At 42.9% G+C, this 72,089-nt stretch overlaps 1 protein-coding gene across 1 annotated transcript; it reads left to right on the top strand.

Annotated features, from left to right (window-relative positions):
* The first annotated feature begins 33,349 nt into the window (after positions 1-33,349).
* Positions 33,350-65,445, top strand: LOC141139465 (phosphatidylethanolamine-binding protein 1-like). Its single transcript, XM_073625616.1, has 4 exons — positions 33,350-33,543; positions 49,203-49,309; positions 53,891-53,991; positions 65,002-65,445. Exons 1-4 carry the CDS (start codon positions 33,409-33,411, stop codon positions 65,217-65,219), a joined length of 561 nt encoding a protein of 186 aa, XP_073481717.1. The 5' UTR covers positions 33,350-33,408; the 3' UTR covers positions 65,220-65,445.
* Positions 65,446-72,089: the final 6,644 nt, after the last annotated feature.

Here is a 72,089-nt window from a genome sequence, read left to right as displayed (position 1 = left end):
GTTCTTTGTGGTAACTTTACAAACCAAAAAATATAATATATGGAGATAAAGGTAAAATAATTTTGACAAAAATCATACAAAAAGGTTGTGTAAACATTAATATGGAGATATAGCTTTTAAAACAAATACAATATCATTCATGAGATCAAGAGAAAGAATCCAGAAATCAGTTTGGGAGAACTCTGTGTGAATAGGACAAAACAACTTAGTTCTTCTAGCATTATAAAGAAGACAATTAATAATGCGCTGCATTCAACGATCACAGAATTTGCAGCGTGGGGAATGTGCTATCTACAATAGTTTTACCAGACCGAGTGCTTCCGTTTCGTATTTGCTTCTGAGCATGCGTCGTTTTTTTTGTCCGTCGGACTAGCATACAGACGAGCGGATTTCTGCGTCCGGCGGAGTTACAACGTAAAGATTTGAAGCATGTTCCAAATCTAAAGTCCGTCAGATTTGCGACTGGAAAAGTCCGCTGAAGGTCCAGTGAAGCCCACACACGATTGGATTGTCCGCCAGATTTGTTCCGTTGGCGTCCGTCGGACAAGTCTGGTCGAAAAGTCCGACCGTGTGTAAGCTGCATTAGAGTCAGATTCAAAAACAGATTCAGTATCATCTTCCTCTCCCACCTGGGCAGAACACGGCAGAATAATTTCCTTTTTTCGAGTAGATCTTGCAGTAGTGGTAAAGTCTTGGATCTTCGACTCCAACAAAGACTTCTCTTCCTAATCTCTTTCATTAATTTGGGATAAGTAGGTGGGTCTCTAGAGCCCTAACAACAGGAATTTCAAAACTATATAATGGTTTGGTGAGCTTCCTGCAGAACTTGGGGTTCAAACCCTTTTGTATGAATGATCTGATGTAGGATCTTATCTATTTGAACAATACAATGGGTCACTTTCTCTCCTTTTTGTTGGTGTATGTGTGTTCAAACTTGTACATTAGGTCAGAACGTTTTTCTACATTCCATAAACAGTGTATTATGTTATAATGTAATCCAAAGGTGAGCAGTCCTGCTGTCCCAACTTTAGGTTATGGATTACCTCAGCAGAAGGTCCTCTTAAACTTTTAGTGATTTTCTAATTTTCTGATCCTCTGCAATATTCAACTTTTCTAGGGCTTAAGAAGATTGGGCCATTTAGGTCTCAAAATCTTCCTCGCCAGCTAGGATGGAGGGTTTTTGCCTAGAATCAGTGTAGCTTCAAATATCTATATCCCGTTGGCACTACAGGAATCAAAATAGTGTTTCATCACTTTATCGAACATGTCAATGAAATTGGCATGTGAGGACACCACTGGGTATAGACAAAGCTGTGTAAAGGTTGTTTGCAGGCAGGGCTGATCCTCATGTTTGGGTTGTGAGTCCAAGCTGAACCCAAGTTGTTTGTGGTTTGCCAAATGTGCAAAGCAAATGGCCAGATTTGGCCAGTTTACCTGCTCATCTGAACATTCAGCTGCAACAGTTGCTTTGCTATGTACCTGTACTTATTCATTTAGGGGGAAGGCATGGTTATCTGGGGTCATCCTTGTTCTAAAGAGTATTTCCAAATTCTGATAATTCCCCTCCACAGACCACCACATTCACCTGGACAGGTATATTGAGATGAGGCCTTTGCTGGGTGGTGCCTTACCAGGAGGGGCCCTGTTTTTCAAATGGGGTCACCTTTAAAAACCCATACCAGCCCCAATACCAGACTAGGATAAGAGACTGGTATGGAAGGGGGCTTGTTTGTTTTATTCTGCAGGTCATGCTATGTTTTCTGGATGGGGGTACACATGCTTACTGCCCCTCCTTTTCTGGCCCACTAAATTGTGGGAGGGTGCAGCGTGGTGCGGCGGCAGTCACTCACACACAGTTCAGTTGCAAATAGAGAGAACTTGGATTGTAGATAGAATATAACAATTCACAACAAGCCTGGTGAAAGGCAGCCCAACCGGGAACACTTATGCCCCGTACACACGTTCGGACTTTGTTCGGACATTCCGACAACAAAATCCTAGGATTTTTTCCGACGGATGTTGGCTCAAACTTGTCTTGCATACACACGGTCACACAAAGTTGTCGGAAAATCCGATCGTTCTAAACGCGTTGACGTAAAACACGTATGTCGGGACTATAAACGGGGCAGTGGCCAATAGCTTTCATCCCTTTATTTATTCTGAGCATGCGTGGCACTTTGTCCGTCGGATTTGTGTACACACGATCGGAATTTCCGACAACGGATTTATATTATATCTATTTTATATCCTGCTCTCAAACTTTGTGGGTTGGAAAATCCGATGGAAAATGTGTGATGGAGCCTACACATGGTCGGAATTTCCGACAACAAGGTCCTATCACACATTTTCCGTCGGAAAATCCGACCGTGTGTACGGGGCATTACAGGTGAACAGCAGATCGTAGCAGAGCAGGTCTCAGCCAAACTGACAGGTTCTGTCTTAAGGGACAGAATGTGCCCTGGCCAGTCCGAGCCCAAGCGGGGAAGTTTCCAGGAGTGCGGATCCCTGTTCTTTCCCTACTCTCCTGGAACATTTCACTGTCGCTATTACTGTCCCTGACATATGGGGGACCTGTCTCTACACTACCCATGCGCTAAATGCACACCAGACTCAGGAGCCAGGGTCTTAAATAGAATTTTTAAGGAGGGATGGGCTCCCTCTAGGCATACCTGCCCTTAATCTATCCATTATTATATATATGCTCCAACTCAGGAGACTCTCACATTTATAGAGTTAGGACTGCAGTACACTGGGGTGCCATGATATAGCTGATGCAGCTTATGCATGTATTTGCAAATGTGTGCAATCTAAACCCCTTGGTTTTTAACGTGAACTGTTAGCCAGGGTCAATTTGGTTTGTTGGAGACTGGCTGGTAAATGAGCTGGGAATTTTTTTTTGTTGTTTTTTGACATGCTTCGCCCTTCCATGTGCTCCTTGCTGCATAGGCCAGTTATAGGTTGGAGTAGTTGCCATTTGTTTGTACTTAAATAGACTGTGCCTGACCTAAGATGATCACCAGAGTCACATGGGCTGTCAGCATCTAACCCGATCACTGCCCTAGTGACCCAGGAAACCATATAGGCATAGAGGAACCATGTTCCTCTTGACTTCCTCTCCCTCTCCACTGCCATTGCAGTTGAGCGCCACCTGCGGTGGAGAAAATAGACTGCACCTGCCTACAAGATTTTTAGGGGGAACCAATGCAAGACCCTTACCTAGACATGCCTGGCTTTCCAGGAAAGGGAAGGGCAGAGAGCTCCATCCTAAACCATACTAGATAGACACCTTGTGATCAGCATGGGCACAAAGGTCTTATTCCTACACCCACATCCCTGGGGCAGTGGACGTGGGGGTCTGGGGGGGTTTACTGGAATCTGGAACTCCCTTTTAAGATAAGGGGACTCCCATATAGCTGGCCTTCCCGCCATGTGAATGAGTGAGGGATACATAGTACCCCTTGTTACTCATTAACAAAAAAAAGTAAAAAAACAGACACAAGTGCTTTAATTTAGAAAAAAAATAAATATGCATGGTTTCCAATGTAAATCCAATGTCAATCACATCATCCAGCCATGTTGATCTATCATCAATCAAGATGAGCAATGCCCTGAGGACCCTCAGAATGACGCCCTCGGCAGGACTATCTTCTCCCATTGCATTTCTTCCTCAAATGACGGCTTTTTGGCTATGGCTGTTGAATGTCAACAAAACAGCCTGGGATTCTGGTTGACAACATAGAGCACAAGGTCGTGAGTTGAATTATGTAATTTTAATGTAGCTCTTTATGCTGCATCAAAAGATCTGCTCATGGCTGAACAGAATTTTTACATTCTTTTTTTGCATTGGTACATGTCCCCTATAGCAGTGGCCAGCTATCTATTCTCTTTTTTTACTAAAAGCTTGATAATTCAGTTTGATAAAGGCCAGAAAAATATTGCGAGATTTGGCTCCTGTACACGTCAATGGGATTTGGGTGCTATGTTTGGTATTTGTTTTCAGGATTGGTTCTTGAGTGCTCCCATTAACCAAACCTAGGTCACTTTGATAATTGGTTAACAGATTTTTGGCCTTAAAAAAGGCTGAACAAATATTACAAGCTTTGGCTCCGGTAGACTTCAGTAGACTTCAAGCAATATGTTCGGCATTTGCAGATTTCAGGCTGGGTTCATGAATCCTCCCATGAACCGAATCCAGGCCAATTTGTTAATCCCTATATGTGCTTGCTTCTATCTCTATACCTTGCCATTAAAGTAAGGCAGCTATGTGCAGTTTAAGATATAGTTCAAGTTCTCAGTAGACAAAGCTGTGACCAAATGGCCGATTCAAGTTTCCGTCCACTTATAAAAGTTAGAACCCTAAAACCAGTGACAAATTAAGATGATTATGGACCCTGGACTAAACCTATACTGCGTACTAAAAATATATGATTGCATAATGGAACGGTCAACATCCTTATATCATTAATTATGATACAAAGCTTTATTACACTTACATGCAATAAAATAGAATTTCAACAGCCAAAAGTAAGAATCATTAAATATCTTCCAAGGGGCCGGGTCTGAAAAACCATAATTGCAAAAACCTCTTCTCTGGAGTCTCCAAGACTGGATGTAACATCTGGGCATATATACTTCAAAAACTGAAATAATACTTAAGCCAAATCTTAAAGAAAGTTAAGCTAAGAAAAAAGCTTACAGTAACCCAGGGTGCTTAATGCTGAACATTGGGAAAATGTAAAAAACCAAAAATATTGCAGCAGTTTAATCATAAACAGATCTTTTAATGTATTTTTAAATGCAAGTAGTGTATGTACTGGACTAGTATCAACTTTTTGCAGTCCATGTACAGCAGAGTTGGCGTGTAAAAGGACGCAGTAGCACAAGAAGACAATCAGTTCATGTGCTGACAAGGAAAATACTGATAGGAGGAGAAAGCAGAGTGACAGACAAATAGTTTTATCACTTGCGCTGTGCTCAGAGGAAAAGGAATGAATAATGCTGGCCATCAGACTGAGGACATATAGTAGCATAAAAAGTATGAATATTTGGATGGAAGTTTAATATTGCAGCAAAAGCAGGTTTTGTTATTTTATCTTTGCATGGGCTATTCATTTTTATCTTTTTTTTTTTTTTGGCTGGAGTTGTGCTTCAATAATCCTTGTGTTCAGAATCATGTATCACCATAATAATACCTGTACAAATCTTGTATTTACACTATGACTAGGCACAAACTCTGGTAACATAGGCTATAGTCCAAGTCTTCGGGCAAATGTGAGCAGGTCCAGCAAACAGGGAGTGGTTGGGTTCATGTAAGGATACACACAAACTGGAAAGAAAGCGAAGAGAGGGAAGGTAGAGTTGAGAATTTACATACAGAACAGGGAATGAGTGGGATGTTTGTAATCCCGAGAACAGAATCCCATAGTGTAGTCACACAAAGTCAGCTATTTCTAAAACTTTCATCAGAATGCTAGCAGAAGTCGCATGTGTGACAGAAAATTGCAAGTTCCACACAGTTTAAGGAAGTAAAAGCCTAATGCCGTGTACACACAGGCGGACTTTTCGGCATCAAAGGTCCGACGGTCTTTCCGACGGACTTTCAACTGACTTTTGACGGACTTCTGATGGGCTTTCGAACAAACGGACTTGGCTACACACGATCACACCAAACTCCGACGGATTCGTACGTGATGATGTATGACCGAACTAAAATAAGGAAGTTCATAGCCAGTAGCCAATAGCTGCCCTAGCGTCGGTTTTCGTCCGTCGGACTAGCATACAGACGAGTGGATTTCTCCATAGGAACTGGGTCCGGTGGAGTTCCGGCGGAAAGATTTGAAACATGTTCCAAATCTGAAGTCCATCTGATTTTCGACCGAAAAAGTCTGCTGCGGGTCTGATGAAGCCCACACAGGGTCGGATTGTCCGACAGATTCTTTCAAAGTTTCCAGCATTTTTAGTAAGCACATCCTGGTCTTTATTTAGCAACCCTTACAAAGAAGTATATTCTATTACAATCCTTACTAACTGATCAAAATGCTATTATTATCCTGACTAAAGTGTTACCAATGAACGACTCTTATTTTCTCCCTTAAAGTGATATTAAAGACTTGTTTGTTTTAAACAACAAAAATGTTATACTTATCTGCTCTGTGCAGAGGTTTTGCACAGAGCAGCCCGGATCCTCCTCTTCTTGAGTCCCACGCCAGCGATCCAGGCTCCTCCCTCCTGCAGTTTGCTCTGGGGGCACCCAAGCAGGCGCACTGCCAGCCAATGGCTCTGTGTGTCCATTCACACATGGAGCCGCGGCTTGGCTCCACCCCCTCTTTCTCATAATTAGCTCACTGGTTGTGATTGACAGCACTGGGAGCCAATGGCCCCCGCTGCTGCCAAAAGCCAATCAGGAGTGCGAGTCCCCGGAGAGGCAAGGTTCTCACAGAAGGTTTTTTGCCTTCATGTATAGAATGCATGAAGGTAAAAAACCTTGGGACTTTACAACCACTTTACGCGTCGTACACATGATGAGAATATCGGACGCATAAGAATAAGTGTCAAGTTTTTTTTTTTTTTTGCATATTAGTCTCATATCAAAAATGAAGAGGTTACTAAAGTTACGAAAATTCTCGTACGTCAGAATACAACTTCAAACGTGAAGTAATATGTTGTATTGTATTGTAATGTATTCTTTCACTTCCAAGGATGGTCTTTTAATTTTTTTTCGGACAAATACTGTACTAATTAAACGAAAGTTGTTTGCTTTGCTCAGAAAAGTTTTCATGTTTGTTCATTCAGATATTGTTGGATGAAATGTTGTGATCAGCTCTCGAAAGCTGCGTACTAACGATCAGATTATCCTATGATCATTTCTAAAGCAATTTTTGTAATCCGATTTTCTAATTGTGTGTACTAGGCATTATAGTTATTAAATATACCACTAAAAATGTTTTATATCTATTTGAACATTTCTACCAGAAATCTTGCAAGCCAGTAACATTCTGTGCTCTATGCTCCTGTCGTTATCAGCATTGTTTCCAACTATCTTTGTGTACTACAAAACATCTCCTGCCTATGTTATGCAGAAGAAGAGAGAGGTATTTTGAAGTCCTGTTCTAAGGTGACAATGATGCTTCTTCATAGATACAGTATGACGAGTGAGCATTGTGACCCTAAGTCTGGAAGTGGGTAACTGGCAGGATCACCAGTTGAAAGGAAAAGAAAAACATGAAAATGAATGCAGGCATCACATCTAAAGACTGGTAGGCTTCAATATTTTCCTTGGATTTAGGTACATTTTAAATGCTGCATATGGAGGGTTTCTGATATGACTGTGGTAGGTGGCCTCTAAATAATCATGGTCGGTGATAAGTGGCCCTGTAAAGAATGGTGAACAGTGGCCAATGTCTCTATACCTTGGTAGTCCATAGTGAGTGTCCTTGCTCATTGGAGTTAGTGGTCAATGCTCTTATTTACTGTCAGTCAGTTGTAAATACCCCTGTTTGTTAGTGCCAGTGGTAAGAGCTTCTGTTCAGTAGTGGGTAGTGGTGAGTGTCTTTATTCTTTGGTGGAATTGGTAAGTGACTCTATGTGTTAGTGACATTGGGGAGGACCCCAATTTTTTTGATGTCAGTACTAAGTTCCTCCATTTGTGTCTGTGGTAAGTTCCCCTACTTGCTGGAGGTCAGTGCTGGTCAGTGGTGAGTGGCCCTGTTTATTGGTAATTTCCCCCTGTTCATTAGTGGTCATTGGTTAGTGTCTTTTTTTACTGGTGGTCAGTGGTGAGTGCCTTGCTTAATGATGATCAGCCATAAGTGCTTCTGCTCACTGATGGTCAGTAGTAAGTACCCCTGTTTATTGATGGTCAGTAGTAAGGGCCCCTATTTTTTGGTCTCACTGATGAGTTCCATCATTTGTTGGTGGTCAACAAGTCTCCTTGTTTTCATATATGGTCAGTGGTGAATGTCCCATTTTGTTATTGGTCAGTAGTGTATTCCAGTTTTGTTAGTAGTACTAGTCAGTAGTAAGTTGATTTTGTTGATGGTCATTGGTAAGTTCCCCCCACTGTTTGGTAGTCAGTAGCTTAGTAACTATAATGCTTTTGTTCACTACAAGTGGGATTTACACTACCATACAAGTTTGTGGAATGCAAAACTCCCTTGAAGCAGGTCAAATACAGGTCAGAAGGGTGCTAACTGCAAGTCAAATGCACCTCTCAGTGAATTCTGCTTGATCTAAGCTAATTTCAAATTATTGATACCGACACAAGCCTAATGCCGCGTGCACACGAGCGGATTTTCCGTCGGAAAAAACTTGGATGGTTTTTTCCGACGGAATTCCACTGAAGCTTGCCTTGCATACACATGGTCATACAAAAGTTCTCTGAACTTTTGACCGTCAAGAATACGGTGACGTACAACACTATGATGAGCTGAGAAAATTAATTTCACTGCTTTCGAGCATGCGTCGAATTGTTTCCGAGCATGCGTAGGAATTTTGCGCGTCGGAATTCGTACAGACGATCGCATTTTTGGATAGGAACTTTTTCCAACTGAAAAATTGAGAACCTGCTCTCAATCTTTTGCTGGCGGGAGTTCCGCTAGCAAAAGTCCAATGGAGCATACACACGGTCGCATTTTCCGACCAAAATCTCTCATCGGTCTTTTGCTGGCCGAATTTCTGATCGTGTCTTCGCGGCATTAGGCCTGTTGGGACAAGCCCTAGCTTTGGATACTGTTCATTTTAAGAATATTATTGTAACCCTCTTTTTAAATCCAGTTATTGATATTGTGATTTCTGGCACTGATTTACAAAAGGCAAATAGGCTATTCATTTTATAAGGGAATTTTCCCCAAAGCTTAGTAAATGTGTTGAAATTTCACTTTGCAAAGAATACCCAATGAAGTTCAAGAAAAAAAAAAAAAAAAAAACATTTTTGATTGCAGATGATTGGATGATGGAGGTCAGCAGAGCTTTGCCTTGTTCACTAAAGCCTCGTACACAGGATCAGATTTTTGGACGACCGAACGTAGGTTTTATGTTGCATGCTAGTCTCATGTTGAAAGTGAAGAGGTTACTTACCATGTGAAAATTCTCGTATGACAGAATACAACTTCAGAAGTGAAGTAATGTGTCGACTAGTTTTGTATGTATTCTTTCGTTTCTGAACATGTGAAGTCTTGCGCTTACCGTACTAATTAAACGAAAATCGAATGTTTGGTTCACGTACAACCAAAATTTTATAGTCTGCACATCCAGCTTTTGTCTGACGAAAAAACTGAAAGTTACTGAAACTTCTGTCAAAAGTACCATACTAATGATCCGAAAATCGGCAGATCATTTGTCGGACAAAATTTTACTTCCAATTTACGTATCGTGTGTACAGGCCTTAAGCCCTGGGGAAAATTCCTCTGCAATGTGTTACTTCCAATACAAAGATAAAGGCCTTTTGCCTTTAGTCATTCAACCCCACTGTGTTCTGCGGTAGGTGAAAAGCGATTTCCTATCATACACAAGTGACATCCCCTTATTTTTTTAATGAGTCCTTGGGATGATAAGTTTATTTGCCAAACCTTTATACTGACCTTAGAAATATTTGTACATATTAATTAGATCATTTCTAAGACATCTTTCTTCCAAACTAAATATGCCCTGTTTTTTCTAACCTTTTATCTTGAAAGAGATCTCCTTTACCAGGGGTAGGCAACCTTTTGAGCACAGTGTGCCGAAAAATGTTTTCAAAGAAATTGAGCGTGCCAATTTTATAACAAAGAAATGTCAACTTCCCACTCTCAATCACGAAAAGGATTTTTTATAAAGTAAATGCTGTAAACTACTTGAGTAGTAGTGAGAAATTAATGTCCTGCACTCTCACGCCTCAGATCAGCCCCAATTCCTGCAACTCCACACCTCAGGTCACTGTACCCCCTGCAAATCTGCCCCACCACTGTAACCCCCTGCACATCTGTCCCACTACTGTAACCCCCTGCTCATCTGCCCCACCAATGTACCCCCTTTCTCATCTGCCCCTCTACTGTAACCCCCTGCACATCTGCCCCACCTCTGTAACCCCCTGCACATCTGCCCCACCTCTGTAACCCCCTGCACATCTGCCTCACCACTGTACCACCCTGCTCTTCTGTCCCACCACTGTAACCCCCTGCTCATCTGCCCCACCAATGTACCCCCTTTCTCATCTGCCCCACTACTGTAACCCCCTGCACATCTGCCCCACCACTGTACTACCCTGCGCATCTGCCCCACCTCTGTACCCCCTGCTCATCTGTCCAACCACTGTAACCCCCTGTACATCTGCCCCACCACTGTATCATCCTGCTCTTCTGTCCCACCACTGTAACTCCCCTGCTTATCTGCCCCACCAATGTTCCCCCTTTCTCATCTGCCCCACCACTGTATCTCCCTGCACATCTGCTCCACCGCGGTACCCCCATGCTCTTCTGTCTCACCGCTGAACCATCTTCTCATCTGTCCTAACACTGAACTTATTTGCTTATCTGCCCCACCACTGTAGCCCTGCCACTGTACTCCCCTGTACATCTAACCCACCTCTGTACCCCCCCTGCTTCTCTGCCCCACCGCTGTAACCCTCTGCTCATGTGTCCTACCAATGTGCCTCCTTTCTGCTCTGCCCCGTCACTGTACACCCTGTACATCTGCCCCACCTCTGTACCCCCCTGCCCTTCTGCCCCACCACTGTTACCCCCCTGCTCATCTGTCCCACCAATGTACCTTCTTTCTTCTCTGCCCCGCCACTGTACCCCCTTGTAGATCTGCCCTACCTCTGTAACCCCCTGCTCATCTGTCCCACCAATGCATCTCCTTTCACATCTGCCTTACCGCTGTACTCCCCTGCTCTTCTGTCCCACTGATGAAACCCCTTCTCATCTGGCCCAACACTGAACCCCCCCGCTCATCTGTCCCACCACTGTAACCTCCTGCTCATCTGCCCCATCACTGTACCCCCCTGCTTTTCTGTCCCAATGCTGAACCCCCTTCTCATCCCTCCCACCACTGTACCTCCTGCACATCTGCCCTACCACTGTACCCCCTTGCTTTTCTGTCCCAACACTGTAACCCCCTGCTCATCTGTCCATCAACGTACCCCTATTCTCATCTGCCCCACCACTGTACCTCCCTGCACATCTGCTCCACCGCTGTATCCCCATGTTCTTCTCTCTCACTACTGAATCACCTTCTCATCTCTCCTAACACTGAACCCATCTGCTAATCTGCCCCACCACTATAACCCGCTTTCTCATCTGCCCCAACAATGTACCTCTTGCACATCTGTTTCACTTCTCTACCACCCTGCTCTCATGCCCCACCACTGTAACCTCCTGCTTATCTGTCCCACCAATACACCTCCTTTCACATCCACCCCACTGCTCTACCCCCCTGCTTTTCTGTCCAACCACTGAACCCCCTTCTCATCTGCCCCAACACTGAACCCCCCTGCTTTTCTGTTTGTCAGGGCTGGGCCGAGCCCTTCCTTCTCTGAGCTGACCGCTCATGTGTCGGCTAATTGCCAGCTCCTATCTCTCCACAGTGACTCACCTGTTAATGATATCCTGCTGGTCAGTCCTGCCTACTTAAGCCATCCAGCCCAGATGATCTGTGCCTTTGCCTTGGTCACATCTCTAGAGATGCTCTCCTATGTTCCTGTTAAAAACTTGCTTGGCTGACACTCCTTCTGGCTCCAGATCCTGCTTGCTGTTCTACTGCGCTCCCTGACATTTTGGTTTGTCTGACTATCCATCCCGGTTCCTGAACGTTTAGGGCTCTTTCACACGGGGCGGATCAGTGATGATCCGCCCCATGAATACCCGCTTGCTCAGCCCTATGGGGGATCGGATGATGACGGACCGCAGAGTCCGTTGTCACCCGATCCGATCCGAAAATGGATGGAAAAGTAGGGTTTTCCTCCGTTACACTTTTCGGATCGGAGCGGAGTGGAGCGGGTCGGATGTCAGCGGACATGTCACCGCTGACATCCGACGCTCCATAGGGATACATGTATGTCCGTTTTTCATCCGAAAATGGAAGGATGAAAAACGGACATACGGATCCTCCGTGTGAAAGAGCCCTTACTCTGTTTACCTTTTCTTATTATTATTAAACAAGTGAGATTTAACTGTACTTCTGTCTCAGTCTGATTCATGGTTTCTGACACTGTCCCACCACTGAACCCCTCTCTTATCTGCCCCAACACTGAACCCCCCTGCTCATCTGTCCCACTGCTGAACCCCTCTTCCACCACTGTACCTCCCTGCACATCTGCCCCAATGCTGTACCCTCCTACTCTTCTGCCCCACCGCTGTACCCTCCTGCTCTTCTGCCCCACCGCTGTACTGTCCTGCTCTTCTGCCCCACCACTGTACCTCCCTGCACATCTGCCCCAACGCTGTACCCTTCTGCTCTTCTGCCCCACCGCTGTACCTCCCTGCACATCTGCCACAACGCTGTACCCTCCTGCTCTTCTGCCCAAAGCTGTACCCTCCTGCTCTTCTGCCCCACCGCTGTACCCTCTTCTCTATGATGTGTGTGATATGCAGAGTGGTGAAAGGAAGCAGAGATGAGACACATCTACCTGTCCTGGCACACTCATCCTGCTTATCCACCTCTCACATCCAGCCTACGTGCTTGTATGTGATGTATGTGATGTATGGGATGTGTGTGATGTATGTGATGTCACATACAAGCATCTAGAATCAATGCGCAATGATGAGCTCAGGTCAGGGGCATTTTCTGAAAGCGGTGGGCCTGTGTGCAGGATCATAAGTTGGGCCCCCGCAGCTGAGAAAAAGTGGTTGGGTGTGATTTTTATTGCACTGAATACGGGCTGAGGTTTAAAGGGACACAGAGTGCAGAGGGGTTCAGGAATCTTTTCAACAAAGTTCCTAGAAGCTTAACATAATTCCACAAACTGTCACCTGATTCTGATTTTCTCAATCACAGTGAAATCCCTTTTTTCTGAGATTGGTAGTGGCAACCAAGTGAGTCATCTTCCTCCAGATGGTGGGTGGGGCTAGCAGGACTGTGATTGGCTTTAGCAGTGGCCAATGACAGTCCTCCTCCTCCTGGAAACAGGGACCGCCCCCCCAGCAGAACTGCACCCAATCTCTTCCCCATCACAAAAGCTGACAATCACAGCTACAGCAAAGTGTCAGAAACCATGAACCAGACCGAGACAGAAGTACGGTTAAATCACACTTGTTTATTAATAAAAATAAAAAGTTAAATAGAGTAAGCGTAGTCAAAGCATAGCCAGAGTCCAGTAACCGGATCGGGTAGTCAGCCAAGCCAGAGTTCAGTAACCAGATTGGGTAATCGGCCAGGCCAGAAGTCAGGGATCCAAGTGGAGGAACAGCAAGCAGGATAAGGAGCCAGAAGGGATTTCAGCAAGCCAGTGTTTAAACAGGAACGCAGGAGATTTCTTGTGATGTGACCAAGGCGAAGGCAGGAAAGAAGTAAGCGGGACGTCTTTAAGTAGGGGGACTGACAAGCAGATCCACAACAGCTGGTTAACTGTGGAGAGAGACAAGAGCTGGCAATTAGCCGACAGCTGAGCGGCCAGCTCAGAGAAGGAAGGTGCTGAGCCAGCACTGACACAAAGTTAGAGAACCAAACAATGTTTCCCATCTTGTACAATGTGTAGGGGCACAGTGCCTCCCACTCATTGGAGGTGTGGTGTGGGGAACTTTGAAATTGGAATGCATTAGTGTCTCACTGACACTTCCCTGCACTGCTCTACTGATGGGGAGGGAGTCGAATGCCGGTAAAAGAGGCTTCGCATGCCAGGGGTTGCCCACCTCTTTCCTATACACTTAATTTTGTTGTCATCTCCCTCCACATTAACTATGTCCTTCAGTGCCAAAACTCCACTCTGTGTTCTTACAAGTGACTTATTCAGTGTAATACTATATTTGCATCATGTGTTTTCATCTCCCTTTTTATACAACCACAATGTTCCTTGCAGTGGCCTCTAGGCATTAAAGTGATTCTAAATGTGAGGTTAGTTTTTTCTTTAAAATAACAAACATGTTATTACTTACCTGCTCTGTGCAATGGTTTTGCTTAGAGCAGCCCTGATCCTACTCTATTTGGGTCCTCTGCAGGTGCTACTGCCCCCCCCCCCCCTATTGAGTGCCCTTATAGCAAGCCACTTGTAGTAGGTGTTTTACCTCAATGCATAAAATGCATTAGTGTAAAAAAAACCTTCTGCCTATAAAAAAAAACACTTTAAGTGGAGCTGTTAAACAGTATTTTTAAGTATTTCTCTAGGTTTATTCATACTTCTGGAGTTTGATTGTTACATCCTGAAAAACTTCAATAACGCACACGGGGAAAATGTACCTTTTTCCCTTACTCCTCTGCCAGTTAAATTGGGGCTCGGACTCTATCACAGCAATGACTGTTTATAAATGTCATTTAGAAATGCAAAGTAACACTATTGTTACATTGCTTTTATTATGTCCCATTTTTTGCAGATCAAATGGGTAATTAGCACATAATAGCAGCTAAAGCAACCCTACTGGCAAAAAAAGTGTATATTATAAATACACTACAATAAAAACTACAATATAAACACCTTTATTTATTTCGTTAATAACTTTGCAAAGCTTTGCACCAGGATTGTTATTGGAGATAGGACAAATTACAGAATATGATTTACTTATTTTTTTAGCTACAGTAACACCAGTTGTTTTAAAAAACTAACATTCATCAGAAAGAGCATTTTTGTAGTTTTGTTAAGAATTTTGTCTATACATCATAGCTGAAATGTACAAATATACTCTAAACCATAAGGGTATACAGGCGTGAGAGTTGAACTGGTCAGAATAGCCCAGGTGCGTAATATTACAATTACAGGATCTCCATTAAATGTATTCTGCCTTCTGTCATGAATTACTATACAGTTGAGTTTTATGAATTCTACAATATTGCACACTATTTTGTGTCATATGCTAGTTGTGTGGACTTGACCTAATTAAAAGGGATTCTAAAAAAAAAAAGATATTGCTGCAAATCAGTAACTGTGATGAATCCCTTTAATAATGGCAATGGATGTAGACTGAGTCTGGTGCCTTATTGATGTACATTATGTTTTGGTGAAAATGTCTTGATAAATAGAGAGCACTGGCTAAATACTTCACAACCATACTGTACTACATTAGCAGTTATTTTCTGCATACAGCTGAAAAATGTGTATTGAAAGTGGAACTAAACAAAACCGATCTAACTATTTCCCCCCAAAATAGCTCAAGATAAAACTGTTAGGGGTAGGAACCACTGTCAGATTTGTATTGCTTGTAAATTAAGTGGAAAATGTTTTTTGCCTCATTGGGGTCCTTTGTTTTAGTATTTATTTGCATGCACATTATCACATTATTAGCTGAAGTAATACCTTGAAATATATTAATGTTTAATAACCTATGCTTAGCAGGAATCACTCTAAAAAGGCTAACCTTCCACCTTTTTACACTACTTGTGTATCTACACATAACCATTTTCACTGGACTGGCCATTAATTTTTTGTTTTGTGATTGCTGTGCTATTTTTTTTTATTTGTAATGTAACAATAGTGTATTATAATAGTATATAGTGTAGTATATTACACTTGACTGTACAGTATTTGAAGTTGGATTGCTCTATTAAACAATGCTAAGTCTACATTTGGAAGAAAAAAAAAAAGAAAAGAAAAAAATAAATATATTGATGTGATACCGATGGAACACATTACTTAAGGGTTAATGAACAAGAAAAGCTAGAGGTATCACTTTTGTGAATTTAAAAAAAGTAGATAAATCTTTATAATTACATGAATAAATAGGCCAGACCTACTGTTAATTAAAAGCATTTAAAAGGGAAACCCATAGGCCTGGACCTGAGCATAGCAGTGGCTAAAGTACAGTACACTGGCCCTGACTGGAGATGACCATTTTTTTCTGCGGGTTGAACGGAAAAAAAATAATAGTGTGTACCAGATGGTGTGACCTGGTGTAGTATGGGACTGAGTGTCACATTCTGTGATTTCTGCAAAAGTTTTTAGCAGGAGTTAATATATGTGCCAATGCTGTTAGCTTACTGGGCAGGTATGAGAACAGATCTCCTAATACAGTACTCCAAATGTCAACTTCATCAACTTCGTAGACTTATGCAATAACATTTCCCGAGCAAGAACTTGTTTAAGGGTGTTACCTATAAGGAGGTAGATTAAATGGTTAGAATACAGTATGCTAAGCTTGTAGCTGATTTTTTAAATAAAAGGAGCAGGTAACAAAGCCTTACTTTGCTTCAATCAGGCTTGACTATGAGATGATGCAATCACGGGGGCATGTATTGGGTGCTTCCTTAGTGGTGGAGGTGCTCAGAGACACAGGCGACACAACAGATCCTATAAGATAATATTTATCCAAAAAACCAGCAAAAAAGTAACAAACTTGGTTTGAACAGTTCCAATAGTCAGGCTCTTTCATAACAAGAACAAGCAGTTGCGACTTGATGTCTTTCTTACCATGTAGGTTGGCTAAACAATGGAAAAGTGTTTTTATAATAAGTTTTTATAATTACCACAATGCTGTAATCTTCTACCAAAGTTCATCTTCATATAACAAGGCACTTATAGATATCAATCTCCAAGTAGAACAATAATGCAGGGCTTATAAAAAGGTAGTTGTGTGAGACATGCTTCCCTATACATGTAACTGTGAGGCTCTGCAGAGATAACGTCCCTGTGAGGGTGATGTCCTGGCAGGTGGCACAAAACATTGCCAGACCAGATAGTTGTACTGCATTAGATGTAATTTCCTCAAAAACGAAGCTGACTCCCCAGGCATGCATGGGTGTGTCTATACTGTCCCTTCTCACCAGTAACCTATCCCTAATGCCAGTCCTCCTCGACACAAAATAGGTCTCTGTCCCTATATATAAATTCCCATGCTGCAGGCTCTCCCCATATGACACAGCACCAGCCATATATAAAACCCCTCTGTCTTAAAAATGGCCACAAATCTCCAGAGAACTCTGTTTCCAATCAGACAAAGGCACTGCCAAGGTGGCACCTGGAGTCCATTACAGAAAACACACTGGTGCCATGCCTGACCCCTAGTCCCACTTGACAGAATAAAGGGGAAGAACTTCCCCTGCAAAATGCTTCAGATTAAGGTTTAGCTAAAGGGGATCAATAGGAGGCTAACACCCTGTTACAGGCAGCTTGATGCTCTTATCAGTTCCTGCAATGTCATCATTAGGGATGAGATTCAGGTTTTTTGCTTGTTTGGTGGTTCCGCATACGGCCAACCTAAATGGGCATCTGGCAGGGACGTGCAGTCAGGGGCAGGGCCTCATCTTCCATGAACATTAAAATTTTTTTTAAAAAATTGAGCTTCGAGGTCGTAGCTCGGCGACCTGGGGTTACATAGACCCCAAATTTGGGAGGTATATAGCCTAAGTTCTACCCCACCACTGGTAAAAAATGGGACTCCTATGACCTATGGTTCAAGAGATATGGTGCTCCTTGTGCAGCCTGTTAGAAGCTAAATAAAGAGCGGCCGCTTTAAATACAAGCTGACACACTCTTTTTGCAGCAGACTGAGAGGATGAGTTCACAGTGCCTCTCACTTCTTGTCAGAGGCACTGAGCTCAATAAAAAGCTTGGAGACTTGGACCAATGGTAAAGTACTATTGGTCCCAGCTGTCCAATAAAAATGCTGCAGTGGAGGCAGGCCTCTCACTGCAGTGTCTAAAAGACATATGCTCCCTACCAGCCTAGCATTCTTATCTACAAGGAAACACATGGATTTATGTGTATAAGATTTACCCATAATCCCATATTTTTCTCATACAGTTAAGAGGGAGAAACTGATTCTGTTGAAAAGGTACTGTTATATTCAAGCTAAATCATATATTTATATGGTATAACATAATAAATTATTATTTATCTATTTACTGTGAAATTACTGGTTGGAAGTTATAACTTCAAACTTCAGTAATTTGTCCGTTAAGCCACCTGCTTGAGTACAGGTTTTGAAAATATAGTAAATTACCTTAAAAACAATATATAATTATTATTTGTATATTACTTACTTATGGTAATTAACCCTTTGCCACCCAGGCCAATTCTGACACTTCTCTCCTACATGTAAAAATCTACATTTTTTTGCTAGAAAATTACTCAGAACCCCCAAACATTATACAGTTAGGTCCATATATATTTGGACACAGGCACAATTTTAGTTTTTTTCAGGTATTTACCAAAACATATTCAAGCTATAGTTATATAATCCATATGGGCTGAAAATGCACACTCTCAGATTTAATTTGAGGGTATAAAGAATGAATAAGTGAATTAACAGCGCTAACGCTATTGAACAACAAATGAATAATGTGCTCAAAAACATTAACCATGATAATATTATCAGAACATATATATATATATATATATATATATATATATATATATATATATATATATATTGTAAAGTGCTAAGTGCCCCTCCTCCAGGGCGTCATCAAGGACAAGGACATCATGTGCTTGATGACGCCATGGATGAGGGGCAAAACACGTTGACGCATTTCCGGTTTCTCAAACCAGTGACGCAACTTCCGCAGTGTCAGGGCTGGGCTCAGCCCTTCCTTCTCTGAGCTGGCCACTCCGCTGTCGGCTAACTGGCAGCTCCCATCTCTTTCCACAGTTACTCAGCTGTTGATGATCCTGCTCGTCAGTCCTGCCTACTTAAGCCTTCCAGTCCAGAGGAGCTCTGCCTTCACCTTGGTCACATCACAAGAAACTATCTCCTGTGTTCCTGTTTAAAGACTGGCTTTGCTGACATCCCTTCTGGCTCCAGATCCTGCTTGCTGTTCCACCACTTTGAATCCCTGACTTCTGGCTTGGTTGACTATCCTTTCCGGTTACTGTACTTTGGCTATGTTTTGACTACGTTTTTTCTTTTATTATTTAACAAGTGTGATTTAACTGTACTTCTGTCTCGGTCAGTTTCTGACAGTCCCTCACTGAAGTTCGCACCTCGGTTTATTGCGTCTTTCTGTATTCTTCGCAGGATTAACCCAGTGGCTTACGCATTAGACCTTCCTTCTAATATTATCAGGAACCATGAATCAGACCGAGACACAAGTATAGTTAAATCACACTTGTTTAATAATAATAATAATAAAAAGGTAGACAGAGTAAGCGTGGTCAAAACTGTACTTCTGTCTCGGTCTGATTTCATGGTTTCTGACACACCATCCGTGGAACGCATGCCGTCCTAGCGGCGGACCAGAACATACATTGATGCCTGTTTAACACAGATGTCTCGTGAGTGGCATTGTTTGATTGCGCAGGACAAACAGTACTAGCGGTACTTCACTATTGGCTTTTTTCAGTTTTTCTCCATTATGATTGATCTACCTCGGTCCATCCACTTGAACACCCATATGCAAGCTTCTCTGAGAGTCCATTCATTGTACACCAGATCTTGTAGATCACAGCTTTTTTGACCCCAGACTGCAAAGCCGAGGGTCCATTAACTCTGGTGAGTAGGGTCACAAGAGGGAAGTGTGGCACTTGAACACTTTATCCTGGATCACAGAAGCATTTTATTTTGGAGCATTTAGCACTTTACAATACATATATATATATATATATATATATATATATATATATATGTTCTGATAATATGATCATGGTTAATGTTTTTGAGCACATCATTAATTTGTGGCGCAATATTCTGCTAGCTCTGTTAATTCACTTATTCATTCTAGAGGTTTTAGCACCTTTGTAATAGCTGCTGCAGTTTAGTCATTGTTTATTCATTAATTATTCCACTTAGCGCAAGTTCTATTTAGTATACACATAATTTGAGGGTATGTACATCCAAATACGAGGAAGGGTTTAGAAATTACAGCTATAAAGAATAGCCATTCCCCTTTTTCAAGGGGCCAAAAGTAATTGGACAATTGAAGCAAAAGCTGTTTCATGGTCAGGCGTGGACTGCTCCTTCGTTATTTCTTCCTCAATTAAGCAGGTAAATGGTCTGGAGTTGATTCTAAGTGTGATATGTGCATTTGGAATCTATTGCTGTGAACCTACATCCTACAGCTCAAAGGAGCTGTCCATGCAAGTGAAACAGGCCATTGTAAGGCTTCAAAAATGAAACAAATCCAACAGAGATATAGCAGCAACATTAGGAGTGGCCAAATCAACAGTTTGGTGCATTCTGAGGAAAGAAAGAAGAACACACTGGTGAGCTCAGCAACATAAAAAGACAACCATGGAAGACAACAGTGGTGGATGATTTCAGGATCCTCTCTATGGTAAAGAAAAACCCATTCACAACATCCAGGCAAGTGAAGGACACTCTCCAGGAAGTGGGCGTTTCATTGTCAAAGTCTACAATCAAGAGAAGACTTTATGAGAGCAAATACAGAGGGTTCACCACAAGGTGCAAACCATTCATAAGCCTGAAGAATAGAAAAGCCAGATTAGACTTTGCCAAAAAACCTTGAAAAACACCATACCAGTTCTGGAAAAGCATTCTTTGGATGGATGAAACTAAGATGTATCTGTACCAGAATGATGGGAAGAAAAAAGTGTGGAGGAGGCTTGGAACAGCTCATGATCCAAAGCACACAGCTTCATCTGTAAAACATGGTGGAGGCAGTATGATGGCATGGGCATGCATGGCTTCCAGTGGCACGGGGTCATTGGTGTTTATTGATGATGTGACAGAAGACAGAAGCAGCCTGATGAATTCTGCAGTGTTTAGAGATATAATGTCAGCCGAGATTCAGCCAAATGCAGCAAAGTTAATTGGATGGCGCTTCACAGTACAGATGGACAATGATCCAAAACACACTGCAAAAGCAACCCAGGAGCTTTTGAAGGAAAAGAAGTGGAATATTCTGCAATGGCCGAGTCAATCATCTGATCTCAACCCAATTGAGCATGCATTTCACTTGCTGAAGGCAAAACTAAAGACAGAAAGACCCACAAACAAAGAACAACTGAAGACAGCTGAAGTTAGAGCCTGGCAAAGCATCAGAAAGGAGCAAACCCAGTCTTTGTTAATGTCCATGGGTTCCAGACTTTAAGCAGTCATTGCCAGTAAAGGATTCTCAACAAAATATTAAAAATGAACATTTTTTTATGATTATATTCATCTGTACAATTACATTTGAGCCCCTGAAAATGGGGGGACTGTGTATAAAAATAGTTGCCGTTCCTAAAATTTGTACTTGATATTTATGTTCATCCCCTTGAATTAAAGCTGAAAGTCTGCACTTCAAATTCATTTAGATTGTTTTGTTTTAATTTTATTCTGGGGGCATACAGAGCCAAAAGTCTGAAAATTGTGCCTGTGTCCAAATATATATGGACCTAACTGTACATATTGTTTTAGCAGACACCCTAGGGAATAAAATGGTGGTTGTTGCGTTTTTTTATGTCACATTGTATTTGCGCAGCAATTTTTTTCAACGCTTTTTTGGGGGGGGGGAACCTCTTTCACAAAGAAAAAAAAAACACTAACGTTAGCTCGATTTTTTTGTATAATGTGAAAGATGATGTTACACCAAGTAAATAGATACCTAACATGTTACACTTTAAAACACTCCACTTGTGGAATGGCGCCAAACTTCAGTACAAATCTTCTTTAGTATAAATCTCCATAGGTGATGCTTAAAAATTTTTTACAGGTTACATGTTTAGAGTTACAGAGGAGGTCTAGTGCTAGAAATATTGCTCTCGCTCTAACGATAACGGCGTATGTAGTAATTCATCATAATAACAGATATTATTTTCAACACTACTACTATTTTTCTGAAACACTATAATTTTTTATGAACACTATTAGTTTTTCACGTTTTTTAATATTATATATATTTTTTCATCTGTTGGTTATGGAGTCCATGGACTACTGTATAAGCACTTGAGGAATTTTGCACTAACGTTTTTGTATGCGCAGTTGTACATTTGCACTTTTTTTGCATATTTACACAAAAAACTTTTTATTAGGAACTATATGCAATTTGTATAAGTGTATAAATTCTTTGCTATTTGATTCACTTGCAGATATACTGATATATGGGCATTGTATATTGAGATTGGTGTGGGGACTTGCGCTACACTTCCTTTAGCTTTTTTTTCTTGTTTAGTGGTTTGGCATACGGCCAACCTAAATGAATGTCTGGTCAAGCTGAATCTTCAGCTGCAGCACATTAGAAGCTGTATTTCTATGGCTGCTAAATATGGCAGCTTCTCACTGAGGCTGTTTGTTAGGGAGCCTGTGTCAGTTGGCATACCAACAACCTGTCAGATCCTATTTGCTATGTACTTTTGCTGATCTTACTTAATTGAGGTTATCTACAGTATCTCAGAAAAGTGAGTACACCCTCACATTTTTGTAAATATTTTATTATATCTTTTCATGTGACAACACTGAAGAAATGACACTTTGCTACAACGTAAAGTAGTGAGTGTACAGCTTGTATAACAGTGTAAATTTGCTGTCCTCTCAAAATAACAACACACAGCCATTAATGTCTAAACTGCTGGCAACAATATTGAGTACACCCCTAAGTGAAAATTTCCAAATTGGGCCCAAAGTGTCAATATTTTATATGGCCACCATTATTTTCCAGCACTGCCTTAAAGTGATTGTAAAGGTTCTTTTTTTTTTTCTTTAAATAACAAACATGTCATACTTACCTCCACTGTGCAGCTCATTTTGCACAGAGTGGCCCCTAGCATCCTCTTCTGGGGTCCCCCGGCAGCTCTCACGGCTCCTCCCTGCATCAGATAACCCCCTAGGAGAAGTGCTCTACTGAGGGGGTTACCTTACGGGCACGCTCCCGAGTCCAGCATTTGCGTCCACAGACACAAACTCGTACCCGTGTCATTGGATTTGATTGACAGCAGCGGGAGCCAATGGCTGCACTGCTATCAATCTATCCAATCAGGACATGAGACACCATCTAGAGCTTGTCCCCGAGGAGAAAAAGACCGGGTTCAGGTAAGTAAAACAGGAGCTCTGGGGGGCTGCAGCATGAGAGAAGGTTTTTTCACCTTAATGCATAGAATGCATTAAGGTGAAAAACCATGATGGTTTACAACCCCTTTAACCCTCTTGGGCATGGAGTTCACCAGAGCTTCACAGGTTGCCACTGGAGTCCTTTTCCACTCCTCCATGACGACATCACAGAGCTGGTGGATGTTAGAGACCTTGCGCTCCTCTACCTTCCGCTTGTGGATGCCCCACAGATGCTCAATAGGGTTTACATCTGGAGACATGCTTGGCCAGCTAATCACCTTTACCCTTAGCTTCTTTAACAAGGCAGTGGTCGCCTTTAAGGTGTGTTTGGGCCCAGTCTCCGAAGGGAGGGCATCATGCTATGTCACAGTACATGTTGGCATTCATGATTCCCTTAATGAACTGTAGCTCCCCAGTGTCGGCAGCACTCATGCAGCCCCAGACCATGACACACCCACCACCATGCTTGACTGTAGGCAACTTGTCTTTGTACTCTTCACCTGGTTGCCATCACACACGCTTGACACCATCTGAATCAAATAAGTTTATCTTGGTCTCATCAGACCACAAGACATGGTTCCAGTAATCCATGTCCTTAGTCTACTTGTCTTCAGCAAACTGTTTGCATCATCTTTAGAAGAGGCTTCCTTCTGGGACGACAGCCATGCAGACCAATTTGATGCAGTGTGCGGCGTATGGTCTGAGCACTGACCCCCCACCCCTTCAACCTCTGTAGCATTGCTGGCAGCACTCATACGTCTATTTCCCAAAGACAACCTCTGGATATGACGCTGAGCACATGCACTTAACTTCTTTGGTCGACCATGGTGAGGCCTGTTCTGAGTGGAACCTGTCCTGTTAAACTGCTGTATGGTCTTGGTCATCGTGCTGCAGCTCAGTTTCATTGTCTTGGCAATCTTCTTATAGCCTAGGGCATCTTTATGTAGAGAAAAATTTTTTTTTGAGATCCTCAGAGAGTTCTTTGCCATGAGGTGCCATGTTGAACTTCCAGTGACCAGTATGAGAGAGTGATTACACCAAATTAAACACACCTGCTCTCCATTCACACCTGAGACCTTGTTTCACTAATGAGCCACATGACACCAGAGATGGAAAATGGCTAATTGGGCCCAATTTGGACATTTTCACTTAGGGGTGTACTCACTTTTGTTGCCAGCGGTTTAGACATTAATGGCTGTGTGTTGAGTTTTTTTCGGGGACAGCAAATTTACACTGTTATACAAGCTGTACACTCACTACTTTATATTGTAGAAAAGTGTCATTTCTTCAGTGTTGTCACATGAAAAGATATAATAAAATATATACAAAAATGTGAGGGGTGTACCCACTTTTGTGAGATGTATGTCTGTTTAATGTAACACCTGGTTTGGGCTTGGTGAAATGGTTGTATTGTACCTACTTCTCAATTTGGGGATGATGTTCCACTACTTTGTAAAATGTTGTTAAACTTAAAGTTTTTCTGTTAAAAAAAATGTGTCAGAGTTATTGATTCTCTATATTGGTGCTCTATAATGCACCTTAATAAGACAATCAGGGAAGGGGCACTAAGAGAAGGAAAGCCAGCATAAAACCCACTGCACTATTATCAAACGTAATTATCTTTCAGCTACTAATAACGAATGCAAGAAAAAAAATGGGATGCAGATGGGAAAACATCAACTGTTCGGTTCTTGGATCAAAGTTCATGTTTATATACCAATATTTTTTACAAACTGTTACACACAGAACTGACAACCATGTGTGATTAATTATTCTCATTATCCAGCATAGTTTAGTTTGGAGATTGAACACAATCAAACATTTGGCCTCATTGTTAAAACATTTTGAAGAGGATCTTTCCCCGGTCCAACCCCTCATCTGTTATGGCACAAATTTGGTGTGCTATTATTCTCCTGCTGATTGTAGAACATTACATAGATACATTACAGTATTCCTGTTGATACTCTTGATTTCTTGTTATTTATTTCATTAAACCAACCTGTCAGATCATTCTGTGATCTGCCTGGCTGTCAAAAAAAAAAGGATTAGTAATAACCTTACTATAAGACTCAGTGGCAGCTGGTGCTCAAAATTTTTGGAGGGGCGCAAATAAGTTCTGAAAAAACCCCCATCAATCGCAGCCACTGTCCCATCAAACGCAGCCACTGTGCCCATCAAACACAGCCACTGTGCCCATCAAACGCAGCCACTGTGCCATATCAAATGCTCCCACTGTGCCATCAAATGCCGCCACTGTGCCATCAAATACAGATACTGTGCCCATCTTATGCAGCCACTGTGCCCATCTTATGCAGCCACTGTGCCCATCAAATGCAGCCTCACTATGCCCCATCAAATGCAGCCTCACTGTCCCATCAAATGCAGCCTCACTGCTCCATCAAATGCAGCTTGTGTCCCATCAAATGCAGCTTGTGTCCCATCAAATGCAGCCTGTGTCCCATCAAATGCAGCCTCACTGTCCCATCAAATGCAGCCTGTGTCCCATCAAATGCAGCTTGTGTCCCATCAAATGCAGCCTGTGTCCCATCGAATGCAGCCTCACTGTCCCATCAAATGCAGCCTGTGTCCCATCAAATGCAGCCTCTCTGTCCCATCAAATGCAGTCTCACTGTCCCATCAAATGCAGCCTGTGTCCCATCAAATGCAGCTTGTGTCCCATGAAATGCTGCCTGTGTCCCATCAAATGCAGTCTTTGTCCTATCAAATGCAGCCTGTGTTCCATCAAATGCAGCCTGTGTCCCATAAAACCCCCCCCTTCTCTGTGGGAGGTCCGGACCAGCACAGTGGCACTTACCTTGCTCTGGTGTCCTCTCCTGTGGTGTCTTCCTCAGACGGGCACTGGCAGCGGCGATGGAGGAGTCCGCTCCTCATACTTTCGGTTTTCTCTTTCGGGCGCAATGGGAGAGAGAAAACCGGAAGCGACACCTAACTTGTATGTCAATCAAACCACCCGGCCATAGTAATAGATACTACGGGCGCCGGCTGGAAGCTACTTGGCGCTCTGGAACGTGTCGCAAGGCGAGACAAAAGCCCCCAAATGAAGCGCCGCATCTGCAATCTTGTGATTGCATAGACGTGGCGCTTCCCATAAGTGCACTGTGTCCAGCGTCCGAACACAGTGCACTTATAGACCTTTTTTTTCTATTTTACATTTTTTTAACCACTTCCCGCCCGCCCTATAGCAGATTGACGTCCGGGAAGTGGTTCTGTTATCCTGACTGGACGTCATATGACGTCCAGCAGGATAACATGCCGCAGCGCGCCCCCGGGGGCGCGCATCGCGGCGATCGGTGGAGCAGTGTGTCAGTCTGACACACCGCTACACTGATCTTGGTAAAAAGCCTCCGGCGGAGGCTCTTTACCACGTGATCAGCCGTGTCCAATCACGGCTGATCACGCTGTCAATAGGAAGAGCCATTGATCGGCTCTTCCTCACTCGCGTCTGACAGACGCGATTAGAGGAGAGCCGATCGGCGGCTCTCCTGGCAGTGGGGGTCTGCGCTGATTGTTTATCAGCGCAGCCCCCCCACAGATCACAACACTGGACCACCAGGGATCGCCACTAGGACCACCAGGGAAGGGGCAACATGTGGATGGCCAGGTATGTACCCCATGGCCATCCACATGTGCCCAGTGTGCCAAATCTGTGCCAATCAGTGCCCACAAATGGGCACTGATTGGCACCATTATGTTGCAGTGATGCCCAGCAATGCCACCCTTAGGGGCATCACTGCAAACAAGCAGTGCCATCAGTGCCACCCATCAGTGTCCATTCATGCCACCTGTCAGTGCCCATCCGTGCCCATCAGTGCCCATCTATCAGTGCCCATCCATGCCCATCTGTGCCAACTATCAGTGCCACCTATGAGTGCCCATCAATGCCACCTATGAGTGCCCATCAATGCCACCTATGAGTGCCCATCAGTGCCACCTATAAGTGCCCATCTGTGCCACCTATGAGTGCCCATCAGTGCCGCATACCAGTGCCGCCTATCAGTGCCCATCAGTGCCGCCTATCAGTGCCCATCAGTGCCGCCTATCAGTGCCCATCATCAGTGCCACCTCATCAGTGCCACCTCATTGGTGCCACCTCATCGGTGCCCATCAGTGCCGCCGTATCAGTGCCCGTCAGTGCAGCCATATCAGTGCCCGTCATTGAAGAAGAAAACGTACTTATTTACAAAAAAGTTTTAACAGAAACACTTGTTTTTTTCAAAATTTTCGGTCTTTTTTTATTTGTTGCGCAAAAAATAAAAAGCGCAGAGGTGATCAAATACCACCAAAAGAAAGCTCTATTTGTGGGAACAAAATGATAAAAAATTTGTTTGGGTACAGTGTAGCATGACCGTGCAATTGTCATTCAAATTGCAACAGCGCTGAAAGCTGAAAATTGGTCTGGGCGGGAAGGTGTCTAAGTGCCTGGTATTGAAGTGGTTAAAGGACCAGTTTTAAAAATATTTATTTATTTATAGTGACTGCCTGGAGGGGGGGGGGGGGGGCGGCACCCATGCGCCCCCCTATGGACGGGCCGCCACTGATAAGACTATTAAAGTGATTCCTGAATGTTGAAGGAGAGGGACACATGCCTTAGGCCCCATTCACACCTGAGCGGTTTGTAGCTCAAAGCGCCAAAATGTATTTTTATTTATTTATTACAGGTACTTATATAGCGCCAGCAATTTTAGGCAGCACATTACATTCAGTATATATTGCACATTCACATCAGTCCCTGCCCTCAAGGAGCTTACAATCCAAGGTCCCACATTCAGACATATACAATACATGCTAGGGCCAATTTAGACAGGAGCCAATTAACCTACCAGCATGTCTTTGGAGTGTGGGAGGAAACCAAAGTAACCGGAGGAAACCTACGCAGGCACAGGGAGAACAAAATGCTCAACATCCAAAATCCCATGTATCATGATGGCTTCTTTTCACATATGAGTGCTCTGAATCCTGCAGCTTGAATTCTGAAGCTCCAAAAGCTACTTTTGAAGAAGCATTGGGCATTTTTGACCCGATAGACTAAAAATCTAAAAAGCTTGAATCAAGCTTTTTAGATGTATTTTAGGCATTTTTGAACCTGTAAGAATTGGTCGCCCCCCCCCATGCATTCTATTGGCTAAAACAAAAATGCTTGAATACACATGTAACACATGCTTGAAATACACTTCTAAAACGCTTGTATGTGCTCACATATACAGTCAAACAAAATTTCCTGAAAATTGCTCTGCTCAGGAGTACTAAAGTCACATTAATTACCTAAAAAAACCCATAAAACAATATTGAGAATTAATCGTTGACGCAGAATCATGTGCTAGTATTGCTGAAATATTATTTTGAAAATGTTTGCATGTCCACAGTCCATCCCTGTAGGTGCCCCTGCTGTGTTTTTGTGTTTCCACTAGCTCTTGCCAACAGGAGGGTGATTGAGCTTCCTGCTGATTGCAAAAGTGAAAGAACACATCAACAGGCACTCTTTAGGTGTGCATGTTTCCCGTGAGGGAGCTTGCCACTGAATGGTGTAGACTTTGGCTATGCAGTCCGCCCATCAGTTACTTAAAGTAATTCCAAATGAAAGATTAAAAAAAAAATCCTGCTGAGTGCCCCCAATAGCATCCCTCATTCTCTGGGTCCATTCACACTCAGAGTGCTGCTGCCCCCCCCCCCCCCCCCCGTTCTGTCCTCATTGGCTCACTGGCTGTGATTGACAGCAACAGGAGCCAATGGCTCCTGCTGCTGTGTGGGCCAATGAGGAGAGAAAAACCTGGGAGAGCCAGCCACTGCTCCCATGCACATCGCTGGAATGAGATGGGGTTCATGTAAGTATAAGGTGGGGGCTGGGGAGAAACTGCACCCAGAAGGTTTTTTATTTAATGCATAGAATGCATGGAGGTAAAAAACCTTGAGCCTTTAGAACCACTTTAATTACTTTCTATAAAACCTGTTTCTGGAATAGTAATTAGGCAACTGATCAGCACGGCTATCCTCTGCGCCATCTAGTGGCCAGATGGGTGAAACATGGTCGTTTATAGGGATGCCAGAAATTTGCCCTTGCAATCAGGCTTCTCACTGGTCATTGGTTATACTTTCTGCTTTCAGTGCAGAATGAATGAAAAGCAAAAATGACATATACACTTCAAGTTTTAATTATTAATAGTTTCATCATGCATCTTTAAAATTCTGTGTACATTTAGTCCCCATGAATACCTTAGACCTCCTTCTACTTTCATTTCATTTATGCCCATGTCCAGAATTCATTCTGCACTGAAAGCAGAGAGTATAACCAATGACCAGTGAGAAGCCAGAGTGCATTTAAATTTGCACAAACTAACAATTTATTTGCAATCAGCTAAATCCATTCCAGGCACATCAAAAAAGCTGTACAAAGTCTAAGTCTAGTTTCACATCTATGTGGCTGCGCTTGATGCATTTTTCAGGCACGTTTTGGAGTGCATTTTGCGTTTTTAAACCCTCTTTTTTTATGCGTTTTTGCATGCAGTTTTCATGCATTTTGCATTCTACGTTTTTTTTTTCTCTTTAAACACACTGTAAACACACTGTATATAGCTGGTTGCTAAGGAGGGGACTAGGAAGCCGGCCACCATGTCCTTAAAAACCGATGAGTCATCAGTTGTCAGCAGAGTTGCCTGCTGACAGCTGAATGTAAAAAAAAAATGTCAGCAATAAAAAACCCTGGAAAAAAAACGGCGGGGGTGCAAATTTTTTTTTAAAAATGGCGTGGGGTCCCCCCCAAAATCTATACCAGACCCTTATCTGAGCATGCCACCCGGCAGGTGAGGAAAGGGAGGGGACGAGCGAGCGCCCCCCTCCTGAACCATACCAGGAAGCATGTGCCCCCCAAAGCACCTTGCCCCCATGTTGATGGGGACAAGGACCTCCTCCTGACAACCATGGGAAGACAGCAACGGGAGAAGATGGCAGCGGGAGAAGACGAGCTATTTTTTAAATAAAGGACTTGTGAAAAACCGTCTGTCATTTTTTTTTAATGGGGTGAATGGGTAGGGGTATGTTGTACCCCTACCCATTCACATAGGGGGGCCAGGATCTGGGGGCCCGCTTGTTAAAGAGGGCTTCCAAATTCCGATAAGCCCCCCCACCCACAGACCCCCGACACCCACCTGCCAGGGTTGTCAGGAAGAGGCCCTTGTCCCCATCAACATGGGGGCAAGGTGCTTTGCAAACCCCCCAAAGCACCCATTCTTCCCCATGTTGAGGGTATGCGGCTTTGTATGGTTCGGGGGGGGGGCTCGCTCCTTCACTTTCCTGACCTGCCGGGCGGTATGTTAAATGGACTGTAGTACATTTATGCAAAATGCACTAAAAACACATAGGTGTAACCTAGGGTAACAGTTTGTTTTCTTTGAAAAACAGCCAGAGGCTGAGTAGAAAAGCTTGTCCCCTGCCATCATGCTGCATAGAGGGACCATTGCTGTCTGTTGCAGTGGTCTTTCTATAGAGGTTTAACACAATCCCTGTTGAGTCAAAGCTAGAGCTACAGTAGGGAGCATGGGTTCTGCTTACTGGAGAGCTCTAGCTCAGCAGGAAACATTTTGAGTTGCCTAGGTCAGGTGACATCATGACCTTTGTGGTGAGAGCCTAGAAATGCTGAGGATCCCTAATGGTTTGTAAGGTAAAGCATCTTCTCTTGAGATTTGGAATGCTCAGCGTTTCCCAGATCTCACTGGAAAGATTGTGAAGTCACCTATTCCGTTTGAAAGCCAGAAGTAAGGCAAGTAATTTTCAAATTGGGAAGACCCCTGGCCATAGCAGTATGTGGATTATACCTGGGTGGTAAAACTCTGGTTGGGATCTGCAGTGGGCTGGGCATCTTAACAAATACTAGAAGCCAATTTGGGCTAATTAGAAATATCTATACCATTTATGTGCCAAAACCTTCTGTAGGGCCACTGTTACATTTGGATGTTCGCCCATATGAACAAGACAAAGTTGGAATTTTAATGATTGGGTTTGGTGAAGGGTATATTTTGTAGTATGACTAATACATTTTTTACATCACTTAAATAAAGAAAATCTCTTTTAACTGCAAAATTGTAAGTGCTTTACCTTATTTAAGTAAATTTTATCTACGGAGTTACACTATGGATACTTCTTCTTTATTCCTATGTTTATGATTCGGGGATTATTACTTCCCTAATCTGCCCGCGGCCACGCCGCCAGAGGGATGCCCTGATGCCAGTTGAATATCCAGGTCTTCACTTCACCCAGTTTACCTGCTACCTGTTATAAGCACACAGAGTGACGCTTCAGATCCATGTCCATCTGGCTTCTGGTTTATTCGACTAGCTGATTTAAGCTTGCTATCTGGTAAGCGTGCACTTCAGGTGGTGGAGAATCACTATGATGGGTGTTTTCCTATTTTCCCCCTTTTCACGCTGATCCCTATGAACAGCGATCAAGGGCCGCAGCCGCCGCTTCCCACCGAGGAGAGCCGCCAAGGAAGAGATGACAGCCACCGAGGAAGAGTGCTGCCGAGGAGAAGAGCCGCCGAGAAGAGCTGCCGAGGAAGAGAGCCGCCAAGAAGAGCCGCCGAGGAGGAGAGCCCTGGCTCCTGTCACTCCAGGGGAGGAGCGGTAAGTGCCCCTGGACCGGCCGCGCGGGGTGGGGGGTTAGTGAAGTGACAAGTGGCTGCATTTGAAGTGACAAGCTGCTGCATTAGATGGGCACAGGTGGCTGCATTTGATAGGGCACAAGTGGCTGCATTTGATGGGGCATTTGATGTGGCTGCAGATAAGCACAGGTGGCTGCATTAGATGGGCACAAGTGGCTGCGAATGATGGGCACAAGTGACTGCATTTGATTGGCACACGTGACTGCGTATGATGGGCACAAGTGGCTGCGTATGATGGGCACAAGTGGCTGCATTTGATGGCCACAAGTGGCTGCATTTGATTGGCACACGTGGCTGCATATGATGGGCACAAGTAGCTGCGTATGATGGGCACAAGTGGCTGCGTATGATGGGCACAGCATAGTTTCTATATTCTAGTCAAGGGTGGCTCATTGGACTTTTCGCTGTTTAACATACTGCAATATCATAGTTTAAAGTGTTATTAAACCCAAAAGCAAACATTTATCGTTTTTCAGCTTACCAATTTTTAGATGTGACGGGTACATTCATTTTCTTTTTTAGGTTTTCTTTCTTATATATTGATCTGGTGATCCAGCCAGCAAGTCTGATGTTTTTCAAAAGAACAAGCTCCCCAGCAGACTGCCAATTCAGCTTTTATCTATCTGTGTAAAGTAAGGGAAAAAAACTGTTTGCTGTAAGTGCTTTAAAGTATTAGCTAGAGTTTGGCTTCAGTTTGTTAGTGTATTTAAGCCCAGGTTCACAATGAGCTGTGGGAATGAAGCCGTGCGAGTTCAGCTGAATTTGCACAATTTCACTCCCACATGTCAGTCCTGATTTCAGCCGAGATTTCAGAGACATCTGTGCAGGTTTCTGCACAGCTGTCAATGTAAATCGCAGCCCGACATCGCAAAAAGTAGTACAGAAACTACTTTTTGAAATCGGTGCATTCCTGCAGATGCGGCATCGCACCGATTAGGACGGTGCCATTGACGGCAATTGCCGCTGATTTGACATCTGATTTGACATGTCAAATCAGCGGCAATTGCCGTCAATGGCACCGTCCTAATCACCGTCCTAATTTCTGGAAAAGTAAATACTCATGCAACTTTTTTTATCTGTTAAGGGTAAAGCATTGGCTTTTTGGTCTGTTTTGAACTTTCAAGATATTGTACTGTTACCAATCAGTATTTAACTCTTGACGTCCTGAGCAAGAAAACATCAATGCTAACATCTGTTACTTTGCACGCTTTGATATGTATATTTGGTTTGTGGCTGATTTACGTCATTCTGTTTACATTCTTAGCTGCCTAGCTTAAGTGGATGATAGGAGGGGTTTTGCAGTACAAGACTTTAGACCCTGAACCCAGATCTCTGTAAAAGTCGTTCCTTATGTTCAATCAAATAAAACAAAAATAAAATATTTTTCTAACTGAAAACGGCTGAATCTGAGCCCTAAGAAATGTCCAAGCTTTTATCAGAAATCAAAAGAAATAAAGATGTCTTCTACTCTGCCAAAGGAAACATTCATATGAATAGGCAAATGTAGCACACCTATTCCAAAACTTCAGCCAAAGTAGGATGTCTGCTGTCAGTGATCACCAATAAGATATCCAAGTCTTTCCCAGGCCTCCCCCTATTGGCTGCTGCCAGGGGAGGGGCGCTTGCTGTCATTTCTTATACACAGTGGGCTCAGTTCTATTACAAGTTATTGTGCTGTGTCTGATATCAGAGATGCCTGTCAACCTTGCGGAGTGGGATGGACCCCTGGAACTTTCCCAAGTGGATGAAAAGCCCCAACAACCACTAGTGGCCACATTTGGATCAGTTACTGTGGAAAAACTGGGACAAATCCTTACACCTTTTCAGGTATGCAGCAATGCAACGTTACATTATATAGACATGACATGAATACCAACAAAATATATATTACAAAGAACAGTGATGCAGCAACCAATCAGATTTCATCATTAGTTTACCTGGTTGGCTGCTGTGATGTGCTTTGCTTGTCTTCACTATTCTGCATTACTTTGCATACTATGTTCTGTAGTGAAATTTTGAACTACTTAAATGTTCTTATTTTCATTCTGATATCAGACTCCTGTTGTGTGACCTATGCAAATTGGACTGACTGACAGTTGTCCATAGTTGTCCAACATATTGGGTGATCGGGATAAAAGCAGCAATGTACTGGGTGATCGGGGTAAAAGCAGCAATGTATTGGATGATCGGGGTGAAAGTAGCAATGTATTGGGTGATCGGGGGGAAAGCAGCAATGTATTGGGTGATCGGGGTAAAAGCAGCAATGTACTGGGTGATCAAGGGGGAAGCAGCAATGTATTGGATGATCAGGGTAAAAGCAGCAATGTATTGGGTGATCGGGGTAAAAAGCAGCAATGTATTGGGTGATCAAGGGGGAAGCAGCAATGTATTGGATGATCAGGGTAAAAGCAGCAATATATTGGGTGATCGGGGTAAAAAGCAGCAATGTATTGGGTGATCACGGTAAAAAGCAGCAATGTTTTGGGTGATCGGAGTGAAAGCAGCAAAGCATTGGGTGATCAGGGTGAAAGCAGCCATGTATTGGGTGATCAGGGGAAAAGCAGCAATGTATTGGGTGATCGGGGTGAAAGCAGCAATGTATTGGGTGATCAGGGGAAAAGCAGCAATGTATTGGGTGATTGGGGTAAAAGCAGCAAAGCATTGGGTGATCAGGGTAAAAAGAGCAATGTACTGGGTGATCAGGGTAAAAGCAGCAATGTTTTGGGTGATCAGGGTGAAAGCAGCCATGTATTGGTTGATCAGAGTAAAAGCAGCAATGTATTGGGCGATCGAGGGAAAAGCAGCAATATAGAGGGTGATCGGGTGAAAGCAGCAAAGCACTGGGTGATCGGGGTGAAAGCAGCCATGTATTGGGTGATCGGGGGAAAAGCAGCAATGTATTGGGTGATCGGGGGGAAAAGCAGCAATGTACAGGGTAATCGGGTGAAAGCAGCAAAGCATTGAGTGATCAGGGTGAAAGCAGCAATGTATTGGGTGATGAGGTGAAAAGCAGCAATGTACTGGGTGATCGGGGGGGAAAACAGCAAAGCATTGGGTGATCGGGGTGAAAGCAGCAATATACTGGGTGATCGGGGTGAAAGCAGCAATGTATTGGGTGATCAGGGGAAAAGCAGCAATGTACTGGGTGATCAAGGGAAAAGCAGCAATGTACTGGGTGATTGGGGGGGGGGGAAACAGCAAAGCATTGGGTGATCAGGGTAAAAGCAGCAATGTATTGGGTGATCAGGGTGAAAGCAGCAATGTACTGGGTGATTGGGGTAAAAGCAGCAATGTATTGGGTGATCAGGGTGAAAGCAGCAATGTATTGGGTAATCAGGGTGAAAGCAGCAATGTATTGGGTGATCAGGGTAAAAGAAGCAATGTTTTGGGTGATCAGGGTGAAAGCAGCAATGCATTGGGTGATCAGGGTAAAATCAGCAATGTATTGGGTGATCAGCGTGAAAGCAGCAATGTATTGGGTGATCAGCGTGAAAGCAGCAATGTATTGGGTGATCAGTGTGAAAGCAGCAATGTATTGGGTGATCAGGGTAAAAGCAGCAATGTATTGGGTGATCAGGGGTAAAACATACAAACATAGAAAAGTGACAGCAGAAAAAGGACCGGATAGTTTGCGCATTGAGTTTGCCCTTTTTTATGTTTTGTTTTTTCGTTAAATTTTTTGTCTGAGTATATGTTTGTCTGAAGCATGTTTGAAGCCATTTACTGTTGACTGTCTCACTACCTCTGCTGGAAGTTTATTCCAAGCCTCAACTACCCTTTCAGTAAAACAATGCTTTCTAAAATTAGTTTTGAACTTTCCTCTAGTTTGAGGTCATGTCCCTGTGTTCTTGATTTTGATTTATACAGTGGAACCTCGGATTGCGAGTAACGCAGTTAACAAGTGTTTCGCAATACGATCACTGTATTTTTAAAAATCATAACTCGGTTTGCAAGTGTTGTCTCGCAAAACGAGCATGATTCAGGCCAAATTTATCTGCAGTACCGCTTTTGGCCTGAGGGGGGGGCGCCGGAGTCGAGCAGAGTCGAACATCACATTCGGAAATGCACGGAAAGACCCGAGTACAGCACGGCTGACCGCACGGCAAATCTCGGGTAGGAATTCTTTCCGAGGTTTGCCGAGGTCAGCCGGAGTGTATTCGGGCCTTTTTGGACATTTCCGAGGCTCTCCAGCGCCCCCCTCCCCCCCCCCCCCCCCCCCGCCTCTGGCCGCATGCATCCCATTGAAGTCAATGGGGAACGAATTATTTTCGTTTCCATTGACTTCAATAGGAAAACCCGCTTTGATATGCAAGTACTTTGGATTACGAGCATACTCCTGGAACGGATTATGCTCGTAATCCGAGGTTCCACTGTATTGAAAAAACTGCCCTCCTGAACCTTTTTCACCCCGTTGATGTATTTAAAGGTTTCAATCATGTCTCCCCTTTCCCTTCTTTCCTCCAGACTGTACATATTAAGTTCCTGAAGTCTCTCCTGATATGTTTTATCCCCCAGACCTTTCACCAGTTTTGTTCCCCGTCTCTGGACTCGTTCTATCTTAAGAATATCTTTTTGTAAGTGAGGTCTCCAGAACTGGACACAGTATTCTAAATGAGGTCTCACTAAAGATCTATAGAACCTCCTTCCTCCTGCTGGTGATCCCTCTAGTGTTGCATAGCTTTTCCCACTGCCTGGTCACACTGCTCATTTTGCAATTATCTGAAATATGTACCCCCAAATCTTTTTTTTTCCTGTAGTGCTGGCCAACATTGTACTCTCTCAGTGAATTATTTTTCCCTAGGTGCATTATTTTACATTTAGAAACATTGAACCGCAGTTTCCATCGCTTTGAACAATCTTCCAGCAATGCCGAATCATGTTCCATGGTATGTCAGCAGCAAAGCATTAGGTGATCGGTGTGAAAGTAGTAAAGCATTGGGTGATCGGTGTGAAAGTAGTAAAGCATTGGGTGATCGGTGTGAAAGTAGTAAAGCATTAGGTGATCGGTGTGAAAGTAGTAAAGCATTGGGTGATCGGTGTGAAAGTAGTAAAGCATTGGGTGATCGGTGTGAAAGTAGTAAAGCATTAGGTGATCGGTGTGAAAGTAGTAAAGCATTGGGTGATCGGTGTGAAAGTAGTAAAGCATTGGGTGATCGGTGTGAAAGCACAAAGCATTGGGTCTCTGGAGTGTGGAAAAAAAAACCCATGCAAGCACAAGGGGTACATGTATACTCTATAGAGATAGTGTCCCCAGCAGGATCCACACCGAGGCTTCCCTGTGCTCTAAGGCAGACGTGCTGCCACTAATCCACTGTGCTGTTAATTGATTTGGATGGGGATGCAGTTTTGTATATGAGGTATGCATATTACTATGTATATTCCAAGCCATCATGTAAACAGCTGTCAGAAGATGAAATTTATTAGATCTGATATATAGTTGTGAGACATATTTATACAGTTGTTTTATATGGTGCCAATAAAAACTATTCACTCCCAAATGGAAGGGTTCATGTTTTATTTTCATAGAATATTTAATCACCATGAATTTAGATTTTTTTTTTTTCTTAAATGAATCAACAAAAAAAATACCCTAGTGTAAAAAAAAAAAATATCCACCATAATTTACATTTTTATGGCAGTAAAACGTTTCACGGGGGTAAATACTGTTTATAACAATTTCAGATGAAGATGGTCTGATCCTGCCAAAATAAAACAGCCCCGTTGTCATGCTTACACGTAATGCAGGTGGTCAGACAGCTAGCTTCTGTGTTCTTTACCTATAGCAGCCTCCTTTCCCACAGGGCAAGCAGGCCTACTGCACTCAGTTGCCCCTAGGACTTATACTAGACATGTGCAGTTCATTTCGTTCCGACTTTAAATTCGGACAAATTTTCATTTTTCGGAAATTCGGATGTATTCGAATTTCCAAATTACAATAGTACGACGAATCCGAAATAACGGAAAAAAAGTCAGACGGAATTCAAACCTATTCGATTCGTTTTTGAATCAATTTGAAAAGTTTTCGAATTAATTTTGAAGCGCTTTCTAATTTTAATAGTTTTCAATCTCAAATTCGAATCGTTTTTGAATTCTAATCGTTTTCAATTTTCCAAAGAGAATAAAATAGAACAGAAAATAAAGGAATAAAATAGAAAAAAATATATAATAGAATAGAAAAGAAAAGAACAGACAATAAAAGAATATAATATAATACAGAAACAGAACAAAAGTAAAACAAAACAAATTGAAAATAAAAGAACAGAATAGAATAGAAATTAATATAATAAATAGATTAATCACCTTAGTCCCGGAAGATTTGGCTGCTGAATGACCAGGCCATTTTTTGCGATTCGGCACTGCGTCGCTTTAACTGACAATTGCGCGGTCATGCAATGCTGCACCCAAACAAAATTGACGTCCTTTTTTTCCCACAAATAGAACTTTGCCCTATAAACAAAAAAATAGCGACAATTTTGAAAAAAACACAATATTTTGTATTATTTGCTATAAAAAATATATCCCCATTTTCAAAAAAAAAAAAACAAAGCTAATTTTTTTCTCAGTTTAGGCCAAAATGTATTCTTCTACATATTTTTGGTAAAAAAAAAATCGCAAGAAGCGTATATTGATCGGTTTGTCGGTTTGCGCAAAAGATAGCATCTACAAAATAGGGAATAGATTTATGGAAATTTTTATTATTATTTTTATTTTATTTTTTACTAGTAATGGCGGCGATCTGCAATTTTTATCACTACACTATGCGACATTATGGCGGACACATTGGACACTTTGACACATTTTTGGGCCATTGGCATTAATACAGCGATCAGTACTATAAAAATGCAATGATTACTGTAAAAATGTCACTGGCAGGGAAGGGGTTAACACTAAGGGGGGATCAAGGGGTTAACTGTGCTCCCTGTGTGTGTTTCTAACTGAAGGGGGAGGGGACTGACCTAGAGGAAATGACAGATCATGGTTCCTAGCTATTAGGAACTCACGATCTGTTACTCCTCACAGAACAGAACAGGGATGTGTGTGTTTGCACACACACACATCCCTGTTCTGCCTCTCGTGCCCGCGATCGCTCATGGCCAGTGGTCATCGCGACCGCCAGCCACGAGCATCGGCATCGGCTACGACGGCTCGCGGGATCGTGCCGACCTGCCGCAGTATAATGACGGTGGCTGGTCTGCAAGAGGTTAAAAAAGAATTGAATAAAATACAAAGAATATAACCATCTTCTGAAATTCTAATTTAATTCAAATGGAATAAATTCAAATTTGAATAGAAAAGAATGAAAAAGAATAGAATAGAAAAAGAAATAAAAGAGTGGACTATAATAGAATAGAATAGAATAAAAAAAAACAATAGAATAGAATAGAAAGAATATGACCATCTTCCGAAATTCTAAAATAAATCTGAATTTAAATAGAAAAGAAAATAGAATAGAAAATAAAATAAAATAATAGAAAATAATGGATTAGAATAGAATAAACAAATAGAAAAAGAATAGAGTTAAAAAAAACAATAGAACAGAAAGAATATAACCATTTCCCAAAATTCAAATAGATTCAATTCAAATTTGTATAGAATAGAAAAGAATAGATTAGAATAGGAAGATATTTATATTCTATTCTATTCAGTTTTTTTCTATACTATTCTGTTATTTTCTATTCTATTCTAATCTATTCTTTTCTGTTATATTTAAATCCAAAATTTCTATTGTATTTTTTTATTATATTCTTTTCTATTCTATTATTTTCTATTCCACTTTCAGAAGATGGTTATATTCTTTCTATTTTATTCTATTCTTTTTTTATTCTATTCTATTAGTTTTGATTCTATTCCATTCTATTCTGTTCTTTTATTTACTATTCTATTTTGTTCTGTTTTACTATTATATTCTGTTCTTTTATTTTCTGTTATATTATTTTCCATTCTATTATATTTTTTTCTATTAAATTCCTTTATTTTCTATTTTATTATCTTTGGAAATTTGAAAAACTATTCGAATTTGAAAACTATTTTAATTCAAAAACTATTCAATTAAAAAAATTTATTTTAATTTCGAAAACTTTTCGAATTTGAAAACTATTCGAAATTGATTTGAAATCTATTCGAATAGATACAAATTTGAATTCCAAATCGATTTTAATATGAATAAATAAAACAAATTCTGAAAACAAATAAACTGGTTAAACAAATTTAACTAAATGAATTCATGTAAATAATGAATCGAAACGAAACTGATCTTAAAATTTTTTTTCGTTCTGCACATGTCTAACTTATACACAATGCTATAGTGCCTGGCTACCACACCAGGGCATGCACGAACTGAGCAAAAAAAGAGGTACTTGCAGTTGGCAGACAGGCAAGGTTCAGAATAGTCAGGGTCAATGTCTGAAGTCAAAAGACAGGCAGAGTTCAGAGAATAGTTGATATCCGATCCGAGGTCATCAACGAAGTAATCCAATCTAGCAGGACAGAAAAACAGGTAGCTTGATCAGGTATTACACACACTATCACAAGCATGAGACTGCAAGCTTGGCTGGCTTTTATCAGGTTTGGTCTCCACCCAGAGTCTGGCCACATCAGTCACCTTGCAGGTGCACAGGCAGACAAGGAGAATGCCATAGCCAAAAGCAGGATGCTGGAATGAAGAACAGGAGCGCCAGACGCTCCTGACATTACCTCCCACTGAGGAGGGGCCCCCGGACCCTTACAGACAAGCTGTACATCTGGCAGAGGACCATCAGGCTGAGCAAAAGTCAGTGGATCAGTGAGGTCAGGTTGGTTAGCAGGTGACATGTCACTGGAGTCAAGCTGGATAGCTGGAACACAAGCTGTATGCAGAGTGGCTTGAGGAAAAGGTTGGAGGCCCCATCTGGCCGAATGAGGCAGTCTACTTAAAGGATGGATGGAACTTCTTAGACACGTTTGAGCAGATGTAGTTGCAGTAGGGTGAGGCCAGGTTACTGAAAGTCCCAAATATGAAAAAGCAGGAGGCTCAACTGGCATGGACTGAACCATAGTGCAGAGACTGGACTGCTTTGGCAGGCGTAGAGACAGACTAGACCACATCATCAGGTGTAGAGGCAGCAGAACTTGAGGACAAGTTAGCCTGGATGTGCGTCCAAAGGCATTTAGGGACAAGCAGGTAGGGGAAATCCAGAGTGCTTGCCTTTTGAAGACTTAGAGCAAGCACAGGTTTTGCAAGCCTTTATAAAGGGAAAAGTCCTTATGGAGAGAGGGCCACCAAAGCCTGTGAGAAACTAAAGAAAATGTTTTAGTAATCCCTGGATGCCCTCTTAGTGCCATGTGCTTCTGAATGCACTTTAAACCTAAGGTGGAGGGGAACAAAAAGCTTTCCAGGGGGTAGATTGGGTGGAACACAAGACTCACCCTTTAAAATAGAGTCTAAAAGGTCAGGGGAAAAGGCCCCCATTACTAAGGTATTGAAGGTAAGATATTGTGAAACTTTGGCCTCTGGGGGGGGGAAAGATTCAAGCTGTGGCTGTTGACTGGAGAGGTGGCCTGTAGAGGATTGAATAAACTTGTCAGTCTCTTTTGCTACAACAGAGTCATATAAAGGCAAATGAAAACTGGAGTCACACTTGGAAAAAGTTGACATGGTCATGATCTGAATAGGACTGTAATGAAGGCACATGGCTGGTACTGGCCACAAAAGAGTTACTGGCCACAAAAGAGGCCACAAATGGGCAACTGGTCAGCAGTTTTAATGCAGTTCTGGGACCAGGACCTAAGTTTTCCTGTACCCCAATCTATGTGGTTGTGAAGTTTAAGCCAAGGATAAGCAGGAGATGTTATCAAGTAAAAGCTGATTGTCTCCCTTTGAAATTCCCAATGGTCAGAGTAATAGGTACAGTGCATAAGGTGACCAGGCCCATGGACAAGGGAGAGTTATCAATAGCTAAGACTGAAAAGGGTGGGACAGATTTGTCCAGCTGAAATTTCTACACAGAGCGTACTATACCCCGCACAGGTTATCCAACATTTACCCAGGAGTAGAAGACGTTTGTCCCAAGTGCAGGCAGTCGGTGGGAACTTTCTTCCATGTTGTATGGTCATGCCCAGTCCTTCAGACTTATTGGCGGGCGGTGGTGTCAGATATAAATGGAGTGGCAGGGTTACACCTGGATGTAGACCCGCTTGTGTTTCTACTAGGCATTACAGACAACCTGGCAACTACTAAACACATAAAGCTATTCGTGTTCTATGCAGCCTACTATGCCAGGAAAGAAATCCTGCTCAGATGGAAACTGCCTGACCCTCCTACTGCAAAAGCATGGCGGGCGCAGGTGAATGCGATACTACCAATGTATAAACTCACATACATGGGTAGGAACTGTCCCCACAAGTTTGAGAGGATATGGGCGGCTTGGGTGGAGGCTGAACATCTGACGGTTTAACTCTACCCCGAAACAATTGCTGGGTAACAGTTATGCTGTGCTAATAGAGGGTCGAGGATACTGGAGTCAGTGGGTGGATATCGGGCCCACCTCATCTCATTCCCTTGGTTTTTTTAGTGGGAGCCTCTCTCCCCCCCCCCTATATAGGGAAAGTAAAAGCTTCTTATATGAGCTGAAACTGAAGGGTGAGATTGTGCTTAAACATGTATGGTTCATTCTTGCATGGATTATGCCGATTCCCTTGAAGATTGTTACTTCCGTTTGTCCATGGTGTTAGAAGTTTACATACCAAATGATATAACCCTGTATAAACGTACCAGTATAATTTGTAGACCCTGTTTTGCTATATTCCTGTCTAAAATGTATGACTCGCATTTTCAAGTGTAATGTATAATACATTTAATAAACATTACCTGTGTTAAAAAAAAAAAAAAGACTGAAAAGGGTCTGTGCACATTAGTCAAGGGAATCTTTACATAGTGTGCTAGGTCCCTATCAATGAAATTGCTAGCTGCACCAGAATCTATGAGAGCTGAGAGGTAATGAGAAAACGTGGCAGAAGTAGAACTAAGTTCTGCAGGAACAAATAGTTAATCTCAGAGGGAACCTGGCACCGTAAAATCTAAAGAAGCAGACCCGACCTGCACAAGACTCTTGATGTTTTCCTGGCTTATTAGGGCAGCTGGCGACAAAGTGAACATAGTTGCCACAAATAAGCAAATTCCCTGGAATCGTATCCTAGCCTTTTCCCCAGAGGATAAATGGGCTCTTCCTCCTGGAGAGTGTGAGAGGGCTCAGGAAGGTCTGATGAAGAAGGAGGCCAAAAAACAAACCTTTCTGCATGCTTTTCCTATAAATGCCTGTCTGTACAGATGGCTAATTGCATGGCTTCATTCAACGACTTTGGTTCAGGGTAGTGTACTAAGGATGGAGTCTGATAAGCCTATCCTGAACTGGCTTTTTAGAGCTGGGTCATTCTACCCTGAGTCAGGTACCCAGTGGCAGAAATCAGAACAGTATTGTTCAGCAGTGTGTTTACCCTGACGTAATGACCTAAGTTAAAATATAGACAGAAAAAAAATCTATCCTGCGCTTGTGCGGAGGGCCTGGGTAAAAGTGGTAGTAATTTCGTGGTGGTATTAATGTGTAGTCGATCATGCACACCCCGCTGCCTCGGCCGACTGAGGGAAGTCCAAAGTACTATACAGGAAAAAGAAATGGAAGGCGGTATTACTACACATTGATACCAATACAAAAGTACTACCTGATGCATGTATCCTTTAAAATATTTATTTAAAACAAAGTAAGGTATATAAAAATACTACGTATTTACAAATGTTGCTGGAATAAAATCATATAACTTGATTGAATGGTAATACAATGGTGCCCATAACAAGGGATAAAAATATGGATGATCGGCTAACGCATTTCGAGGATTTTCCTCTTCCTCAGAGCCTTATGAAACCAGGTCTGGTCTGCATATTAGAATGTAGAAGACTGGATAAATAGTATAGCCTTAGGGGAAGATTCTCCTTCGCTGTTGGAATGTTCCTTCTTCGTCACAGCACTATAATGGTTGATACTGGTGATACAGCCTCTCTCCCACATCCTGACCCGTGGCTGGACGTCCAAGTCGGGTCTGGGCTGTCCTGACAGTTACCCTTGATGCAAATGTGCGGGATTTGCACCAGTTACAGCCGTGGGGCACTCTGTGGCATTGCCGCTGTTGGAATGTTCCTTCTTCGTCACAGCACTATAATGGTTGATACTGGTGATACAGCCTCTCTCCCACATCCTGACCCATGGCTGGATGTCCAAGTCGGGTCTGGGCTGTCCTGACGGTTACCCTTGATGGAAATGTGCGGGATTTGCACCAGTTACAACCGTGGGGCACTATGTGGCATTGCCGCTCGCAATGCGGGTGCATAGAGGGGCAGAGGGGTGGCTACACACAGATTTTATTCCAGCAACATTTGTGAATATGTAGTATTTTTATATATACCACTTTGTAATGACATAAGGTTAGTTTCTGTTGGTTGGGCACGGACAGGATCATCATAGAGTAAACCTAGGGCCTTGAAAAAAGCTTCAACTGATTCTCTAGTTGGGTCATCTGCAGGGAGACTAAAACCCCAAAACTGGGGGTCTCCCTGCAACCATGTAATAATCAAGTTAATCCGCTGTGCTTCAGACGTGCATGGCTTAAACTTAAAGTATAGCATCCAACTATTTTTAAAGTTGGAAAACATATGGGGGTCACCAGAAAAACGAACCAGTGAGTTACCCTTGGGTTCTGGTTCCTGCTAGAGGTGCGTTTACACGCACAAAAAGTTCCTGGACTTGGCGTGTCACTTTGCAAATCTCAGCAAATAAACAAGCCTGCCTAGAGTCCATCCTCACAGAAACATTATCTTGTTAAAGGCCTGTGATAATGTCACGCTTACCCCTAACACAGGTGGTCAGACATTATAGCTACATAGCTTCTGTTTTTTTCACCTATAGCAGCCTCCTTTCCCATAAGGCAAGCAGGCCTACCGGTACTCGGGTTGCTCCAAGGACTTATACACAATGCTATAGTGCCTGGCTACCATGCAAGGCATGCCGAACTGAGGAAAGCAAAGATGTACTTGTGGTTGGCAGACAGGCAAGGTTCAGAATAGTTAGGGTCAATGTCCAAAATCAAAATCAGGCAGAGTTCAGAGAATAGTCGCTATCCAAAGTTGGCAACAAGGTAATACAATCTAGCAGGGCACAAAAACAAGTAGCTTGATCAGGTATTACACACTCTATCACAAGCATGAGAATGCAAGCTTGACTGGCTTATATCAGGTTTGGTTTCCACCCAGAGTCTGGCCACATCAGTCACCTTGCAGGTGGACAGACAGACAAGGAGAATGCCATAGCCAAAACCAGGATGCTAGAATGAGGAGCAGGAGCGCTAGATGCTCCTGACACACGTGTAACACTTCTGAGAATGGTGCAGTTAAGGAGTGCTGATAGGAGGTGATAGTGATGTTCAGTATTGGCCATGCTACCTATTGTTTCCTATTCCATATGTGTAGTGGGAAGGAAGGTGTTAACAGCCTGTGTGTCACTTCAGTTCATCAGTTACATTGCACAAATAACCCCCACAGGTCTCTACTAACAAAAAAGACAAACAGGAATACCATTTACGACCAGCATATACCAATGGTTCTCAACCACCGGGCCATGGTCTATTGCTGGACTGAGGCCCCCCTCCTCTCGGGCCTCCAGCCATCTGCACATCCCCTAACCTAGCATAGTTCCTTCCAGCTCCTATAGTGCCCCTAACCTTCCATTATTGCCCACACCACCCCTCAAGCCCCCAGGCCCCTTGAAGGAGCCTATCCCTCACAATGCCTCCAAACCTGTGACAGTGCGACCTAGCCTCCTCCAGTGCTCCCTAGCCTGCTGCTGAGCCTCCAGCCTCCTCACAGTGTCCCAATGTGCCTACCATCTTCCTCACTCTCCCACAATTCCCCGGCAAAGCCTTCAGCCTCCTTGTGAGACCCCAGTCCCAGACCAATTTCCCCAAAGTTTCCCCCAGCATTTTTAAGCGAAGTTCCACCCAAAAGGGGAAGTTGCACTTTAAGATATCCTCCCTCCCTCCTCTGCCTAACTTGGCATGTAATTTTGGAGGGGGGGGGGAGCAGGTACCTAGTTTTGACAGGTACCCGCTCCCACTTACGTGTGGATCGCCTAGGCAATCCAAGCGGAAGTATTCCTTCCCTGCAGTCTTCTGGGACCATGCCACAGGTCCCAAAAGACTACAGGACCATTCCCAATGCGCAGTGCAGCTCTGTGAAGCAGAAAGCTGTACAGCCAGCTGCCCACAGTTAGGATGCCAGTGCTGGGAAGCCAGGAGCTAGTAAAGAACTAGCCCGGGTGAGGATGCTGGATCTTTGGACAGGTAAGCGTCAATTCATTAAAAGTCAGCAGCTATAGAATTTGTAGCTGATGACTTAAATTTTTTTTTTTTTTACAGACTGAGCCTCCTCTTTAACCACTTCCTGCCCGCCCACCGTCAAATGACAGAGGGACGGTGCAGCTCTCGTTCTGGGTGGATGTCATAAGACGGCGCCCAGAACGGCCTCTCTCGCTCGCCGATCGCAGCCATGCCATGTTGCTAGGACACAAAGCGACCCCAATCTCTGTAAAGAACCAATTACAGGTCACAGTGCGGAAGTGACAGTGATCGTCTCTCATCGCCTCACACTGATGGAGTGTGTGGTGAGGAGAGCCAATCATCAGAATCTCCTCGCAGGGAACACCCGGACATGTAATCAGGGCATTGATCATCAGTGCCCTGATTACAGTAAAGACCCCCAGTGCAACCAATTAGTGCCCATCAGTGACACCAATCAATGCCCATTAGTGATGCCAATCACTGCTGCCTTTCAGTGCCCATCAGTGCCTGCTCATCAGTGCTGCCCATCAGTGCCACCCATCAGTGTTGTCCAGTGATGCCTATCTGTGCCACCTATCAGTGCCCATCAGTGCCACCTATCAGTGCCCAGTGCCACCAATCAGTGCTCATCAGTGCCACCAATCAGTGCCCATCAGTGCCTGCTCATCAGTGTTGCCCATCAGTGCCTCCCATCAGTGCCATCCAGTGCCCATCAGTGCTGCCTATCTGTACCACCTATCAGTGCTCATCAGTGCCACCTATCAGTGCCCAGTGCCACCAATCAGTGCCCATCAGTGCCACTCATCAGTGCCCATTAGTGATGCCAGTCACTGCTGCCTTTCAGTGCCCATCAGTGCCACCTATCAGTGCCCAGTGCCACCAATCAGTGCCCATCAGTGCCACTAATCAGTGCCCATCAGTGCCTGCTCATCAGTGCTGCCCATCAGTGCCTCCCATCAGTGCCATCCAGTGCCCATCAGTGCTGTCTATCTGTACCACCTATCAGTGCTCATCAGTGCCACCTATCAGTGCCCATCAGTGCCACCAATCAGTGCCCATCAGTGCCACTCATCAGTGCCCATTAGTGATGCCAGTCACTGCTGCCCATCAATGCCCATCAGTGCCTCCCATCAGTGCCGCCCATTAGTGCCCATCAGTGCCGCCTATCTATGCCACCTATCATTAACTACCAGTGCTGCCTATCAGTCCCCACCAGTGCTGCCCATCAGTGCCACCTATCAGTGCTCATCAGTGCCACCTATCAGTGCGGCGATTAGTGCCTCCTCATCAGTGTTACCTAATCAGTGCCCATAAGTGCCGCCTAATTAGTGCTCATAAGTGCCACCTGATCAGTGCCCATAAGTGCAGCCTATCAGTGCCGCCTCATCAGCACCCATCAGTGAAGGAGGAAAATACTTATTTACAAAATTTAATGACAAACTAAGAAAAACATTTTTTTCAAAATTTTCGGTCTTTTTTTCTTTTTTGTTTTGTAAAAAATAAAAAAACCCAGCAGTGATTAAATACCGCCAAAAGAAAGCTTTATTTGTCTGAAGGAAATGATTAAAAATTAATTTGGGTACAGTGTTGCATGACCGCACAATTGTCATTCAAACTGTGACAGTGCTGAAAGATGAAAAATGCCCTGGACAGGAAGGGGATAAAGGTGCCTCGTAGGCAAGTGGTTAATGCAGTTTGCAGTCCATATTTTTACTTTTTTTGTGGGAGTATAAACTTTTTCTTTTTTTTACTGTAGGGACATGGGAGAATTAAGGAAAAATGTACCAGGTTATGGTCTCAATAAGGTTGAGAATCGCTTGCTTAGACCTGTGTTTCTTAACCTTTTGTCAATCAAGGCACCCTTTAAAAATTGTGTACACTCTCGAGGTATGCCATTCTAAAATGTAAAAATTAAACTAATAGCTTTAAGTAAAATAGCAACATCCACACATGCAGGACACCCAACGTGATTTATTCTTCCAAAGCATATACACCTTTGCACACTGGTACTAACTAGTATTACAATGTTTCTCTTCCTCACTCAGCTAATGTGACCCCATTGCTGATGGAGAGGGACAGGAGAGAGGCAAACAAAGATCCTGTGCAGGCACCCAACTCCCTCCTTATCAATTTATGATGTCATTAGTTGTTAGGACACCTATGGCTGGAAGGTTGTAATTGTGCACAATGAAAACCTGTGACTTTGTGTAACTAAAAGACAGGCTTGGTCCACCTGCTGGCTTGTATACAATTTTGGGCAAATGTTAGGCATTTTGCCAAGGCACCCCTGAAGAAACCTAAGGCACCCTGGTTGAAAAAGGCTGGCTTAGGCTGTACAAAACAAGAGGCTTGTTCTGCACTTTGTTCTACCTCATTTAGAAGTACCCCAAACCCTGCATGAGAGTTACCAATATTTTAAAGTAATTTGTCTTAATTTTAACTTTAGAGACCTGATTACCTGCCTCCTTTCTGTTGTTATAGAGGTGGCCTTCCTCCTAGCCACTTCTAATACCCTGTACACACGGTCGGACATTGATCGGACATTCCGACAACAAAATCCATGGATTTTTTCAGATGGATGTTGGCTCAAACTTGTCTTGCATACACACGGTCACACAAAGTTGTCGGAAAATCACCGATCGTTCTGAACGCGGTGAGGTAAAACACGTACGTCGGGACTATAAACGGGGCAGTAGCCAATAGCTTTCGACTCTTAATTTATTCTGAGCATGCGTGGCACTTTGTGCGTCGGATTTGTGTACACACGATCGGAATTTCCGACAATGGGTTTTGTTGTAGGAAAATTTTATAGCAAGCTCTCAAACTTTGTGTGTCGGAAATTCCGATGGAAAATGTGTGATGAAGCCCACACACGGTCGGAATTTCCGACAACAAGGTCCTATCACACATTTTCCGTCTGAAAATCCGACCGTGTGTACAGGGCATAACTGTTAAGGATCCTCTGTCTCTTCCTTTTAATGACACTGGCCTGACTACCCAACGTCCTGGTGACACCAATGTGGAATCTCGTCCCATCTGCTGACCTGTTGCTGAACCCCTAAAATTATAATTATTTGATTTTACTGCTTATATAATAAATAACTGATTTTTGTGATGTCTTTTAGGTGAAACAAATGCCAACTATTCATTGGGAGGGCATGGATCCTAATTCATTGTATACTTTTATTTTTACTGATCCTGATGTACCTTGCAGAGAAGACCCCAGTATTGGGTAAGAAAATATAGTCATACAGACAAAACACTTCAGATCTCATAGTAAAATGTCTCTTAAAATGTTTATCAGTGTTTATTAAAGAAAATAGAACTTACTGATTGATGTAAGGAGGAAAGGAAGTCAACAAAGTGGCCACTCTTTTATTCTCACTACCTGGCTTAGGTCACATAAGGCTCATAAAGCTTTTCTAACCACTTGGAAATAGTCTGAGGTTACTTTCATTGAAGCTTTCTTTAACAGAAAAAAGGAGTCCTTGAGTTATCAAGGCAGAAAGTATCTAGACTATCCTACTCTAAAATCAGACCTAAACCCATTAAAGCAGTATTAAATACAAAAACAAAAATGTAATACAATGTATCTTGTTAGTCTTTCAACTGTGGTGGCTGTGTTCATTTTTTTAGGTTGTTTTCCTTTATTTTTACCAGACAATCTTGCCACTAATTCACTTCCTGTGTTAGGGTGTCTCCAGTAAAATGGCTCCACACTAAACCGCATGGTACTGCAGTATTATGCGTTTTAGTAGCCTCCAATGCACCTGCATTTTCTTGATGTGTGGGGTGCTATTAGGATTAATGCCACCAATGCACATCTGCAGGGGCAGTGTGTGTGGTGCAGCATCACAAGTGGTGCAGACAGGTCTTTATCCTACCTAAAAAATATCCTTGCTGTAACTGCTTATAAAGTGTGGCCGTGACCAAATATTTTAGTCATTTTGTTGCTTTGGAAGTCACAAGACTAACTGTTCTGCCAAATAACATACCTTCGCACTGTCTTCTGTGCATGATGTGCACTGTCATATCCTCTCCACTCTTCTCCTGCACATACCATTGATGTCATACCCTTAGCACTCTTCTCCTGCACATACCATCGATGTCATACCCTTAGCACTCTTCTCCTGCACATACCATTGATGTCATATCCTCTCCACTCTTCTCCTGCACATACCATTGATGTCATACCCTTAGCACTCTTCTCCTGCACATACCATCGATGTCATACCCTTAGCACTCTTCTCCTGCACATACCATTGATGTCATATCCTCTCCACTCTTCTCCTGCACATACCATTGATGTCATACCCTTAGCACTCTTCTCCTGCACATACCATTGATGTCATATCCTCTCCACTCTTCTCTTGCACATACCATTGATGTCATACCCTTAGCACTCTTCTCCTGCACATACCATTAATGTCATACCCTTAGCACTCTTCTCCTGCACATACTATTGATGTCATATCCTTAGCACTCTTCTCCTGCACATACCATTGATGTCATACCCTTAGCACTCTTCTCCTGCACATGCTGCCTGCCGTCATACCCTTTAGACATCCCTCCTGCACATACTACCCGTCTTCATACCCTCCGCTTTCTCACACATACTCTTACATACCTGGTAACAACTGTCTGAGAAGAGATTTACCTCACTTCCTGCTGTGTCAAGTGTACATGAAGTGAAGGGACATATCCTAAAGCAGTAGTAAACTTTTAGTACTAGCACATTATGAAGGACGCACAGTGCCTTAAAGTATTCATACCCTTGACATTTTCCACATTTTGTCATGTTAAGATCGAAAAACATAAATGTATTTTATTGGGATTTTATGTGATAGACTAACACAAAATCTTACATAATTGTGAAGTGGAAGGAAAATGATAAATGGTTTTCAACATTTTTTACAAACAAATATCTGAAAAGTGTGGCGTGCATTTGTATTCAGCCCCCTTCACTCTGATACCTCAATTGCCTTCAGAAGTCACCTAATTAGTAAGTAGAGTCCACCTGTGTGTAATTTAATCTTAGTATAAATTTAGCTGTTCTGTGAAGCCCTCAGAGGTTTGTTAGAGAACCGTAGTGAACAAACAGCATCATGAAGGCCAAGGAACACACCAGACAGGTCAGGGATAAAGTTGTGGAGAAGTTTAAAGCAGGGTTAGGTTATAAAATAATATTCCAAGCTTTGAACATCTCACAGAGCACTGTTCAATCCATCATCTGAAAATGAAAAGAGTATGGCACAACTGCAAACCTACCAAGACATGGCCATCCACCTAAACTGAAAGGCTGAGCAAGGGGAGCATTCATCAGAGAAGCAGCCAAGAGGCCCATGGTAACTCTGGAGGTGCTGCAGAGATCCACAGCTCAGGTGGGAGAATCTGTCCATGGGACATCTATTAGTTGTGTACTCCACAAAATGTTGGAAGAGTGGCGAGAAGAAAGCCATTGTTGAAAGAAAGCCATAAGAAGTCCTATTTGCAGTTTGCGAGAAGCCATGTGGGGGACACAGCAAGACTTGAAAATTGCAGTTCACAGACGCTCTCCATCCAATCCCGCAGAGCTTGAGCTATTTTGCAAAGAAGAATGGGCAAAAATTTGACTCTAGATGTGCAAAGCTGGTAGAGACATCTCCAAAAAGACTTGAAACTGTAATTGCAGCGAAAGGTGGTTCTACAAAGTATTGACTCATTTTTCACATACAATATCTCACAAAAGTGAGTACACCCCTTACATTTTTGTAAATATTTTATTCTATCTTTTCATGTGACAACACTGAAGAAATGACACTTTGCTACAATGTAAAGTAGTGAGTGTACAGCTTGTATAACAGTGTAAATTTGCTGTCCCCTCAAAATAACTCAACACAGCCATTAATGTCTAAACCGCTGGCAACAAAAGTGAGTACACCCCTAACTGAAAATGTTCAAATTGGACCCAAAGTGTCAATATTTTGTGTGGCCACCATTATTTTCCAGCACTGCCTTAACCCTCTTGGGCATGGAATTCACCAGAGCTTCACAGATTGTCACTAGAGTCCTCTTCCACTCCTCCATGACAACATCACGGAGTTGGTGGATGTTAGAGACCTTGCGCTCCTCCACCTTACGTTTGAAGATGCCCCACAGATGCTCAATAGGGTTTAGGTCTGGAGACATGCTTGGCCAGTCCAACGCCTTTACCCTCAGCTTCTTTAGCAAGGCAGTGGTTGTCTTGGAGGTGTGTTTGGGGTTGTTATCATGTTGGAATACTGCCCTGTGGCCCAGTCTCCGAAGGGAGGGGATCATGCTTTGCTTCAGTATGTCACAGTACATGTTGGCATTCATGGTTCCCTCAATGAACTGTAGCTCCCCAGTGCCAGCAGCACTCATGCAGCCCCAGACCATGACACTCCCACCACCATGCTTGACTGTAGGCAAGACACACTTGTCTTTCTACTCCTCACCTGGTTGCCGCCACACATGCTTGACACCATCTGAACCAAATAAGTTTATCTTGGTCTCATCAGACCACAGGACATGGTTCCAGTAATCCATGTCCTTAGTCTGCTTGTCTTCAACAAACTGTTTGCGGGCTTTCTTGTGCATCATCTTTAGAAGAGGCTTCCTTCTGGGATGACAGCCATGCAGACCAATTTGATGCAGTGTTCGGCGTATGGTCTGAGCACTGACAGGCTGATCCCCCCACCCCTTAAACCTCTGCAGCAATGCTGGCAGCACTCATACGTCTATTTCCCAAAGAAAACCTCTGGATATGACGCTGAGCACGTGCACTCAACTTCTTTGGTCAACCATGGTGAGGCCTGTTCCAAGTGGGACCTGTCCTGTTAAAAAGTTTCAGGGTCTTGGCAATCTTCTTATAGCTTAGGCCATCTTTATGTAGAGCAACAATTCTTTTATTCAGATCCTCAGAGAGTTCCCATGTTGAACTTCCAGTGACCAGTATGAGAGAGTGAGAGTGGTAACACCAAATTTAACACACCTGTTCCCCATTCACACCTGGGACCTTGTAACACTAACGAGTCACATGACACCGGGGAGGGAAAATGGCTAATTGGGCCCAATTTGGACATTTTCACTTAGGGGTGTACTCACTTTTTTTGCCAGCGGTTTGTACATTAATGGCTGTGTGTTGAGTTATTTTGAGGGGACAGCAATTTACACTGTTATACAAGCTGTACACTCACTACTTTACATTGTAGTAAAGTGTCATTTCTTCAGTGTGGTCACATGAAAAGATAGAATAAAATATTTACAAAAATGTGAGGGGTGTACTCACTTTTGTGAGATACTGTATGTGAAAAGTGTGGCGTGAATTTGTATTCAGCCCCCCTGAGTCAATACTTTGTAGAACCACCTTTCGCTGCAATTACAGTTTTTTGGGGATGTCTCTACCAGCTTTGCACATCTAGAGAGTGACTTTTTTGCCCATTCTTCTTTGCAAAAGCAGCTCAAGCTCTGTCAGATTGGATGGAGAGCGTCTGTGAACTGCAGTATTGTCACATGAAAAGATATAATAAAATATTTACAAAAATGTGAGGGGTGTACTCACTTTTGTGAGATACTGTATTTATTTGTAAAAAAAATTGAAAACCATTTATTATTTTCCTTCCACTTCACAAATATGTGCCACTTTGTGTTGGTCTATCACATAAAAACCCCATTTTAAGGCTGGTATCCCATGCAGTGATGATTTAATTCTTCATAGTCATCACTCTACACAGGAATATAATTAAAAAACAATTCATCAAATATGTACACAACTTTCTTCCAAACTGATTGCATTTACTTTTTTCTTTACCAGGGAATGGCATCACTGTATAGTAGTAAACATGAAAGGAAATGATCTCAACAGTGGCTGTACACTTACCAAGTATGTCGGCTCTGCACCTGGAAAAGATACAGGTTAGTTTCATCCCATACATTTTTAGTTAAAAATGTAGGTAAGGGCAGTGTTTATTCTGGATAATGCCTGTTGTGTTTTTCTTAATGTGAGATTCCTATTACTTGTTAAACGGAACTTGTCTCTGGGCCTTCTGCTGCAATAAGAATAAGCAGAAGAAATACAAACTCTGTAAATTAGTAAATCCGATAGGTACAGCCCTTTCTTATCCTACCTAATTCCCTTATAATACCTTACATAGAACACGGAACCGTTAAGGCCCCTACACTTTCAAAGACCTGTTCTGGCTTAATGAGGAGGCTATTTGTAGGGGCACAGACTTTAAGCAATCTACTTCTAAAACATTTATTGGAAGAATGACTTGCAGACTGCATGAATTTTTACTATAATTTCCATAATGGATTAATTAATTTGATTGTCATCACCATCTAGTGTCTAAAATGTGGCATATTTTCTCATTTGCGGTATTTCAGAAAGCTATAATGCATTTTGGCCACTAGATGGAGCTGAGGATGATAGGAATTATTGCATTACAGAAACTATGACAAAAATGTGTGTGACATATGTCCAAAGATTGTTTCCTAAATAGATCCTGTAGTTTTACACCTTATCTGCCATAATCTCTTATATATCTTTTATAACATATAACATATACTCTGTTGTTCCTGGTCTTGAAAAAGATCCACACAGGTGCTGCTATCACCTCTTTACAGCATTTGTCTGGGATCTGTATTGGTACTATTTAGCTTATTCTAGTGGAAGTATTTATTCTCGTGAAAGTCCTGAAGCACATCAGTAATTTTGAAGTATATAAGTGTGATCTTTTTATTGATGGCACATTTTACTGCATACCTTTAATGGCATATCTGTATGCAAGTGCCTAACTCTGTTTTGTGCGTTTACCAGCAGCATATTTTCCAAACACGGTGTTTCTCTTTTTGGGAAACACATAGAATGCACATGCTTGGGTAACTACCCAAAGAAGCAATGGCATTTACAAGAGCACAGCCATATACAGCCATTCACTTGTAAGGCAAGCTGTACACAGCATCTGCAGCTCCCATTTCCCATTTGCCGGGAAATTACACTATAGAATCCTCATGTGTGTGCATGAACCCTAAATGTATTTTCTACATGTTAGCAGTGTAATTAACTAACAGTGTAAACATCAGCTGCGGTGCTGACATCGCTGGACTCCAGCACAGGTAAGTGTCCTAATGTTAAAAGTCAGAAGCTACAGTATGCATAGCTGCTGACTTTACATTTTCAAAGGGACGGGCAGAACTCCTCTTTAACCACTTGCAGACCAGCCGCCGTCATTATACTGCGGCAGGTCGGCACAAAATCGCCGTAGCTGTACGTCGCCACATTTAGGGGCGATAGCAGGCGCACGCGCGCGTACCCGCTGCACAACGGGGGTCCCATTGCGTGTGGCTGGCAGCTGCGATATCCGCAGGCCAGTCGCGATCGCGGGCACAAGAGCTAGAACGGCGATGTGTGCAAAGCTTAAAGCTGAATTCCACCCAAAAGTGGAACTTCCTCTTATCTGATCCCCCCCCCCCTCCGATGCCACATTTGGCACCTTTCGGGGGGGTGGGGGTACCTGTTTTTTACAGGTATCCTGTCCCCACTTCCGGGAGACCGGGCCGCGGCAATGTACATCAGCAGCTCAGCCCCCCTCCTCTTCTTCTTCCGGGCCAGTGAGAGAGCACAGCGTGCTTTGCCAGCAATGGTGGCGGCAGCACCCGACCAGCCGATGGTAAACATTAGCTGCGGTGCTGACATCGCTGGACTCCAGGACAGGTAAGTGTCCTAATATTAAAAATCAGAAGCTACAGTATGCATAGCTGCTGACTTTACATTTTTAAAGGAACTGCCATATACAGCCATTCACTTGTAAGGCAAGCTGTACACAGCATCTGCAGCTCCCATTTCCCATTTGCCGGGAAATTACACTATAGAATCCTCATGTGTGTACATGAACCCTAAATGTATTTTCTACATGTTAGCAGTGTAATTAACTAACAGTGTAAACATCAGCTGCGGTGCTGACATCGCTGGACTCCAGCACAGGTAAGTGTCCTAATGTTAAAAGTCAGAAGCTACAGTATGCATAGCTGCTGACTTTACCTTTTCAAAGGGACGGGCAGAACTCCTCTTTAACCACTTGCAGACCAGCCGCCGTCATTATACTGCGGCAGGTCGGCACAAAATCGCCGTAGCTGTACGTCGCCACATCTAGGGGCGATAGCAAGCGCACGCGCGCGTACCCGCTGCACAACGGGGGTCCCATTGCGTGTGGCTGGCAGCTGCGATATCCGCAGGCCAGTCGCGATCGCGGGCACAAGAGCTAGAACGGCGATGTGTGCAAAGCTTAAAGCTGAATTCCACCCAAAAGTGGAACTTCCTCTTATCTGATCCCCCCCCCCTCCGATGCCACATTTGGCACCTTTCGGGGGGGTGGGGGTACCTGTTTTTTACAGGTATCCTGTCCCCACTTCCGGGAGACCGGGCCGCGGCAATGTACATCAGCAGCTCAGCCCCCCTCCTCTTCTTCTTCCGGGCCAGTGAGAGAGCACAGCGTGCTTTGCCAGCAATGGTGGCGGCAGCACCCGACCAGCCGATGGTAAACATTAGCTGCGGTCCTGACATCGCTGGACTCCAGGACAGGTAAGTGTCCTAATATTAAAAATCAGAAGCTACAGTATGCATAGCTGCTGACTTTACATTTTTAAAGGAACTGGCGGAACTCCTCATTAACCACTTGCAGACCAGTCGCCGTCATTATACTGCGGCAGGTCGGCAAGATCCCGCAAATCGCCGTAGCTGTACATCGGCACCTTTAAGGGCAATAGCAAGCGTACGCACCCGCTGCACGGCGGGGGACCCATCGCGTGTGGCTGGCGGCTGCGATGTCCGCCGGCCACCCGCGAGGATGTGTGTATGTAAACACACAGATCCCCGTTCTGACAGGAGAGAAGAGACAGATCTGCTGTTCCTAGTAATAAGGAACAGCGATCTGTCTCCTCCTCCAGACGTCGGGGGACCCGATGCGCAGCAAGGTGGGGGACCCGATGCGGGGCGTGGCGGGGGACCAGATGCACGTGGCCGGTGGGCACGATCACCGCCGACCACCCGCAATTGTGGGAACGAGAGCTAGAACGGGGATTTTTGTGTGTCTCCTCCCTCAGTCAGTCCTATCCCTATAGAGTTATAAATACTAACTAGGGAACACATTTAACCCCTGGATCGCCCCCTAGTGTTAACCCCTTCCTTAACAGTGACATTTACACAGTAATCAGTGCATTTTTATAGCACTGATCGCTATATAAATGTCAATGGTCCCAAAAAAGTGACAAAAGTGTCCCATCTGTCTGCTGCAATGTCACAGTCCCGCTAAAAATCGCAGATCTCCGCCATTACTAGTAAAAAAATAAAATAAAAAATAAAATGTCATAAATGTATCCCCTATTTTGTAGACACTTTTTGTATAACTTTTGTGCAAACCAATAAATATACGCTTATTGCAATATTTTTTTACCAAAAATATGTAGAAGAATATATATCGACCTAAACTGATGAAATTTGTTTTTTTACAGTTTTTTGGGGATATTCTGGTCACAGAGGTGAGATGGGGAAGAGACCGTTTAAGTTAACAGAGAAATTCTGAAATATCAGGTCCCCTTCTTTGCTAGACAGGGCTGTGCTCTGCAGTAGAGCTGTGTAAAAGTCTTTTAGTTCACCCTTGCTGCATGCTGAAACACCTTCTTTCTTGACGTTTGTAAACTTAATCTTTGAAGCTCACACTCATTCACTTCTTTGAATTCTGTGACACATATTCACTGTGAGTAGGCACTGCTGTGTCACACATTCCACAGAGCCTGCCTTCTGATCTACAGAGGTGTCGAGAGGAGGAGTTTCAGAAGGCGGAGTCAGTACAGAATTAACTGCTTGTGGGCAGCAAGGTACCATGGAATATGTAGTCCTTAGACATTGAAAGTAAACAGCAGAGGAGAAGCTGCAAAGCATGCTGGGAATCCAGGAAGTTGTGGAAAGAGATGGGCAGCAGACAGGCAGAACTCACAACATGAAAGGAGATTTTTAAAGTAAGCTTATATTGGATTGCCAAAAAGAACTATTGTTTGTATTGTTTTTACAATGTTGATGTTATAAAATGAAAGTGTATGCTGTGACCATAGAACTCATTTTACCCAATGCTGAATCTAAGCCTGTAAAGGGAAATATAGTGTTTTTGCAGTGAGCATATACTGTATTTTGGCTTATTATTACAGCTTGTACCTTGTGACTTTCACTTTTTTTTTAGCTTGAGCTCCCACATTTTATCTTTATATCAAATATAGAGATTTGTAAAATTGCCACTAGGAGGAGCAAACGCTCAGTTTGCAACCACCCTGCCTGTCTTCTCTACCGACCTACTCCTTGCATAGGAGAGCAGTAAGACAGAACTGTTGTGTAGCACTGCATTGCAGGAAGTAGTGCTTTTCTATGTAAGGAGCAAATATGGCTGTCCCAAATACAAATGTAATCACAAGTTATTCATGCAAACAGGATTTTTCAAATATTTATATGCACTGAAAATATTATTTACATCTAGTTGATCTTTTTTACATACATTAAAAAAACAATCGTTTCCCATTAACACTTGAAAAATTATTCATACCCCTTGGGATTTTCCACATTTTGTCATGTTACGACCAAAAATGTAAATGTATTTTATTGGGATTTTATGTGAGAGACCAACACAAAATTTCACATAATTGTGAAGTGGAGGGAAAATGATAAATGTTTTTCAAAATTTTTTTACAAATAAATATCTGGAAAGTGTGGCGTGCATTTGTATTCAGCCCCCTTTACTCTGATACCCCTAACTAAAATCTAGTGGGACCATTTGCCTTCAGAAGTCACCCAATTAGTAGAGTTCACCTGTGTGTAATTTAATCTCAGTATAAATACTGCTGTGCTGTGAAGCCCTCAGAAGCTTGTTAGAGAACCTTAGTGAACAAACAGCATCATGAAGGCCAAGGAACACACCAGACTAGAGTGACCACATTTACAAACTGCCATTCAGGGACACTCGACTCCGCCCCCATGCCCCCTTTCCAAAAATCAGCTTGTGCTGTAACAAATCACAGCACAGCCAAAGCGGCGGGTGCACGCTCTATTCAGAAGCAGTGGCAGCCCGTCCATTAGGGGCGCCTGAGCATCGCCCCCTCTCTCTACGCCACCCCTATATGCATAATGGATAGATTCATGCATAGCATGAATCTATCCACAGCTGCTGTGGCCACCCCCATTCATGCGTCCAGCCCCTTTTTGGGCCCCGGGTGCGTGAATTACAGTGGCACGGGATTTTTTTGAAGCACCTGATTACAGCCAGAGGCTCCAATAGGCTCCAAAATAGGGTGGGCTCGGGTTGCAGAGCATGTGACCGGAGCCCACCCAGGTGTGTTAAAACAGCGAATGAATATTCTCTGTTGAAACACTGATTCTCAATCCGGCCAATTAAAAGCAGGTGTGAGACCTGTTTTCTGGTTGGCCGTAAAGAGAAAACTCCTGATTGGCCGTCGAGGAGGAGGGAGGAAACGGAATCCGCCACCATGGAAAAGCAGGAGAACGGGAGGCTGCCGAGCAGGGGAAGCCGCCCGATATTGAGAGCAGGAGAACGGGAGGCTGCCGCCGAGCAGAGGAAGCTGCCGGTGATGGGGTAAGTGCTACCGACCGACGGGAAGGGGGGGGTGTTATACTGTTTGCCGCCCCCCCAATTTTTTTTTACAACAACCGCCACTACCCAAGAAGCACTGCTCACACGCCCCAAAAAAGGCTGCCGCATCACCACTTTACTCACTGACAGTACTTGTCCTGGCCGGCCGAGACCCGTTTTACCTTGTTCCACCACTGGCTCTACACTGATTAGACACAAAAGGCGGGAATTATTATGTCTCCAATCACAAGCAGGTGAGGGGGATTGGGCCTCTCCAGACATTCCCGGCCAGGACAAGTACTGTCAGTGAGTAAATCAGCGATGTGACGGCCTTTTTTGGGGGCATCAGTTCGCCGGGGGGGGGGCTGTGTCAGTTTCATTCCGGGACACTGCATTGCCCTGGAATGAAGGTTCCCAGGACATACCTGCAAAATGTGGGACTGTCCCGGGCAATCCGGGACACGTGGTCACCCTATACCAAACAGGTCAGTGATAAAGTTGTGGAGAAGTTTAAAGCAGGGTTAGGTTATGAAAAAAAATATCCCAAGCGTTGAACATCTCACGAAGCACTGTTTAATCCATCATCTGAAAATGTAAAGAGTATGACACAACTGCAAACCTACCAAGACATGGCCGTCTACCTAAACTGACAGGCCAGGCAAGGAGAGCATTAATCAGAGAAGCAGCCAAGAGGCCCATGGTAACTCTGGAGGAGCTGCAGAGATCCACAGCTCAGGTGGGAGAATCTGTCCACAGGACAACTATTGGTCATTCACTCCACAAATCTGGCCTTTAAGGAAGAGGGGCAAGAAGAAAGCCATCGTTGAAAGAAAGCCATAGAAAATCCCGTTTGCAGTTTGCGGGAAGCCATGTGGGGGACACAGTAAACACATGGAAGAAGGTGCTCTGGTCAGATGAAACCAAAATTGAACCTTTTGGCCTAAAAGCAAAATACTATCTGTGGCTGAAAACGAACACTGCACATCACCCTGAACACACCATCCACACTGTGAAACGTGGTGGCAGCATCATGTTGTAGGGATGTTTTTTTTCAGCGGGGGGGGGGGGGGGGGGGGACTGGTCAGAGTTGATAGGAAGATGGATGGAACCAAATACAGGGCAATCTTAGAAGAAAACCTTTAGAGTCTGCAAAAGACTTGAGACTGGGGCAGAGGTTCATCGTCCAGCAGGACAACGTCCCTAAACATACAGCCAGAGCTACAATGGAATGGTTTAGAACAAAGCATATTCGTGTGTTAGAATGGCCCAGGCAAAGTTCAGCCCTAAATCCAATTGAGAATCTGTGGCAAGACTTGAAAATTGCTGCTCACAGATGCTCTCCATCCAGTGTGACAGAGCTTGAGCTATTTTGCAAAGAAGAATGGGCAAAAATGTCACTCTCTAGATAAGCAAAGCTGGTAGAGACATCCCCAAAAAGACTTGCAGCTGTAATTGCAGCGAAAGGTGGTTCTACAAAGTATTGACTCAGGGGGGCTGAATACAAATGCGCGCCACACTTTTCACGTATTTATTTGGAAAAAATTTGGAAAACCATTTATCATTTTCCTTCCACTTCACAATGATGTGCCACTTTGTGTTGGTCTATCACATAAAATCCCAATAAAATACATTTACCTTTTTTTGGTTTAACCACTTGCCGATGCAGTTGTACTGCGGCAGAATGGCACGGCTGGGCGAGACAACGTTATGTAACGTTTCGCCCTGTGGCCACTAGGGGCGCGCGCCCACGGAGCCAATGCGAGTGATCGATCCATGATCGCTCGGGGCACACGGAGAACCGGGATCTGTGTGTGTGAGGGGAGAAGTGACAGATCCCCCCCCTCCTGCCGTGATCTGGTGCCCTCCGCCACTTACTGGAGCCGTCGGCAGCGGCGGAGGCGATCGCGTCTGTCCCCTGCCTGGGTATGGAGACGAGTGAGGGGAAGATGGCCCATAGCTCTTAAAGGGCCATTTTTTTTTATTTTAAATGACAATTTTTTTATTCTATTGCATTTTAATGTAAATATGGGATCTGAGGTCTTTTTGACCCCAGATCTCATATTTAAGAGGTCCTGTCATGTTTTTTTCTAATACAAGGGATGTTTACATTCCTTGTAATAGGAATAAAAGTGACACTTTTTTTTTTTTTTTTTTTTTTTAAAACAGAGTAAAAATGTAAAAAAAAAAGGTAAAATAAATAAGAAAAAAAAACAACTTTCTAAACGCGCCCGTCCCTAAGAGCTCGCGTGCAGAAGCGAACGCATACGTGACTGTCGCCCGCATATAAAAACGGTGTTCTATCCACACATGTGATATATTGTGGCGATCGGTAGAGCGAGAGCAATAATTCTAGCCTTAGACCCCCTCTGTAACTTAAAACATGCAACCTGTAGAATTTTTTTAAACGTCGCCTATGGAGATTTTGTAAGACCGCTGAGCAAATACGGTGTGAGAGAAAGTATTGCAATGACCGCCATTTTATTCTCTAGGGTGTTAGAAAAAAAATGTATAATGTTTGGGGGTTCTAAGTAATTTTCTAGCAACAAAAAACTTTTTTTTAACTTGAAAAACAACTCATCTCAGAAAGAGGCTCGGTCTTTAAGTGGTTAGGCTTTGACCTGGCATCTGATTGGTTGCTATGCAGAGCTGCACCAGATTTTGCATTCTTCAGGTTTAGTTAATCAACCCCAATGTGTCATATAAATGGAAGAAACTATTAGAAGATTTAGGCTGGGTTCACATTGGTGTGATGTCAGACATCGTATGCCTGTGCACATCACATGCAATGTCTGTGCAGTGTGAATTCAGCCATACAGTTTGTATGGCTGAAATCACATTGCATTTGCACCAAAATGGTGCAGGGCCCCTTTTTTTTTGTCCGCACTGGAATCGGATCGCATTGGTGTTCAGACCCATGCGATCCGGGTTCCACAGTTCACACTGTGTTAACTGTAAAAAATCTCAAGAGACACTGCGCTCACTTTGTACAGATAGCAGCTCACACAACAAAACAAGGAAATTTGTCAGTAATGCAGGTATATATAGTGTAGCGCTGATTAGATGATAATTTTTACAGATTTCAAAAAGATACCAAATAATTATTCATAACGCCATGCATTCCCTAGTAACAAGGAACTCCAATAAACATCTATTGCGTATAAAATATAAAAATAAATGAAATACAAAGTATATAAACTAAGAGTCCCGCATAGGTATTGGGGTTATACACCCCGTGGATGTCAGACTTAAGGAAGTGGTATATAACAAATGGATCCTCAGTATGGAAGCAATGCAGGCTTACCGGAACTGTTGGACTCAGAGAGACATATGTCACCTGAGTCAATAATGCTTGTATTGCCACCATGCAATGAAATGGGGTTTCTCAATGAGACGTTGTGGAATCCAGATGTTATTCTAGGACTCTCGGCAGACCTCTTCCATACGTGACCCGATATCGAAATGGCCCATATAAAGTAAAGAAAGTGGCCACATAGTATAATACCGTTTTTAAAAGTAAATTTATTGAAAAGTAAAACACTTACATTATCCGTATAAAAAAGCGCTTGTAATAAAATGGTGGCAGGCAGTGGAGTCTCCCGACGCGTTTCGTCTACTTAGACTTCATCTTCATCTTCACCCCAGATGAAGTTTAAAAAAAAGGCAAAGAGCAAAATCTCTTATCCACTCTGAGAATAACAGACAGAAGAGATATATACTGTATATACTATTAGAAGAGATATACTGTATATACTATTAGAGGAGATATACTGTATATACTATTAGAGGAGATATACTGTATATACTATTAGAGGAGATATTCTGTATATACTATTGGAAGAGATATACTATATATACTATTAGAAGAGATATATACTGTATATACTATTAGAGGAGATATACTGTATATACTATTAGAGGTTGAATCTGGTAAATATCATCAGACTAGGATCTTTTTTTAAAGAAAAAAAAAAAGACGATTTTGCAGATTTTCAAACAGAACTGTAATATATTATATGCTGGCCATACAAAAACAATGTCTTCCCTCAAAAAAATTTCATTTTAAGAACGTTCGTTCGATTTTCGAATCATTAGTGGGGTCAAATCGACGTTCGTTTTCAACCACAGTGACAGAAAAATTTAGAAATAATAGAACATTTCTTGGTCAAAGAAATTTTTCAGACAGTGTATGTGATTTTCGTTCAGAAATTGCATTCATTTTAAAACAGAATGTTAAAAGCAAGTGAAAATTTCAAACAACATTCTTTCATTCAGCAAATGTACAAAGATTTTTCATATGAATATTCTCATCTGAAAATTGATCTGTGTGGCCAGCATAAGGCTCAGTACATGCCTATGCAGTTTGCTTTTGATCTGTTTCTACATTGCTTTTTGCTGTGCGTTAAGTACAGTATAGAGTGCCCCAATGACAAGGTAAAGAAAACTTCTGCCTTTAGAACCACTCACTTCCTGCCCAGGACTACAAGTCCCATGGGGCATTGCTCCTCACACATTCACAAGTTCTCAGGCACTTACTGACATGTGTGCTGTATGTGTGCTGCACTGTATTTCCTGATATGTAAACAAATAATGCATTCTGTATGCAGGCAGCTGGCCGATTAATCGATTATGAAAATCATAATCGATTAATTTCATAATCGATTCGTTGTCGATTAATCGATTAGTTGTTTCAGCCCTACATTTCTCCCGCCACCCTCTTCCCCAGTCACATGACCTCCCACCTGCGGGGACCTGGAATTACTCACTAGTTTGCGCTGTATACAGCGTGTGTTACCAATATTGGCGGTAGCAGAAGGAAAAATCATTTGAAAGATGAGGCTTCCATAAGACTTTCATGAAGGTGTAATTGGACCCCGAGGTGCACATTATCCCAGATGGGGACCAAATGGATACACAAGACAATTTTGACTATTTTTTTTTTTCTAATAGAAAGAGTCCATTCGCTTTGGTAAGCGTATTTTATTAAACATATGGTGATGAATGGCTGTTGTGTCACTATTTATGAAAAAACTATTTGATCAAGTGTGGATGAATAATTTACTTACCACTTTTGGACTGTCACTTTTTTTAGAGGGGTTTCTGCACCCCTCTATTTGGACTTACTGTATGCATATTATGATTTGTGGTAATCATTGATCATTATTTGATTAGCACTGCACTTTTTGATTTATAAATATACCAGTATGTGTGTATTGTATATTTCTGATTGATGAGGTTTTGGTTCCAACAAAAATATTTAATCAAATTTCCTGTCTCTTTCTGTCCGAATCAGGTTGTCACAGGTACACCCTGCTTGTTTATAAACAGAATGGCCCACTAAAATGTGACGAACCGATTCTGGGGGACACATGTGCTGAAAATCGAGAAAAATTTAAAGCAAAAAAATTTCGCCAGAAATACAAACTTGGGCGTCCTGTTGCGGGCACATGTTACCTGGCTGAGTGGGATGAATCAGTTCCTGCAATCTACAGACAACTGGGAGTGATGTAGAGCCGGAGAATCCATCTACAGTCCAGTTACACAACAAGAGGACCCTAACAATAAAGATAAATCTGACAGACTGATCTTCAGATTTTTTAAAATATATTCTTCATGCTATAAATACACGTGCTTTAGTCTTAGTTTATCACTGATGTGCAGGATTGTGATCTAGCAATATAATTTTTTGCATATACTGTGTGGTTGCTACAAATAAATAGAAAGTGTTTTGAAAAAAGCTGGTATATACAATATTTGTGCCAAAATGCACCTGTTTTGCTTCAGAAGAAAATAAGTGCATATATAACATAAGGGTGGAAGGGAACCTGTCACAAAACACAGTGCCTATGTGGGACACTATAGATGGAAGTTGCAGTTCTCTGAGACCAGACTTGTATAGTTAACTTGGGGCTTGGATGGCTCACTCCCCTTTGTCTCATGTGATAACACTGCTGCATGGTGATTGGGTACTCATGCACCTAGTGCTGTCACAGGGGTAGGAGGTCAAAGTCCTTAGCGCTATGTAAGCTCTAAGTCATGATTAGGAGCTTACACAGGGTTTCTGCTATTTGTTCCCTGCAGTTAAATGGAGTGGTGATGGAGCAAAGGGTTTACAAGAGCTAAACTTTATTAGATTTGGGGAACCACCAGTCTATAGATGATGGCACAAACTTAGCTGTACAATCTATCATGTTTGTGTGTGGGCTCACATAGTGTCAAATCTATTGATAAATATTAGATGAGAATGTATGAAACAATGATTGGATAAATTGGACATTTTTAAACATGCAGTAGCTTTAAAGTGTAAGTTCATTGTTAAAGAAAAAAAAATGAAAAGGTGAACTAACGCCCTACACCCTCTCCACCTACCCCCCCTTCCCAGTCCCCTTTGTACTTCCACGGGTGATAAGCAGTCAGTGCCCATGCAGCCGGTACAGTGGTCCAGAGATATAAAATCCCCACTCTTCTCCCCTTTTTTCTGCATGGCTTCCAGGACAGATCAGAGCAATTCTGATTGGCTAGCACTTTCAAAGAGAACCTGTCCCAGAAGCTCTGCAGAAAGAAGGGAAAGAAGAGCGGGGTTATCACATCCCTGGACCACTGCTACAGCTGCATGGGCACTGACAACTCATTAACCACGAGGTAAGTATGGCAGATACTGGGGGGGGGGACCAGGGGGAGAATATCTTTCTAAAAAGATAAACTAACCCTTTAACCCCCCTGGCGGTATTCCTGAGTGTGGCTCGGGTTTAAATTTCAGTACCATTAGCGGTAACCCCGAGCCACACTTGGGATTGCATTGCAGAATCCTGGTACAGCATACTTACCTTGTCACCAGGATCCTGCGATGTCCCCCCGCTGTGTCCTCTGCCGGATCATTCTTGTGAGTGTAGTGACGCATGGGGCGGAGCCCAGTGGCAAATTCAAAAAGTACAAAATATATAACACGCACAGTACACTGTAATCTTACAGATAGCATTATTGTATCAAATCATTTCACCTCCCTTTTGTCCCTAATGCTTTGTCCAGTACCCTGCATATAGTTTTATTTTATATACAGTGCCTTGCAAAAGTATTCACCCCCTTGACATTTTTCATATTTTGTTGCCTCACAACCTGGAATTAACATGGATTGTTTGAGGATTTGCATCATTTAATTTTTAGAACATGCCCACAACTTAACTATTCACTCCCCTAAGGTTAATAGTTTGTAGAGCCACCTTTTGCGGCTATCACAGCTCCAAGTCGCTTTGGATAAGTCTCTATGAGCTTGCCACTTCTTACCACTGGGATTTTTGCCCATTCCTCCTTGCAAAACTGCTCCCGCTCCTTTAAGTTGGATGGCTTGCGCTTGTGAACAGCAATCTTTAAGTCTGACCACAGATTTTATATTGAATTGAGGTCTGGGCTTTGACTAGGCTAGTGATGGCGAACCTTGGCACCCCAGATGTTTTGGAACTAAATTTCCCATGATGCTCAACTACACTGCAGAGTGCATGAGCATCATGGGAAATGAAGTTCCAAAACATCTGGGCTGCCAAGGTTCACCATCACTGGACTAGGCCATTCCAACACATTTACAGTACATGTTTCCCCTTAAACCACTCAAGTGTTGCTTTAGCAGTGTGCTTGGGGTCATTGTCCTGCTGGAAGGTGAACCTCCGTCCTAGCCTCAAATCACACACAGAGTGGTACAGGTTTTGCTCAAGAATATCGCTGTATTTAGCACCATCCATCTTTCCCTCAACTCTGACCAGTTTCCCAGTCCCAACTGCTGAAAAACATCCCCACAGCATGATGCTGCCACCACTATGTTTCACTGTGGGGATGGTGTTCTTTGGGTGATGTGATATGTTGGGTTTGCGCCAGACATAGCGTTTTATTTTATGGCCAAAAAGTTCAATTTTAGTCTCATCAGACCAGAGCACCTTCCTCCATTCATTTTGGAAGTCTCCCACATGCCTTTTCGCAAACTCAACACATGCCATTTTGTTTTTTGCTGAAAGTAATGGCTTTCTTCTGGCCACTCTGTCATAAAGCCCAACTCTATGGAGCGTACGGCTTATTGTTGTCCTATGTACAGATACTCCAGTCTCTGCCGTGAAACTCTGCAGCTCCTCCAGGGTTACCTTAAGTCTCTGTGCTGCCTCTCTGATTAATGCCCTCCTTCCCCGGTCCGTGGGTTTTGGTCTGCGGCCATCTCTTGGCAGGTTTGCTGTTGTGCCATGTTCTTTCCTTTCGTAATAGATTTGATGGTGCTCCTAGGGATCATCAAAGATTTGGATATTTTTTTATAACCTAACCCTGACTTGTACTTCTCAACAACATTGTCCCTTACTTGTTTGGAGAGTTCCTTGGTCTTCATGGCAGTGTTTGGTTAGTAGTGCCTCTTGCTTAGGTGTTGCAGCCTCTGGGGCCTTTATGTAATGACAGATCATGTGACACTTAGATTGCACACAGGTGGGCATCATTTCACTAATTATGTGAATTCTGAAGGTAATTGGTTGCACCAGAGCTTTTTATGGGCTTCATAATAAAGGGGGTAAATACATACGCACATGCCAATTTTCAGGTTTTTATTTCTGAAAAATAGTTTTTTGTATATATTTTTCTAATTTTACTTCACCAACTTAGACTATGGTGTTCTGATCCATCGCATATAATTCACATTAAAAAAACATTGAACTAAAGGCTGTAATGTAACAAAATAGGTAAAAAGCCAAGGGGGGTGAATACTTTTGCAAGGCACTGTATACTGTTCTTTCTGCCTGGAAACTTGAGATTGTCCATGGCAACCAAAAAGTGTCACTTTAAGTCAAAAGTGGTTTAAGACCAGCTAGAAAACAGCAATAGTAAATTAGAACACTTGCAGAATTGAGCGATAGTGAATCGTGGGGAAATTCATTTTATTATTATTATATTATTAATATTTTTTATAATTATAGTTATTTATATTATATTATTATAATTATTTTATTTTATATAATTTTATTATATTTTATATTATATAATTATTATATTATAATTTATGATTTTGTGTTTCAACTTTATCATACCTGGGATGTCTACTAGACATCTATTAGATGTCTACTAGACACTACCCTTGGCCTCCACGAGAGATGGTTTTCTCTGTAAAATGGTGGCTGAGATCAAATCACCAGTGCATGCTCCTGGTGACATGCTGCAGATCTGGTGACAAGCTGCATCTGGTGACATGCTGCAGATCTGGTGACAAGCTGCATCTGGTGGAAATTGACGTGGCAGGTGACAAGCTGCATCTGGTGGCAAGTGACGTGGCAGGTGACAAGCTGCATTTGGTGGCAGGCGACATGGCAAGTGACAGGTTGCATCTGGTGGCAGGCAACATGGCAAGTGACAAGTTGCATCTGGTGGCAGGCGACATGGCAAGTGACAAGTTGCATCTGGTGGCGGGTGACGTGGCAAGTGACAAGTTGCATCTAATGACAGGCGACGTGGCAAGTGACAAGCTGCATCTGGTGGCAGGTGACGTGGCAAGTGAAAAGCTGCATTGGGTGGCAAGTGACAAGCTGCATCTGGTGGCAGGTGAAGTGACAAGCTGCATCTGGTGGCAGGCGACGTGGCAAGTGACAAGCTCTCTCTCCCGCTCTCTTTCTCCCTTTCTTTCTCCCTTCATCCCTCGTTCATCTCAGACTCTAATCACACCTGCTAAGCCACACCCAATATTTAGTTTAAACCACGCCCATTATCCACAGCGGCACGTCACATTTTTCGCCCCGCTACACCACGCCTACAAATGCCCCACCCTCTAATTATAATAAGACCCTGCCTACAGACAAAAAAGTGTCCATATAATTTTTTTGATAATGTTGGCAACTATGGATTGCCCATTTGGGGCCCAGGTGAGCATAACCATTTTTTGCAGCAGTATTGAATCACTGCTGTATACAGGATCATATTAGTATACTTGTCATTATCAAAGCGTGCCACTATTTTCCTCACTTCTCACCACAGTGCACTATGTGCACCACTTACACCCTTCAATTTTATTTTATTTAGCAGGCTGCCGTTAACCCCATCTGTTTGCTGCAGCGCCACTATTAAAATCTTAACTTTTTTTATATTTAACATGATTACATATACAATATTCAGATAAATTCACTGTCATTTTTTTCTGCACATTGTTAGTATTCATTTAATTTTATGATTACTTCTGAAAATAACTTTGCTGTATAGAAGAGCATGTGAGGGAGAAGGGTGGTGGTAAAAAGTAATCGGTCCCTAGGTGCCAACTATGCCACCGATGTCTGAATATGAGTGTCAGATAATGTCACAGGTAAAAAGGAAGTATAAAGAAGCCCTGGCATTTCCAGAAAATTTTAACATAATTAGCTTTTTTTTCTTGTATTTACACTTTTGAGGAAGTAAAATAATATCTAAACTGCTTCATAAGCCCTCTGCTCTTGAACTCACTTCTTACACTCCGCAGGCTGCAATGTTTATTTGAAGACTAACGATAAATCATTTAAAAGATATCTATGTGAAAGATATGATGTGGGCCAACTAGCTGGCAAGTGTGGCAAGCTATGTAAAGAGTATAAAAACTAGCACTGATGAGTAAAAAACATTATCTCTTGGTATAATGCTAACCCTTTTGCATGGTCAACTAGTTACAAAAATGTAATCTTTAGTCACCAGAACCCATGCAGTAGATGTAGAACCTATATGTATGAGGGAATCTTATGTTTCACAACAGGTTGTGAGCATTTGTCTAAATACAGGTTATTTAAAAGCGAGAATTGGCAGACGGTGGATGTCAAAGCGTGTCAGAATTGCCTTTTCCAGTATGCATTTATTATGAGCATAAAATACAATTGAAACCCCTTAGTAAACAGTACTGTAAATTAAGAATAAATTACATGTACTTGGCTCAAAAAAAAAAAAAAAAATTTGTACAAAAATGTTTTGCTTTTAAATATTCACATTGATCCAGGAACATATTAAGGATTTTCCTGATTGTTTGTTTTTTTAGTCAAATATGTGTATTTAGCTGGTTTCCTGTTTGGTATGTGTCTTTCGTTACTCTGTATTAATACGTTTTGTTTCTTACAATCCTATTTGCAGAATTAAATTTACTTCGGAAAGAGTGCAGTCTAAATAACAAAGCACCTAGCACTACCTACAGGGTAATGAGGGGTACTACATCCTAATAAAATTGCAGATGCTTTAGTATGACTCTATACCAAAACTTCTCCCATACAGCTCCGGACTGAGACATACAGATTAATTCTCTGTAAAATCCTAAAATAATCCTAAAGCCAGTTCCCTGCAATACTTGTGTCGCTTACTTTCCCCCTGTTCCATTCTGCAGTCACCATCAGCCCCTTCACCATTCAACACTGGGGAACCTTGGATGCCTCTGCCCCCTTCCCCATTGCTTCCTATAGTTTCAACTACTGACCCCTAAATAACTGCTGAGTCTAGTAGTGATGTACGGGTCAGAAAAAGGAAGCAGAAAATACAGAGGGAGGCACAGGTATTTGATATTCCCAGAAGTGTTAAATGCTGAACAGTCTGAGGCTACAGAGCTGGAATAAAGTGTAGGCAGGAGACACAGGCTGCCAGAGAGTTACATATTCTTCTTCTGTTGCAGGAAACTGGTTTTGGATTATTTAGATGCTTTAGGCCCCATTTATTCTTTGGCATTCTGGTAACATGGGAAAAAATGGGCCAAAACAAGCATCATGCTTGCGTTACCAAGCATTTTTAATGGCACCCCAAATGCAGGTAGCTGTCACGCATTTTATTGCGCATTTTCCTTAAAAAAATGTGCAAAACCACTAATTGAAAAATGTATTTGGCTCAGTGCCAGAAAAGGTATACTGTATGAGCTACTTTGGTGTGTTTGTCGCTTGTAGGGCAGCCCATTGAAGTGAATGGGCTGCCCTATGCTGTCGCATGACAACCGCTTCAAAACATGCAGTAAAAAAAATTGATGCGTCACACAGATGTGATGGTGTCCTTAGTATACCCGGGGATACCAAGCAACTTTGTAAATATAACCAATTACATGTTTATTTTCTTTCTCAATGATTTAAAGTGATTGTAAAGTCTCATTTAAAAAAAAAAAAAAAAAAACCCCAAACATGTTATATTTACCTCCTCCGTTTGCACAGGGCAGCCCGGATCCTCTTCTTCTTGGGTCCCTCTTCTGTGCTCCTGGCCCCTCCCTCCTGTCAAGTGCCCCAACAGCAAGCAGCTTGCTATGGGGTCACCCGAGCCAAGCTGCAGCTCAGTGTGTCCATTCAGACACAGAGCTGCCGTTCGGCCCCGCACCCCCCTCTCTCCTGATTGGCTAACTGACTTTGATTGACAGCCGCGAGAGTCAACGGTGCCGCTGCT

Source organism: Aquarana catesbeiana, linkage group LG01 (assembly GCF_042186555.1).
Source record: "Aquarana catesbeiana isolate 2022-GZ linkage group LG01, ASM4218655v1, whole genome shotgun sequence".
Lineage (NCBI taxonomy): Eukaryota > Metazoa > Chordata > Amphibia > Anura > Ranidae > Aquarana > Aquarana catesbeiana.
The sequence above is the reverse complement of the archived record's forward strand: the minus strand, read 5'-3'. Positions and strand labels throughout refer to the sequence as shown.

What these genes read in the sequence shown, in the direction of transcription:
- LOC141139465 (XM_073625616.1), top strand. Translation starts at nt 33,409, where the DNA reads ATGCCTGTCAACCTTGCGGAGTGGGATGGACCCCTGGAACTTTCCCAA. An exon ending in AGAGAAGACCCCAGTATTGG is followed by an intron (nt 49,310 to 53,890) that starts GTAAGAAAATAT and finishes TTTCTTTACCAG; the next exon opens with GGAATGGCATCACTGTATAG. An exon ending in TGCACCTGGAAAAGATACAG is followed by an intron (nt 53,992 to 65,001) that starts GTTAGTTTCATC and finishes TGTCCGAATCAG; the next exon opens with GTTGTCACAGGTACACCCTG.